The 72,089-nt window shown below is 38.0% G+C and overlaps 3 protein-coding genes and 5 long non-coding RNA genes across 12 annotated transcripts; 4 read left to right on the plus strand and 4 right to left on the minus strand.

Moving 5' to 3' along the window:
- Window positions 1-1,979: 1,979 nt before the first annotated feature.
- On the minus strand, window positions 1,980-2,752 carry LOC129739281 (uncharacterized). Its single transcript, XR_008735795.1, has 2 exons — window positions 2,305-2,752; window positions 1,980-2,225 (listed from the first exon to the last, which is right to left on the minus strand). It is a non-coding gene; the product is annotated as an uncharacterized LOC129739281 (long non-coding RNA).
- A 6,968-nt stretch (window positions 2,753-9,720) lies between these two features.
- LOC129739287 (uncharacterized) lies at window positions 9,721-10,304 on the plus strand. The gene is made up of 3 exons (XR_008735803.1): window positions 9,721-9,859; window positions 10,072-10,161; window positions 10,222-10,304. It is a non-coding gene; the product is annotated as an uncharacterized LOC129739287 (long non-coding RNA).
- A 16,382-nt stretch (window positions 10,305-26,686) lies between these two features.
- Window positions 26,687-27,434, plus strand: LOC129739276 (uncharacterized). The gene is made up of 3 exons (XM_055730701.1): window positions 26,687-26,964; window positions 27,038-27,196; window positions 27,257-27,434. The coding sequence occupies exons 1-3, from the start codon at window positions 26,748-26,750 to the stop codon at window positions 27,358-27,360; spliced, it is 480 nt and encodes a 159-aa protein (XP_055586676.1). The 5' UTR covers window positions 26,687-26,747; the 3' UTR covers window positions 27,361-27,434.
- Window positions 27,435-43,389: 15,955 nt separating this feature from the next.
- Window positions 43,390-44,056, plus strand: LOC129739292 (uncharacterized). The gene is made up of 3 exons (XR_008735807.1): window positions 43,390-43,521; window positions 43,751-43,873; window positions 43,937-44,056. It is a non-coding gene; the product is annotated as an uncharacterized LOC129739292 (long non-coding RNA).
- A 4,461-nt stretch (window positions 44,057-48,517) lies between these two features.
- On the minus strand, window positions 48,518-50,506 carry LOC129739280 (uncharacterized). Of its 5 annotated transcripts, none has more exons than XR_008735792.1 (6): window positions 50,141-50,506; window positions 49,798-49,913; window positions 49,419-49,712; window positions 49,187-49,323; window positions 48,880-49,115; window positions 48,518-48,805 (listed from the first exon to the last, which is right to left on the minus strand). It is a non-coding gene; the product is annotated as an uncharacterized LOC129739280 (long non-coding RNA). The 5 variants fall into 5 exon arrangements; XR_008735794.1 differs by having other exon boundaries at window positions 49,419-49,582; window positions 49,638-49,712; window positions 49,798-50,505; XR_008735793.1 differs by having other exon boundaries at window positions 49,419-49,582; window positions 49,638-49,724; window positions 49,798-50,505.
- An 848-nt stretch (window positions 50,507-51,354) lies between these two features.
- Window positions 51,355-52,003, plus strand: LOC129739283 (uncharacterized). Its single transcript, XR_008735798.1, has 3 exons — window positions 51,355-51,496; window positions 51,554-51,730; window positions 51,789-52,003. It is a non-coding gene; the product is annotated as an uncharacterized LOC129739283 (long non-coding RNA).
- A 7,649-nt stretch (window positions 52,004-59,652) lies between these two features.
- On the minus strand, window positions 59,653-61,269 carry LOC129737852 (uncharacterized). Its single transcript, XM_055729014.1, has one exon. The coding sequence runs from the start codon at window positions 61,267-61,269 to the stop codon at window positions 59,653-59,655; it is 1,617 nt and encodes a 538-aa protein (XP_055584989.1).
- Window positions 61,270-61,394: 125 nt separating this feature from the next.
- Window positions 61,395-62,936, minus strand: LOC129737853 (uncharacterized). The gene has a single exon (XM_055729015.1). It carries the CDS (start codon window positions 62,934-62,936, stop codon window positions 61,395-61,397), a length of 1,542 nt encoding a protein of 513 aa, XP_055584990.1.
- Window positions 62,937-72,089: the final 9,153 nt, after the last annotated feature.

The following is a 72,089-nucleotide window of genomic DNA, read 5'->3' on the forward strand; positions in this document are numbered from 1 at the left end:
TCCTGGTACACTATCTGTTTCTACATTAAGTTTGTTTGGTTCTTTATTTTCTTTTTTAGATCTATTTCTCTTGTCGTTTGAACTCCACTCACTGCGCTTTGGTTGGAGTTGTTGTGGAAAATTACGCCCGCTAGCTGCAACTCTGGAGTATGATTCTGCAATTGTTGGAAAATCCTCTGTAGTCCTCAAAACGTCAAACATATTTTCAGTTGGAACCTCGTAGTACTGCCTTGCCTCCTGATAAGTCATGCATTTCTTGGCCATTATTGCTTGTAAGTCGTTTTCTTTCTTCCATCTAGGACACACTCTGTCAGTCGTCTTATGATTAGAATTTGGACAGTACAAACATTTTAAAACGTTACAAGAATTTTCTGTCGAGTGTTCTACAGCACATGACATACATTTTTCAATCAACGCTTTACAATTTTTGGACAAGTGGTTATAACGAAGACATTTAAAACAGATTATCGGTTTTCTAATGTACGGTTGGACTTTGTGTATCACAGAATATATACTGATGTCATTTGGCAAAGTATTAGTACGGAAAACTACACCCATTTTATATGTGGGTTCCTTTTTCTTGTCTTTATAGCGATGCATTCGAAAAACGGAATCTATTTCTGCTTTGGCCTTGATAAAGTGTTTAACTTCTTCGTCTTTCATTTCAAGTGGTATACCAGAAATAACTCCTGTCACCGTGACGAATTGTTTTGGAATATAAGATTTGAATCCCTGTAGATTTAGATTCTGGCAATTTGCCAATCTGTTGGCATCTTTAATATTTCCTACGTACACTGTTACTTTATTTCTAGCTGTCTTCCTGATATCATCGATACATTTGTCAAAACCATTTTGGTGTAGCATTATTCCTATTTGTAATCTGTTAACAACTTTTCGTTTTTCTACATCTGTGTTCTCTACTATTACGCGATACGGACGGCAATCCCCATTTTGGTAATTGTAGTTTTTAAATATTTTTCTACTTGCTGCGTCGACGTGATCCTTTCCTCTGCTGGTTGTTTCCATGTCTTCTTCCATCCTTTCTTGTCCTGGATTTAGTATCGGTTGATTGAGGTTAAGTACTGATGCTGCTCCGTCTGGAGCAGCATCCTCGCCACTCATCTTAGTACGGTCACTTATTTATCACAGAAGGTATACTTGTGAATTTATCGCTAAAATTATCACAGTTCTTTTTAATAATAATGACAATACAACAGTTTAAAATAGCCAAAAATCCAAATTGAAAAAACGAGCATCCACACTCTTTCAATGTAAACATTGGAATCTCAATTATGATGATTGCTATAACTGGGTCAATCGCCCGAGTGGGTCGATGTACCAAAAATAAATAAATAAATAAAAAACTTAAAACAGTGCTAGATTGGTTCGAGATTCATTTGAAAGGGGAATGATGGGCAGAATGCGTGGAAAATAAATAACAAGTTTCAGAATGTATAGAATCAACCGGAGTAGCGTTTGGTCTGACTAAAGACAAGGGCCCTTATTCTGCGCCTCGAGTGACGTGACGATAGTAGAGTCACCCAAGTCACTCTATTCCAGCAGTCGGTTTAGGTGAGGAACGTCACTTCGGATGAACTTTGTGAGTTCTTACCCTATTCTCGTAGTCACCGTGGGTGAGAATCGTCGCATTCGGGTGACGATTTTAGGTGACAATTGTCGGTACCTTTTCAGGTGGTGACGAGATAGAAATTTAATCGAGAATTTATGTAAATCACAATTTTAGGCTCTAAATGGTTAATTATACTAATGAATGATAGTTTTGGAAATAAAATTAAGCAAATTTATTAGCAAATATGATTTTTAAATATATTGAAACTTTTTCATTGCAATCTCAAATATGTAATTTGGATTGGAATACTGAATGGAAAGTATGATCTTCTAATGAAATCTAAAATTCAGATTTAATTGAAGTTTGTTTTTCGAACCGTTAAAACGATGAAATGACGAAAACTTTGGAATTCAAATATTATAGTACTTTTAATTTTATTTTCACTTTTTAATAATATGCTATGCAAAGAAACCGGATTTAGGTTTATGTGACCGAAATTTGTCGTTTGAATCTGATGCTGCTGCTGCTATTTCGTTGGTTTCGATAAATGCTCGGCATTCCATGATCTCCTATCTGGCAGGCGAAACAACTTCCGGCATGCCACGGGGGTAACTTCAGTTGAGGAAAATATATAAACCGGCAGCATTCGCCATTACTGAAAACGAAAAAAAAAACTTAACTTCTCTTGGATGATCGAACAGTTTCAGGTACAAAACACAAATTATTTTACATACCTGATAAACCTTTGGAAATGTTTAACAAACACCGCCTTTTTGTGCGCTGGGTTTTTGGAGCAGCAGCCGTCGGCATCTGATTTTTTTTCCCCGGCAATATGACCCAGATCCGAACTTAGCTTTGATGAACGAAATTTCCACTTACGTCGCACAAATCGTCCGTTTTTCTTCCTGAAGCAGCTTGCTGTAACCGTACCATCCGATGATGGCCATTTTCGAACCGAAATTCTAACCCGAAATTCTAAAAACTTACTTCGGAAAATCCGAAGCGAGAGCAAAATCCAAACAACACCAGCAAAATTCTACCATTTTGACAGATGTGTTCATTCGGTCACTCACCTAGAGTGAACCTCTGTCACTTTACCCACAACGACTCCGGGAATAAGGTGACAAATCTCACGGTGACTCGAGGTGAGGTGACAATCGTCACCTCATGCGCGGCGCAGAATAAGGGCCAAGTGTGTGTGGGAGGCGATGTTTTTTTGTTTCCGCTAGTCGGCGGAGCTGTTAGATATTGCTGATCCACTCTTTTTTTCTATTTCTGCGATAGCTGATTTGAGCTCCCGTAGGGTACCACTGTAAAAAAAATTACAGTATTCAAGAAAAAAAATGAGCATTGTTCTACATAAGGATTATTTATCGACTGAAATTAAATCGGATGAACAAGCGGAAAACATTTAAAGATGATTTAATAAAAAGTTGTCAAACAAACATGTATACCAAATATTATTATCGGATTATCTATTGTTTATAAAACAAAAAATTGTGTTTGCCTTGAGCTTGGTCAATCAGCGGTCGAAATCACGGAAAAATGAATAATAAAAAAAACTGTTTGCGATGGGGTCAATCAGCGGACAAATTCACGAAAAAAAAGAAAACGCTGTAGTTGTTTAAATAAGTTTAGAGTTCGACGACACGGTAGCGATCATTCATTGAATGTTGGATTTCGTGCTATGTTTTGCAGTCGGAGTTATCCGTATAAAGTTTAACTGAAAAGCGGTTAGCGTGTAGAAAACCGACAGATTTTATACTGGGCCTTATTCTGCGAGGCGAATGAAGTGACTCGGAGTCACATTAGTCGTAGTCACGTGACTATAGTCGTGGTATTCTGAGAGGCGACTCACTCCAGGTGACTAGTTCATCGCCTCGGGTGCAAATTGACAACAGATCTTCATCTTGACGATTTTTAAGTGATGAACTAGGTTCATCAGATTCATTGAACGAACTGTCATAACTTGTCAAATGTATAAAGAACCTTTTAAGCAGGTAATGCGATATTGAATTTTTCGCATGACGTCACGTTTATGAAGCATTCCAATATTGATAGCAACCAAATTCACTTTTGATGCAAACTTAAATTAAACTTTTCGAGTTCCTTTTTTTGTCGAAGCTCGATAATGTAAACTTATCATTGCTTTGTATTTAATATGTAGTCCAAAAAGCATCTTCACCTTTTTTACTACCATTTTTTTTAATATTTTAAACTCTCCTCTATATAATGAACAAATCACATCATTATTCACATCTTTATTCGGATTCTTCATCAGAGTCCAAAAACTAAACTGCTAGGAAATTTCAAGTTCAGATTGAAAACTCATATCCATAATTTTATTTTATTTTTACGTTTGTCTTACCAATTTTAAATTTTGCGATTTAAGTTAAAGTTAATTCAAAATTATGAAGCTATTATGAACACATTTGAGCTTTTTTTTTAAAGTAACATATATTGCAAACTAAGCATACTTCAATATAAATGTGTAGTTTTTAAAATTCCGAAAAAAGCATCCCAACTTTTATTGTCATCAAACATTTGAAGATTTTTTAATTTTATGAACTTTGCTTATTATTTATTTTGCGAATCACATCAAGAGATAAGTTATCAATAAAAACATATGATTCGAAATTCATAACGACAATTAATTACAAAATTAAATTTTCAATTAAACAAATTTCATGTACGTAGCTCTGGCTGGACTAATATAATCTGAGTTGATATTCAGATTATAAACTCATACCCATTGGTGATTCTAGCGTTTGTGTGGAATTTTGGAATAATTTATTCCAAAGAAAAACGATAAGTTGTGATTGTTTTTGTTTTTAAATTAATTAGTTTGACAAATCAAATTGTGAAAAAGTACGATATGCTGTTTTATTGAGTTTGATTAACAACTGAGCTTGATTATTAAGTTATAGAATATTTTTTCTTGAATAAATTCGGATTAAATTGTATATGTACATATTTATAAACAAAACTGATTTTTTTAAGTTGCAAATTATTCAACCTACTAATACATAAGCAAAAGCAAGAATATCTTACCTCAAAAACAATTTTTTTTTCTTGGATTGACAGTTCGTTGAAGTTCATCCGAAATGATCTTTTCTAAACGTACGTACATACTCAGGTGATGCAAATGAAATCAATTTCATGTACAATTTTTCACATTAGTTGTTAAATTTTAGGTGTAAATAGATTTTGATGTTTTTGCTAAGTATATTATTTTGCGTTTACATTTAGCCTAAACACTCTTATTAACAAAAAAATTACATTTTTGCCTGTTTTGGTTCAAACAAATTCTAAACGTAAAAAAATGCTTCACCTCCCTTTACATTTCGTTGGTGTTTGCCACTGTATTCATTCGCAAATGAATCATACTTATGAAAAACAAGAGGGAAAACAAAACAACCAAAAGATTTAGAAAAACGCTTTTAATTTTTCTGCGTTTTCGAGTTTTGTCTCGCGTCCCTGGAACCGTATGGGGACTATGGCCAGCAATTTAGCACCTGCTTTTGGAGCCAGCTCCCCTACAACAAATCCAGTAGGACGGAAACAAAAATATTCTGGACTAACAGGTAAAAAGGTAAGTTTTCTTAAAAGACCCATCGGAACTATAATTTAGTTAATTCTATTTTTTAGCAGCGGTGTGTAGACTCGCATCAGAAAGAATCATTCGGCTGATTTTTTCCGAGTTTAACTTGTTGTGTGCAGATTGATTTTATCTTAGTTCCCATCATGACGCGATTGCACACAAAACGAAGAGAACATTTCCGAATTGATGTTTTCCATGCCTCGTAGGAATAAAATCATACCAACGAAACAACAGAACGAAGCTTACCGTACACGAATGCTCACGAGCGATCGTTGCCCGACGGACCGAGTTAACATTCCTCGCACCCTTCTCTCGCTCGTTTCCCGTTCCCTTGTATCTATCAATTTAAGCCACGCCCCCATGCGTTGTCCGATTGATGTGTTCGGCTGCCGAACGAAAATGATTTTTTTTAATTCGCAGAACTGTTCGTTTGCTTCGCTGATGTTTCCCCCCCGATTGCTGTTTACTCCTGCCGAGTTTACCCGAAGCTTACTTCTTGATGCTTTCCGAGTTGAACTTTAGATAGCATCATTGCAGATTGAGTTTAACGAAATAAAATCGTTCTGCAAAGAAGGGCAAAGTGCGAGTATGTAGACTCGCGATTTTAACATCTCTGTTTTTTAGGTGCTGCGTTATTGGGTTCCAACGACCAGGAATGGTAAGCGCGCTGTGGTCGTTCGGTCAGTGTAACAGTGTGGTTTTCCCCAGAGGCAAGCTAAGACCAAGCGGCGCTTCGGTGCTGACCTCGGGACAAACATGCACGCACAGGTACTTTTTGGATCATGCTATAGATCACTCCAGGCAGCTACTCAAATCGTTTCGAGAATGATTCTGGTAGCGGAAAAGCTATCGAGCAGATGCCTTGTTTTAAATAAAGAAAAGCAAGCAAATGTAAGTTGGTAAATTTTATATTTTCAAGTACCTAGGTATATAAAAAATAAATTTTTAAATACTGAATCCGAAATTATTTTTTTATATGTATGCGTGCTCCCTTCAATATCGGTTTTGGGAATTATTGAACTGGGGGTGAAATAAAATAATAAAATTGAATGAATAATTAGAATAAAATTGAAATTTACTTTTTGGATTCCTGATTCAGATAAGGTACATCAGGGCAAGTGTTAACGAAGGGTAAGGACAAACAAGGCCGTTTACTCAAAAATTGCTATTAATGTTTTCGTCAATGATTCAAATTTGGTCCTTTTTCACTTTTATTTTATGACATTGAAAACATTGGTTTTTTTCATGGAATTCAGGTGCTTTCCCCATAATTTCCTACCGAGTCACTTGCGAAATAGGTTACGACTTCAAAAGTCACTTGCCACCGACTTGAGTCACGCCATTCGCCTCTGAGAATACGGTGAGAGTTCATGAATGTTCATTCTAGTCACCTAAAGTCACCTAGAGTCACGGCATTCGCCTGCCAGAATAAGGTGACTCTGAAAAACCGAGTCACTTCACGTCACTCGCCTCGCAGAATAAGCCCCACTGATTTGACAGATCGCACAAGTTTCGCAGTTATGAGTGCGCAGTATTATTTCCTATAATAGATCATTATCCGTACACAACTCCTTTTTTTAACTTCTCATATACGATTTGATACATTTTAACGACAACATAATTGAATTCGAACAGCATATAAAGTATCAAAGACGCATTTATCGCATCAAAAATCTTCGTGATGCCAAATTCGTTAATTCTCAGGCTATGGAAAAATGTGTTTTCAATAGTGTTCAATATTTTTTGTTTTGTCTGGGATTTTAACGCTCGTAATTAATTCAATCTCAATGAATACTAAGAATAATAATATTTCATTCCGATGACTTCATGTTTTGTCCTCTCTTGCAAAATAATGATTTGAAGATTGATTCAAGAATTTACTTCTTAACTTTTCAATGAAATTAGTGAGTAAGAGTGAATTTTTTAACTGTGTTTACTGCTCCGGCTAGCCTACCGCACGGAAGGCTACCGTCGCTCGATTAGAAATTTTCCCAGTAACCGCAATACTGGCGCTAGATTGATTTTTTTCCTGTCCTTGTAATTTTGAAACTATTGAAAAGATGGTTGAGTATTTTTTAAATTTGTTTTTATTAAGTTTTCACTTTGCCCAGGAAGTGGCATGTTTTGGATTTTTCCTGTTTATTATTTTGCTTTGAGAGAAGTCGGAGTTGCATGGTTGACTTTTCACTGTATTGTTTAGAAGAAAAATGTAAATGCATGAACAAAGTGATACAAAACGATAAGTTTTGGAGACATTATGTGAAATGTAACTAGAGACAATGTTCTGGTTTTGTGTGACGGGTGTTGCAGATCTGTGGGATTTGGAAAAAATAATGGAATTAAATTGTTGAGTCAAATTTTCTGAATCAATTTATTTTTGAATAAAAACATCAAATCATTTGAGTGTTTCGTAAAAGGCGAGAAATCTTAAGGGAATGGTTCGAAATTGTTGAAGAAACAATACGATACTGATAATAAAGCGATTTCTTGAAAAGTGGTAAGCATGATCGATTTGTTTTTGGTAAGTTTGCAGTCGGAATAAAAAAAAAACCAATGGAATGTATTATTTCTGTAGAGTGGCAAAATACAGTTTATTCAGCAAAATGAAGGACATTTAATGCTGATAAAGAGTGCTACTTATAATTTCAGGAGTGTTCCTGCAAACAATGTTGGAACATCAGTTGAGAGCTAAGTTCAACTCTAGAGCTGGGAGCCTAGAGCGGAGTGTTGGAACATAAGCAGAGTGCTATGTTCAACTCTAGAGCTGGGAGCCTAGAGTGGAGTGTTAGAGCATTAGCAGGGAGCTATGTTCAACTCTAGTGCAGGGTGCCTAGAGTGAAGTGTTGGAACATTAGCTGAGAGCTATGTTCAACTCTAGTGCTGGGAGCCTAGAGTGGAGTGTTGGAACATAAGCAGAGTGCTATGTTCAACTCTAGTGGTGGGAGCCTAGAGTGGAGTGTTAGAGCATTAGCAGGGAGCTATGTTCAACTCTAGTGCAGGGTGCCTAGAGTGGAGTGTTGGAACATTAGCTGAGAGCTATGTTCAACTCTAGTGCAGGGTGCCTAGAGTAAAGTGTTAGAACATTAGCAGAGTGCTATGTTCAACTCTAGTGCAGGGCAGCCTAGAGGGGAGTGTATGAACTTAGCAGGGAGCTATGTTCAGCTCTAGTGCTGGGAGCCTAGAGTGTAAAGTGTTTTAACTTAGCAGAGAGCTAAGTACGAAAGTTCTACAGCAGTAAGTCTAGATACGAGACAAACTTGACAGTGAGTTTATTGGGATTAAACTAGAGCAGGGATTCTAGTCAGAACTTTGAAAGAAGGAGGGATTTACGGATATCTCTAGTGCAGGTAGCACATGAATGAGAATTGAACCAAACAGAGAACTTAATTAAAAAAATTTAGAAGCAGAGGTGACAAGATTGTGACGACATCATTGAGCCGTGTTTATCTCTAGTGCTGGGAGCATAGATAAAGACTTAACAGGGTACTAAGTCAAAACTGAATTTTAAATAAGTGAAACTAGGCAAATATGTTAGATATGGACAGCCAAGATGTAAGAATGTTTGTTCAGTCGAATTGCCCTGAAATAAAGTGAAAAATGGAGCGGCATTGAGATGCGCCCAAATGAAATGTTTAATAATTACAAGCAGAAAGTTAAACGCTGTAGGTAGCAAGCAGTGCTATTCAGCCTTTTTGCCTTTTGGTTATTATGTCGAATGTAACGCCAGGATTGGATTAAGAAAAATCTGAAAGGGATTTTCATCTTTTCGGAAGAAACTTCTAACTGATTGTGGGAGGATGCAACTACTCCGAACTAAAATAAAAGCAATCAGTAGCAGCCTGTTAATTTAGTTGTGGAAAGTTTTATTTTTGTAATTGAGGTTCAAATTTGGTATCAATAATGATGATTGGAACATGCAGCTTAAGTAAACTGTAGCGAAAGAGAAACAAAATTAAAAGATAAATAAATATCAGCATTATTGGTAATGCCGGAAGAATGAGTGAGGAAGCGTGTTGAAAAAAGCATGTTGACTCGTGAGCAGAGGGGTGTTAAGATAAGGGACACTCAAGCCAAAACTTTAATATAACAATGTCATCGTTGGACTCGAAGAAAAAGGAAGGAAAGTGGTGAAGGTTGCGGTGATGGAAGTTAGCTTGTGAGTAATGCAAACGATGCTGTAAAAAAGCAATAAAATCATCAAAGTATATAATTGGTCATATTGTACAATTACTGATCATTGAAATGTTCTGATCTATTGTAAATTCAAAGAGTTTAAATGACTCGTTTACGGACTTAAAAATGCGAAGTGAAGTTACACTCAGAAATGAATAAAATATAAAAAATATTTCTTTTTATTTATTCTGGAATTATGAGGCGAATATTTTTTTCAGTCCCTAAAAAATATGTATTGCGATATTATTTTTTATGCACTGGAAATATTTCTTCTTGAGAAATATCCTTATTCTGTGCATTAAATTTAGAACCCGAAACATTTCAACCTGTCATTTCGGTTTTCTTTTCTTTCGTGGTATTTTGTTTTCATTGGTAATATTAAAACATCCGCAATCAACCATTTATTTGGTGCTTGAAAATGAAGAAAATTGAGGACCGCATCAGCAACATGACCGTGACCCGAATAGGAACAATTGTGTCGATGCACTGCGAAGGTCACATGGTCAGTATTCTAGGTAAATCTGCTGATTATTCCTATAATATGGTTGTAGAGACTTTGCCCTGCATCATTAAGATGACGTTAAGGAAATTATCCAGTTGGACATCATCCAGCGCAGCATAACTCCAAACCTGCCGTCATTAAAATAATAATTTTCCTTCGAAGTTCGACCATATTAATTATTAAAAAATAACAGTCTTCAAAAACATGATTTTTTGCCTTTTTCAGATTTAAAAGCATCGAAGTGACTACCGAGGACAGTTTTCATTTTGAACAACTGTGGACTTCTATTTATTTGATATTGTGGAACTTGCTACGGTAAATACCACTAGCATAAATAAATTCGATGTTTAAGCTAAACAATATTTTCAATTTCAGGAATGACAACACCGAATTCAATGTAAGATTTGATTGAAAAGGTAGAATTGCGATTGTGCCCCGAGTTTGCAAATATGCCGAAAAATTTTATTTTTATTTTTGTGATATTTTTAAAATTAAAATAAAATGAAAAATTATCAAATATTTTAAAAATTGAATTGAAATTAATCCTGAAGTGCAACCACCAATTTAAATTTCGTTCCATCCACCACCACCAGATGTCACTGTCGTAGATATTTCTCAAATTTTTAATACCCGAGATATTTCTCGACGAGAAATATTTCAGTTATTACACGCCGAGAAATAACTCAGTGAGTGGGCACGGTGAAGCGGGAAAATACATGAAAAATAATAATTTTATATTTTTTTCATTTCTGAGTGTATGGTAGTATGAAATAAAATATTTTATCTTGTTTAACCCAAGTAACATTTAGAGTTTTATAGCACGCTACTGGATCAAGTTTTGGTTTTATAAGTGGCTTGAGGAGTTTTACAAAACTATTAGTGTTACTTGGGTAATGCTGTGATAAGTAGAACATTTTCGCTAAATTTTACCTGACGGGAATTGAGAAAACGGAAGACAATCTTAATTTATCAAATTAAATTAATTATTTTTATGTATTCATGTATTCATGACTAAATCTAATCTCATATCGAAAAAGTGTATTAAGATAATAACTTTTGATTTGTTACTAGTTTAATTCGAAGATGAATATAAAAACGGTGTTAGGAAACGAGCGGTAAAACCAAAACGTTGTTTATTGCTCACCTAGAACACAGAGCTGATCAAATTTCAAATCAATAGACACCTTCTTCAGGTTCCGAAAGACAATAAAAAGTTTATGATAAACATAGGCTAAGTTCAGGAATAAGCAAGATAAATTAATTCTTATTCTCTTTAATTTCATGAGCTAATATTTTTAGAAAATGATCATCAACTAGCTTGAGATACACAAATAAATTGAGTTATGAGTAATACGGGTTTCAGAGGAATTTTTCAACCCAGATTTTTATTCAGGAAATGTAGACTCATATAAAAGATCAGTAATCAATCCTATTACCAATTCTAGAAGTAATCTTGGAGGAACTAAAATTTTCTAATCCTGTTTATTTAGACTACATTTCACGACTACGACTTCTTTATCGTTTGACAAACCACGGAAGGTCTCTTAACATGCGATAATATATAAGCATATAAGCAAATTACACGTCTAAGCTATTCTTTTTAAGATCTTTAATGAAACAATGTAGTTGTGGATAATAATTACCTTAGAGATGTACATAGAAGTCTAGAAAAAGGGGGGAGAGAGCACGAGGTAGTGGGTTTATTGTTTAAGGATAGATCGAATTAGTAGTGAAGTTTGGCCATGTAAAACGCGCAGTATTTTGTGTTGATATTTCTCTCGGGAAGCTCAACGTAATTCTTTTGGAGTGTCCACCGTAATGTCTCCTCGTAAAAGTTCAGGAAAATACAACCCATCAAGAATGTAACCATTCAGGTGTTTAGAATTTGCTCTGAAATCAGAATTATTTAAATTGGGCATGTGTACAATTGAGGCTTATAAAGTAGCGAACGAGTAAACTGATTTATGCATATTCGTGTGATGAATCAAACCGATCGACGTGCTAATATATATTTATTTCGTTTTTTAATTTTTAATTAATGAAAAGTAGGGATGTAGGGTTCTACCTTTTATCAAGTCTAGCGTAACATTTCAAAAGGGCGAAACTGCCAAATGTAAACAAATCGAGTTAACGGTCATTCCGGATGTACGCGGTTGCACTTTACCTAATAAACGCGGTTTCATCTTAAAATCGCTTAAAACTTTCAAAAACTTGATAAAATTTAATTGGGCGAAACTTCATGTTGATGCATTTTCGTTGGAACGTGAAGTTACGCCTATTCAAAATGGGGTTAATTTTTCTATTCGTGTAGAGCCAATAGGCGTAACTGAGTTGACCGTGTGTGACAAAAGGGCCTAATTAGTTTTTGCGTGTAGGGCCAAAGGGCCTAACTTCAAAACCAAAACAAAAACGGCCGATCAATTGGGCGAAACTTGCAGGCGTAACTAGAATCGAAAACAATAAAGGGCGAAACTCGAAAATCTCTGAAATTTAGTGGAAAAAGTTAAAGTTCTTGATAACCAACGAACAATAATTGAATATAATGCACATTTTTTGATTTTGTTGTACAAAAAGTGGTCGATTTTTTAAATAGGATTTGATTAGATGTTCCGAAATTTCAAATGCGTTTTTCTCGTTTCGAGCTAACTGCTAGTTTCGCCCTTATGAAATGTTACGCTAGATATGGTCATCACTCTCGGAACTGCTCGTTTTCTTCTTTGGCTTGCTGGGAGTGAAAAGATCCTAAGATTAACAATGAAGTAAAGGAAGACTATTTTAACTAATAAAATAATATAAATAAATCAAACCTGTAGTTAAGCCACCGCGTGAATGTTGTTGCTGCCGCTGCTGCTGTGGACATATGTAGAGGATTCAACCTGGAGCTGCTCATCGGGTTGCAGCGAATCCGGATGCTGGATGGGGAACTTACCACCAATTTGGGCAAATATTTCTTTTCTTTGTTCCCATACACTTTCCTACAATTCCTACGCCAACGTCGTGGATGCCGCGGTTGGCTTCCGCTGGAGATGAACGATATTGCACACCCGAGACACTTTCGAACAGCAAGTATAAACAAAAACAAAAAGTGCCTGCGCGTTTTCGTTTTTAAATGACGTTTTCTTTTGGTACGTAACCGGGGTGCCATGCACGCTCGAATTTTCAAATGTGCAATTGAAAATTATTGGATATCTGATAATTCAAAGACACGTAATTTTTTCGACTTGTAGAATTACGGTAAATGTCATGCTCCTTTTTGTTACAGGACATTTGCTGTAATTTTAAATGAGTTTTTATTTATTTCTAAGAGAATCACTTTAAAATTACTTGTTTTTCAAATTACAGGTTGTATTATTTTAAAGGCAATAATTTTCAATTACACGTAATAGTCAAAAATTTTTTCTGTGTAGCTCAGAAACAAAGGCAATGCTATTTAAGGGAAGTGATAAACAACTCCACTTAAGAATGGGAGGAGAAACCCTAGAAACAGTGAGGAGCTACAAATATTCAGGTATAACACTTGATCAGGCACTCAGATACGGTATACATGTTAAAATGCTTAAACAAAATGTGTTGGACAGACAAAACATGCTAAAAATAATCAGTGGTATACGATATGGTGGCACACCAAGAGTGATTATTCTGTACCATAGAGCTTTGTACGGGAATTATTTGAATTACGGCGCAGTTATCTATGGAGGAACAGCTAAGAAATATTGTGACATGTCGACATGTGTTAGCAATCTGATCATAGTAACACAGAGTGCATTTATCCTAATCGCAGCAACTCAGAAACTCATGTCAATAGTATATAAGATGCATAAATTGTAATAAAGGTTCATTCCTTGTTTGGCAGTCATTCTATTAAGATTAACTTCAAGAGTTAACAATTGGCGACGAGAATTTCAAAAGAAACCCACCAGCACCTCCATTCAAGATGGCCCAACCACCAACCGAAGGAAGTTTTGGAAACTCAAACCGCATGGAGGAAATTTTCAAGATGATCCTGCATCAAAATCGACAGATGGCGGAGCAGAATCAACGTTTGATGGTAATCATGGAGCGTTTCACCAATCAAGCAACCTCCCATCAGCCAGCAAACAATCCGGAACTGGTCATCGAATCCCTTTCATCAAACATCCGGGAATTCTGCTACGATCCGGACACTGGTCCAGGCGCGGTCCTATGGGGGGGGGGGGGGGGTGATCGGGGTGATCACCCCCCCCCCCCCCCAAGCAGCAAAAAACCGTTACAAAATACTCGCAAACGCTGGAATTTCTATGAAAAGTTCGAACATTTCCTAGTGAGTGTTCTTTGGTATTTTCAAAATTTTCCACTCCGTGGGGGTGATTGTTAAATAATTTTTTTGTAATTTCTTTATTTGAAACGGCTCATACCTTTAGGCTTTAAGGAGCCAAACTCGTTTTGTTTGATTACAATTGTGTGCTTATATCTAGTTCACTTTTTGAAGAAAAGATAGAAGATAGATAGGGAAATGTGAAAATAAAAAGAATTATAGACGAAGATCAATAGCTTTTAGGAAAAGATATATTTCGAACATGTAGTCCATTGTTAAATAATATAATTTATTAATTTCTTAAAACCTTAAAATTGGAAAAAAAAATTCGGTCCTATGAACTAAAACAGCTGTAACAATTTTCACCAAATTACTTTTGTTAAGGCATTTACAGTGTTTAATTCGAAATTGGTGATGGTGAGGTGATGAACTAACCTGATAAAAATTGAGTTCAGGAATATACATACCTCCAAGAACAGATTAAAAAAAGGCTCCAAAAACTTGCCTATGTATTAAGATGAGATAAAACCAGTGATAATAATATCCCGTCATAACTCGCCTATTTTTTCGGGATCAATTTTTCGTTGAAAAATATTATTAACTATAAGAAATGAATCCTTTATTAATCTTTTTCATTTTAAATTATACATTATGTTTGAAAATATTGAATGCATGAATAAAATAAAAATTTTAATGATTTACTAAATCATTTGTTTCAAATTTGTAACCATATCTTTCGATTCAGTTCCAATAAATTTTAAAATCTATGAGAGCTTGAAATTTAAGAGAAAACAAATTAAAATGAAGTTCCAAAAGCTGCATACCTAAGAATTTGATTTTAATAATTTTGTTTTAGAATTAAATTTATATTTAGAAATTGATGAATCGAAACAAGAGTTTATATTAATTAGCTTTTCGAATCACGATTCAGCAAAATACTTTAGAAAAATAATAAAACATCCAGTTTTAAATTCATAGCAGTTGTTAACACATTCTCAAATAAATTGTTTTTTTCACATGTGTTTATTTTTTCATTTGTAAATTACATTTATATCGGAAGATTCTTTAAAGAGTTCTTAAATTGATAATTTTTAAACTGCGCAATATACAAATGACGAAAATTATCTTTTTGTCAGCAATTGTTCGCAGTGAATATTAAAGATTCGTACATTGTTTTATAAAAGGATGTATAAGCTGTTTAAAAGGATATCAAAAAGAGCAGTTAAACTTCTTAATTTAAAATGAAATTGGAAGGGAAGAGGAGAAGCAGTGTGCATCATGTTCGTGAAATATTATTTTTTTTAGTAGTATATTCAATCGAATTCATCCATTACTTTGATGATTAATCACTAAGATAAAAAAATTGTTTGAATCATTACAAATTTTATGCTGATATGAAATATTTTTCAAGAAACCAACTTCAGCCTCTATTTTTTATCTAAATGTTCAACTCCAGGTTCAAAGGGGTTTTTATAAATTCACATGGCCACAGGATTAACACTTTTTCAGATAAAAATAATTTAAATATTAAATAATTTAAAAATTATTCAAGAAAATTCTGCACTGTCTGACAAAACTTTTAAACATTACAGATAAAATTCAAAATAACGGTTCATATCACATTTCTTTCCGCAAGAACGCATGTAATTTTGACTTCTGTGAAATTTTTTTTTATTGAAGTTTTCTGTTTATTTACTATTCCCAATTTCGAAAATAATAGACTTTTAACGAATTTTAGAGAAGTAATGACTACATAGAATTTAAGATTTTTCTCATAGCAGAAACCAAATCTTTTTCAGACTTCAGCAAAATTTTTAAATGAAATAAAATCTTTGTTTTCTAAAACTTTCTTCAGTAATGTAAGAAATTCTTGTTTTTTTTAAAGAATTTTTAAACACTGTAGATTTTTTTTAGATCATTCCTCATCATGAAAATAGTATTCCTTAATTGAATAATGCATAATAAACAAGTTCAGAACCAGTTTTTTTCATGTTCACTTGTAAGTACATCAGTTTTCAATGATTGATTTCACTCAAAACTGATTCTTATCAAAACTCCATATCACCAAAACGAGAAGTGATAAACAAAATCTAGTTGAAGATTCGAGTTCAGCGCATCAAAATCTACTAAATCAATCATTAAAACATTGATTTCTCTTTTCCTCTCGCCGTTATTTTTCTCTTTCCGATAACGGCTCATTGCTGCGCCGTCAGCCTACCAGTGCAACCAAAATTTATTTGAATATTTATCTCTCACGCTATGAAATTGTTACAGCTAATAATTGATTTACACTAGAAGCTATTGTTCGTACAACACCAAAATGCTATCTCTTTTTAACGGTTAGTCTCCGTTGATTATTATTTTTTTATGATAGTTTAATGGCATTGCGGTGAACTTTTCACTACGAAAATTGATAGAAGAATTACAGATTGAAATTAAATGACGGAGAGACAAAGCAGATGCTCAATAAAAGAAAATTGAAAGATGTTGAAAGTGAGCTGAAAGCATATTTTTATGGAAAGCTTCAAAGGTGCGTTCTAGACCCTTTGTCCCGCATCAATTGAATGGCTGAGAGAAGTAATAGCGAGAGGCGCAATTACGTTCACCCATACATCCAACCCGATGGATTGGCAAAGCACGTGCTTCCCAATCGGACAAAAAGTCTCTTCAATCTGTAATTCTTCTATCAAACATTTTCGTAGTAAAAAGTTCACCGCAATGCCATTAAACTATCATAAAAAATAAAAAAAAAATGCTATCTCTGTCGTGACTGACGCACCTTTTATTATCATAAAACTCCACTTTTCTTTCACTGTTCACCTTTCTTTAAGATTCAACTTAAATCACATGACGGAAACAAACAACCCGTGCTTCTCTACAATACTTTGTTAACTGACGACAGCCGATGCTCGGTCGACCCGATTCGATTTCTCTCTCGGAGAAACTTTTCAACCATCGAACGCTCTTCTCCTTGATGATGATGATGTGTGTGAGATGTGATGGATGGATGCTTATTCTCAAAATCTCACCTTTGAACTTTAATAAACTATCTCGTTCAAATTCTCTCGCTGAGCTTTGCATGTTGCCAGTCCACAATTCAACGGTTATAACGAATAGCTCGATTCAGAATTAATTTATATATATATATATCAAATAATTATAAAACAATTACGCTTTTTATCACTCCAATTCATCTAACGCATAATTTTCATATTTTTCTATTTCACTCCCAATATTCTCTACAATCTCTTGCATTATTTTGGTAAGACGTTTTTATTAGGAAAAACCAACTAATCTTTTTCAACTTCATATTATATTTAAATTTATGAAGAGTTCAACACCGTGTTTTTGTTTGTTAATTTCATTTATCGACCTTATCGATGGAAATTAAAAGAACATAACTAAGAACAATTCAACATTATGAAAATTCTTTTCAAATAGATGTTTGGATATTGAAAATGAGAGAGTAGAATTTTATAAGAAACATTTTAATCACATGCCATCAATTCATTCCTCATGGCTAAACGAATAGGTAAACAAATTAATAAATAAATAAATAAATAAATAAAAGGGAACAGTTTCGTGTTTGATCATTCAAGAACTCTTCCATTTCCCAAATTGTACTTTGTCAGTGATGATGGATTGTTGTTGTATTTTAAATACATAAAGTTATAACTACGAACACAATCTAAAATTAACTTTTCTTGCCTTTAATAATGATCACTGGTAGAATTTGAATATCTATTAAGGATTTTATCTTTGATAACTTAATAACTTGATAACTTGATAGAATCAATTATTTTCATTTTTAAATTAATCATCTGCTAATTTCGAATAAATTCTCTAAAGTTCAAAATTGATATATTTTCCTAATCGATAATTCACTTTTCAAATTGTGATTGAATTTTTCAACCAAAACTAAAATTGAAATTGAAGAAAAGAAATGTAAATGAATATGGTTGATAATTTACATTATTATCAATGATTCTGACCTGATCGGATTTTTTTGTAAGAGTTCTAGTTTAATTTGTTATCAAATTTGGTGCTATATTTGATCAATTCTTCTTCTGTGCACGGATTATTATGTCAGAAGCTTCAAATTCTGGCTTTATTCCAATTTTTAATTCGCATTCCGTTTCTGATGTTTTGAATATACTTGCTTGTTTTTTTTTTTTGTTCAGAATAAGAATCAACATTTCGAATGATTTGTTAATGCCTAACCGGAAATAAAATTGATTTAAAATTTTGATTCTGATTTATTTTGATCCGTATCAGCATCTTTTATTTTGAGTTGGTGTGATGACTATGGGTTTGAAATGGGTTTTAGAAATCAATTTGCCTATTTATTGTCCTTTTTTTTGGTATTGTTAAAATTTCTAACTAATTTTTAATTCTCACCCATGGCCATGGACATTTCCATCGAACGGGTCTGGTGTGCAGCAAATATTAAAGTCTCATTTGAAACTGCACACAAGCCCCCCCCCGCACTCGCACTCGTCAAATGAATGATTTTTTCCGCAATATATTTACGTTTTTGAGCGATTTTTGAAAATTTGGAAAATCACCCCCCCAAGAGCCAGCTCTAGGACCGCCCCTGCACTGGTCTGACGTTTGACCGCTGGTATCAAAAATACGAAGACTTTTTCCTCTAGGATGTTTCCAAACTCGACGATGCGGCCAAGGTTCGGTTATTGCTCCGAAGTCTCAACGTTACCGTCCACGATAGGTATCTCAACTTCATTCTACCCAAACATCCGAGGGAATTCAGCTTTGCCGAGACAGTTGAAAAACTCAAACAGCTTTTCGGAACCCGAATCTCCCTGTTCAGTAGAAGGTACGACTGTTTCCAAGTCGTGAAGCAGCCGGACGAGGACTACGTTACCTACGCTGGGACGGTCAACAAACGATGTGAGGATTTTGAGCTTGGCAAGATCACACCGGACCAGTTCAAATCGCTCATCTTCATCCGAGGCCTCCAATCTTCCAAGGATGCCGACGTCCGTACACGCCTGCTGTCCAAGCTGGAAACGGATGAAGCAGATTGCAAACTGGAAACACTTATCACCGAGTGTCAGCGGCTCCAGAATCTGAAACAGGATACGGCTTTGGTTGAGCGTAAGCAGTCGTCAGCGGCTTCGATCTGTGCTCTCAAGCAGAAAAAGCAGCTGTCGAAATCACCGAATCAACCCCCGAAGAAAGGCAACCAATCAACACCCAAGACACCATGCTGGCTTTGCGGTGCTATGCACTACGTCCGTGACTGCACTTTCACCAAACATGTCTGCAAGTCCTGTGGTAAAGTTGATCACAAAGAGGGATACTGCGATTGTCTTCCGGTGAAACAACTTCAAAAACCAAAATCGGTCCAAGGGAATGTTGCTATCAACCACATCAGCAGCGAGCTTCGAAGAAAATTCATCGAGGTCACCATCAGCGGCGTGGTAATCAGACTACAATTTGACACAGCGTCTGATATCACCGTGGTCTCGAAGCAAGTTTGGAAGAAGCTAGGATCTCCACCACTGCAACCGAGTTTCAAACAGGCCAAGGCAGCATCTGGCAAACACCTCCAGTTCATTGGCAAAGTTCAACGCGACGTTACTGTGGGAGACCAAACAAAGTGTGCAACTTTTTACGTTACCAATCAACCAAATCTCAACCTTTTTGGCCTTGATTGGATCGAACAATTCGGTCTATGGTCACTTCCACTCTCTTCGATCTGCCACAAAGTGGAATCAAATCAAGTGGTACCGATGCAGCAGTATAAACTATCATCCAGAAAATCATCTTTACGGCGTTTCAAGACTGGTGATGCAGTTTATGCCAACGTTTCCGCAGCCAACGGTGGAAAAAAGGTACCTGGAAGTGTGATCGAAGCTGTCGGTAGCGCTCATTACAACGTGCTACTGGATACCCGGAATGGGCAACGACAACTTATTCGCTGTCATATCGACGAGTTGAAACCACGAACCAATAGAGCTCAAGCCAACAGCAGTTCTAGCGCTCCACTCAACATTTTAGTGGACATGTTCGGACTTGAATCTAAAGCAAAGGTCCCAACATCGCCGCCGGAGGAAGGTTCTGACACTTCATCCGAAGTTTTCGATGATACCGTGGAGTTTTTAAAAGATCAAAACCCTGCAGAATTCGAGGACGCAGTATCAGACGAAACTCAACAAGTAGACGAACCCAAATATTCAAGCGTTCCTGAACGGGTCAGACCGCGGCGTACCATCCGGATGCCTTCCCGTCTGGAACCATACATCGTGTTCTGAAGTTAGAAGGGAGAAATGTTAGCAATCTGATCATAGTAACACAGAGTGCATTTATCCTAATCGCAGCAACTCAGAAACTCATGTCAATAGTATATAAGATGCATAAATTGTAATAAAGGTTCATTCCTTGTCTGGCAGTCATTCTATTAAGATTAACTTCAAGAGTTAACAACATGTTAGAAGTAATGAATAGACAATGTCTGAGAATTGCTACAGGATGTACTAAAACTACACCAATAAACACATTAGCAGCAATAGCTGGTGAAGAACCGCTGACATTTAAACGAACCTATTTAGCAAAAAAAGTATTGCCTTGCATATCCATCGTAACGATCTTACTGCACAACAACTACACTCTTAAGATTTGGACAACATTGAAAGTGAAGCAAAGTACACTTTTCTAGAAAGAATTTACATTAAAAACATACAAGACTTTCAAACGATATACACAGAAAAAAGAGTCGAGATAGAAGATCAAATGTTAGGCTCAAGAATGAAAAAGAATGAAACATCTCCAATCGTTATGAAAAAACTGGCCCAAGAAATGATAAACAACCATTATAGTCACCGTGACCCATGGTCACACTGATGCTTCTAAAAGTACAAACAAATGTGGCATTGGAATTTATGACGCTTCTTCCGATACAAAGATAAGCATTTCCTTAGTAAATAATGTTAACATTGCAACTGCAGAACTTTTAGCTTTAAGAGTAGCTCTAGAACAAATACACAACGAAAAAGGGGAGTTGTAATTTTCACTGTCCCCAGTCAGCCTGTAAAAATTTAAAAAAGGACATTACAAACAAAAATTTTGATCAAGTCACACACGACATATGCTCCCTAGCTACAACAAAAAATGTAAAAATCCAATGGATACCCTCACATGTCGGAATAGAGGGAAACGAACATGCAGACGTTCTAGCGAAACAAGGACTGGACGGACCAATATCACTTGAGAACCAACTGAGACTCGATGAGATACAAATCAGAATCACTCGAATCCACGAATTTATGGTACAGGGACATGGTGCACAATGAAAGTAAAGGAAGCAAATTTTATGAACTACAATCAAATTTCTCTACCGAACCCTGGTACTGGGATATCGAACTAAGCAACATTCAAATTCGCACTTTGAATCGCTTACTGGCCATGACTATATTCGCCTTATTATTTAGGAGTAATGAAAATTCGAGAAACAAAATTGTGTGAACTATGCAACACGAATTTTACCACCGAGCATGCACTTCTCAAATGCATTCAATTCAATCATATAAGGAATCAATATGATTGGGATCGATATTCCAATCTGATCGAAATTATTCAAAAGTTTGAAGTAACAAAACTAAAGGAAATACTCAGTTTCCTAGAGAAAGCTCGCATGAAAATCTAGAATACAAGAAAGTTTGATAGAAAATTATGAAGTAGTTTTCCTGAGGCATGTTTTTTCGGATTTTTTGTTCTTTCATGCTGAATAACGAGAAAACTAGTAGCTTAAGGTATATATAATGTTCTAAAAACACTTTACTGACATCACAAGGTTTCTATTGATATAAGTTTTGTTGAACACGTCAAAAGTTATAACGATTTGACTGCCGTTCCAAGCAAAACTGTCCCATGTATTTTTTGGGTCATTTTCACTTCTTTGCTGGAACAAGTAGGTATACTTTGTTCTGAAGTTATACGAAATTTTTATTAAGGTGGTTGTCTCTACGTTAATAGTTCTACGCAAGAATGTCACAATAGAGAAAATTCTATGAAAAATACAAACTTTATCAAAAAATTCACTTAATATGAGTTCAAACTGTTGAGTATAATGTTATTCACCGAAAAGAACACTAAAATAGAGGGTGTGGGAGGAGCGAGGAGCCTTGCGTGAGTTATCCAGAGAAATTTTCACCAACACTTTTCGGTAGGCACTACTTACAGAATCGATTCTGAACTACAGACCCCTTTCGTTCTTAGCAACATTCGATTTTGGCACATGTGCCAAAATTCGAACGGTTTTTAGAAACAACATAACCTTTTAGTTTTCGCTATAACAGGACCAATACAATTTAGATAAACACTATAAATACGTTTCTATGTTCTGAAATGATGATGAAATACAACAACAAAAACAAAAGTTTTTTTTTTAAATTATAAAGTAGGGGAGAGTGGGGTATCGTGGGCCATGGGGAAACGTGGGCCACTTTTAATATCTCAGATGTGTTATGAGATAAAAATCTCAAACCAACTGTCACCGTCGTCGCTTTGCGTGAGCATACACTGTAAATTTTTGCCTCGATTTCCAGCAAAAAAAATTGCTGGAAACGTTCCGCAATCCAAATTTTTGCTGGAAACCAGCAATCGGTTTTCAATTTGCTGGATTTTTCAGCATTCGGTTATGTGCTTGTCATTTTTGCTGAAAAATCAGCAATCGGTTTTCAAATTGCTGTATAATGCCCGATTTCAACACTTTCTTTGACAATTTCAACACCGATCGAATCACAATCACTTCCACTATCCATCCGTTCTCCATCAACCTCCATGTGCTGTCCATTCCCTCGTACCTTCTCTACCAGTCTCCAGGTATGTCAAATACCAAGGTGTGTTACAACAATATACAATGAATACTTCTAGCGTAACATTTCATAAGGGCGAAACTAGCAGTTAGCTCGAAACGAGAAAAACGCATTTGAAATTTCGGAACATCTAATCAAATCCTATTTAAAAAATCGACCACTTTTTGTACAACAAAATCAAAAAATGTGCATTATATTCAATTATTGTTCGTTGGTTATCAAGAACTTTAACTTTTTCCACTAAATTTCAGAGATTTTCGAGTTTCGCCCTTTATTGTTTTCGATTCTAGTTACGCCTGCAAGTTTCGCCCAATTGATCGGCCGTTTTTGTTTTGGTTTTGAAGTTAGGCCCTTTGGCCCTACACGCAAAAACTAATTAGGCCCTTTTGTCACACACGGTCAACTCAGTTACGCCTATTGGCTCTACACGAATAGAAAAATTAACCCCATTTTGAATAGGCGTAACTTCACGTTCCAACGAAAATGCATCAACATGAAGTTTCGCCCAATTAAATTTTATCAAGTTTTTGAAAGTTTTAAGCGATTTTAAGATGAAACCGCGTTTATTAGGTAAAGTGCAACCGCGTACATCCGGAATGACCGTTAACTCGATTTGTTTACATTTGGCAGTTTCGCCCTTTTGAAATGTTACGCTAGATATCATTCGCAACTACGACAACCAACAAAAATATGCTCTCAGGGGCACAGGTGCTGCCGCTGCTGAGAAGACAGCAAAGGGGCCAATTTCAGCGGCTATGGTGTAGGTGCTGGCGTCATTGGAACACAGGACGAGGACACCAAGTTGCCCGAAGTTTAGTTGCAAGTGGCAACTAAACTTCGAAAAGGTGTCGCCTTCATTGTTTCCACATCTACTCCCGTCCATCATTTTAACGTTGAGAAATACGACTTTTGAAGGTATGTAATCATTCTCATTATCTGTTGAACTTGAGTGAACTCTTTTTCGTTTCTATTGAATTGTATATTTGTGTTTTTTTTTTCTAATCTTCAGATACAATTAAAACGCAAATACTCTAATATTAAAAATTTATTTCAAAAACGGTTAGCATCTATATTAGACTGAGTCGATTTGGGCTCATTTTTGAATTTCTCAAACCCGAGGGTCTAGAAAGCTTCTTTTTGGCTCAAAACTGTTCCATGATTTTTTGCAGAATTTTCATGTATCTAACGTTTATATGAGTGATTTTGAATTTTATAGTTGGTATGGAAAAATTTTATATTTTGTACTGAAAAATCATCATTTTTTTTTAATTTCTTCTATGGAACTTAGCCTGCTGATGGCTTTTGTGCCAATTTAATAATTTTCTATAGGAAATTTTTCGCTGAACAACTTTGCCGAAGACCATAGCTTCGTATCTTATTAGCCAAAATAGTTATTAGCTGTTTAACAGGGGTATGACCTTTGGCATTGATAAACGATAAATTCAATTTTTAATTCTGCAAAAAATCAAGGATCAGTTTTGAGCCAACACGAAGCATTTATAGATCCCAGGGTTTGAGAAATTCAAAAATGACCCCGACTCAGTCTAATGTACGTTCCTTTTATTGTACTTTTCCTTACTCATATTTCATTTTTCGTTTCGTTTGAAAGTAGGGACGAATCCCTGCTACCCGTTAGCTCAATCTTCTTTCAATCTCAAGGCCGGCTTTCGACCACGGGAGGACTAATCGACCAATCAATAAGCTACTCAGGTGGACACAAGAAAATGAGATCCCATGCGGATTTAGATTTGGTTCATTAACTCAGAATTGACTAAGAAGGGGTTGTTTGATCATGATGCAATGATTTATTGATTTTTAGCCACGTGGTATCAGTTTCACAGGTTGAACGTTGGGGCCCATCGATGAATCAGCAAAGCGATGATGAGAGAGAGAGAGAGGAGATTCGATGACATACCTTAGATGCAGATGATTACCGGAATCCCGGTCCGTCGTGAATTTTCGCGAGCGCCGGCGTATGATTGGCGCGCCGTTGGATAACCGAGCGCAAAACGAGCGCCGTCGTTAATGCTGCGTCTAATGTTGGCCTTCGTCAAACCGCCGAACCAGCGTCGAATTTATGTTAGGCTCGGTGTGCTGCGAGATGTCGGTCGTGTAAAATCCACCATGTGGGTCTCACAATGGGTGCACAATACCACCGGATATTGATTAAGGCGGTACACCGGACTATTTGCCAACTTCACTTGTGACACAGCTAGTGATCTTCACTTCTACGGCACTAGAACTCAACGACCAAAACTTTACTTTTATGGTCAAACTTTGTTAAATTGGGAGAACTAAAACTTTATAACGCGCAAACTTGTTCAACCCAACGTGTTGAGTCTCTTCTAGCCCCAGCGAAAGTGAACGAGTCCTCGTATCCAGGCTCTCTATGACCCCCGTAATTTCTTTCTTCCTCGTTCTATCTCCCTCTCTCTCCCAATCTCCTCTCTCCTTCTAGTCCCGGAAACATCCTCTCAACTCTCCTTGACAGTACGTATAACGTCTGATGTTTGTACTGTTCAATGTCTGCTTCAGTTGTCAGGAACTTTTATATGGTATACTCATTTAGTGGGTCGTTTTGCCTCTTTTATCGTTGCGGTGTTTCCGTTACATTTAAGGTTAGTGTAGTTTGACTACATGCGGAGCCTTTACAAATTACTTTCGCAAATTTTCGTTGACTAATTAAAGGGGTGGAATTTATTAAGGGTTAGTAATGTTTCTTAAAACTATGTTAGACAAGAATTGACAATTATTCGATCAAAAAAAAGGAATTTAACAACTACTAACAATAAGTATTCAAATGAACCAAATAACAAATACAAATTTTAATATCCGTTCCTAAGCCAAGTTTTATTCTCATGTTAGACTAATCTTAGAATCGTATGTTTTATTGTGACCATCGAATACGATTGGTAACAATTATCCCCCCGCCTGAGAAAGAAAAATTTCCACAAGAAATTTTTCGTCCTTTTAATGTTAATCGTAGTTCTCACAGGTTATTAAGGGTAGCCGTTGGGTCGGAGCAATCACTACTACTGCGTCCTATTGATCACATCTTATGTTCCTTTGCTTCTTACTTTAGTTTTAAATATATATATTTTTTTATTTTCCTTTTTTTTTTTATTTTATTTTATTTTATTTTTTTTTTTTTGTTTCGATCCAGAGTGATATAATTTTGTTTCCACACTGCCTAAATTCATTAGACAAAACCTATACTTTTTTTTTTTAAATGTATTTGCGATCATTCATACCATTCCCATTCATTTGCATCACATTCATTCTTATTCCCTAACAATTTGACGCGTCTTCTAACATTCATTCTATCTTTCATTCCAACCATTCATAACACATAATACTACGAGACTAACATATTGGTCATACTGACACAAACAGCACGATGGTACTCACAACCAAACAGTTCCTATAAGTAACGTTATTTGACTGGAGATGATAAGGGTCTTCTTAACTGGTAAATCTTGGGGTCATAGGGCATCAGCGTTGCGCAATTACAACTCCGCTCAGTTTTCAGGTTTGTCTGTGCTATTACAGCCTGTACTGGCCATCAATGTCGTGAGACTCCGGCCTCCAGCAAGACCACCAAGTTAAGTCAACACCAGATCGATCTCTCAGTCGAAGTTACTCGAAATTGTCTCGAATTTAACGATATTCTAGCTCGTTAACTGAGCAGCTGAACTATTCTAATCCTCGTGGATCACTAACCACCCTATCTGAAATAGTAGAGATGTGAACCGTCAACCGAAGACTGCGGAATGACACGGACTCACGATCACATACGCGACGTCGACGCCGGCATCGACGCCGATTCTCACAATGTTTACTTTACGAAAACCAAAACAAATTGGCGAGCTTACAATTTCTACAAATTGATTATTTCTGCTTCAGAAGGAAAAAATACCGATTACTTCCTTATTTCTGGATCTGGAATACCATTACTGACAAGTGTACCGAAACCACTTTCAGGGAAAGGTAAGAAGCGAATAAAAATAGTGATAAACAGAATTCTAATATTTGTGAACATTTCATGGTTGGTTGTTTATAGAATCGAACACGAAAGCAAAAGAACGAGCGATGTTATTTCGATCTTTGCTTGGCTGGAGCAATCTTTCTAGATGGACGATGGTCCCGTCCCGGTTTCCCTACCGGTTGTTTGCCGGTCAGACTTGGGTTGATAATGTTACTCGATGGTTACAAAACACAGGTAAGAAACGGTTGAACATAATTAAGATTCAATTGTAACTATTACTCGAATTACTTCTAGGACTTGTCGCTGTCGACGTTGGTGTTATCCATCGGAGAATTAATTTATTGGGAAAACTATGCATTCAAGTGATGAGTTGTAACCGTGCTAGTGCCGCGAAATAAATCTACCCTGGTTTGAGGTGGGCCGCGGGCCACACCCCCAGGGATTTTCCTTGCTTGTCTTCCAGTTCGTATGACGACGTACCAATTTTAGCTCTCACCGTAGCAGGAAGATACAATGGTCCATATTTGGCATTGTAGCCTTCTGCTGCGTTGGATAGCTTCATGTTGCGTCGAAATACATGCTGTCCTATCCGAAATACCTTTGCATGTTGTCGATGTCGAAGGTTGTATCTAGTCCTGCCCGCTTCATGAGCCTTTTCTAAATTCGTTTGAACTAGATCGTAAATTTTATTAAATATTTCTTTTTGAGACTGTTGTCTTTCTTCAGTAGTTTGGGCGCCTTTGGTGAATAATTTATGATCAGAACCTTTGGTAAATGCTTCGTGACCATGTAATACAAAATAAGGGGTAAGTTCGGTTGCAGAGTGTACCGAAGTGTTTAAGATGGTTTCAATTTCCTGTAGTTTACTATCCCAGAGTTTTTGGTCTTCACGAACGTACGTTCGAATTGCAGCATTGATGGTCCTATTTACCCTCTCTACCGGATTGGCTTGAGAGTGGTATTTAGAACTCAACCAATGCTGGATTTCGAACCGTTCGAGAAGTGCCTTAAACTCCCGAGACAGAAATACCGAAGCATTGTCGGATAAAATGATTTCCGGTGTCGAGTATCGATAGAACCAGTAGTCCCTGAGAATGGTGCAGAGGGAAGTAGCGTCTATTTTTTTAACAGGTGTGAGCATTACCCACTTACTGAACAGATCTAGGGTGACCAGAATGTGCTGGTTCCCTTTTTTGCTGCGGGGGAGGGGTCCAATGTAATCAATGGCAACAATTTGCCAAGGGTGTGTTGTTACGCGTTGTTGGCCCATAGGAGGCGTTACTGGCACGCTTGCTGCTTTGACTTCCTTGCACACTTGGCATTTTTGAATATACTCCTTAACGTCACTGGTCATACGCGGCCAATAATACTTAAGTTTTATCCGTGCTATCGTTTTATCAAAACCCGTATGAAATGCTTCATCGTGACATTCCTTCAAGATAGCCTCCCGCTTTTCTGGGGCGACTACCAGCTTCCATTCGAATCTGTAATCATAGGGATGGTCTGGAACTGAAACGAATTTGTACAGAACATCGTCGCGTATTTGAAAATCTACGAAATCGTCGGGATTTTCCTGAACCTTGGTTTTCATTTCCTCGTACCACGAAGAGAGGACTCGAGCATTCACAACAGCAACACAACGTGACAACGCGTCAGGTACCACGTGGTCCTTACCCTTTCGGTGGACGATTGTCATGTTGTATTGCTGAAGCGTAAGACTCCATCTACTACAACGTGACGAGGTTTTCCATTTTGTTCTGAGGATGTGCGTTAGTGCCGATGAATCGGTGACTAAAGTGAAGTGCGAGCCTTCGATGTACCCACGGAAAGCTTCGATTGACAGGAGAGCGGCAAGAGTTTCCTTCTCACACGCATGATAATTCCTTTGAGGGGTTGTCAATTTGTGTGAAAAGTATGCTATGACCCTCTCCTGACCCTCAAGGCTTTGCGTGAGCACACCGGCGACCGCAACGTCACTTGCATCTGATTGTATGATAAATTCCTTAGTAAAATCCGGGCTTATCAACACCGGGGAAGTGATTAACTTCTCTTTGATAAGACAGAAGGCTTTTTCAGCCTTTTCGTTCCATGTAATCGTTTTGGCTTTAGTTTTCAGGAGATCTGAAAGAGGAGATGTTATCCCGCTGAAGTCGTCGATGAATCGGCGATAGTAATTTGCCATTCCTAGGAAACGGCGGAGTTTAGTAACTGTATTTGGACGATCATATTCAACTACTGCCCTGACCTTTTCCGGATTGGGTCGAAGACCCTCGGTCGAAAGCAAGTATCCTAGGAATGACAACTCACTAACGCCGAATTTCGACTTCTCCAGATTGATGGCAAGATTTCCGCTGGCAAGGCGACCTGCTACTTCACGAAGCAATCGTAGATGCTCGCCGAACGATTCGCTAACAATGACGATATCGTCAAGGTAGACGAAAACGTTCGGTTCGAGCTCGCCATTGCCTAATATTTGGTCCATCAAATTGGAAAGGCAGCTAGGACTATTAGCCAGCCCAAATGGTAAACGGGTCCAACGGAACATCCCTATCCCCTGAATACTAAAAGCAGTGTATTTTCGCGATGATACCTCCAAGGGGATTTGTAAAAAGGCCTCAGACAAATCTATGGTGCTAAGATATTTAGCTTTCGGTAGGTGGCCCAGGATTCGGCCTGGGTGTGGTAATGGATAAGCATTTTTAACGGTGCGCTCATTGAGCTTTCGCGCGTCCAGGCAGAGGCGTACCTTACCTGACGGTTTTATTACGGGCACAACGTTTTGTGACCAATCCGATTGACATCTTTCGATAATTCCTATTCTTAACATTCGTTTGATTTCTTCAGCTACTTTTTCTCGAATTTTAGGTGACATGGTATAAGGGTATAAACGCAGAGGTGGTTTATCCTTCCATTCATCGGCTATTTCAATCCGATGCTCGATTAGTGGGGTAGTACCCAAAACATCTGGTTGTGCTACTTTAAATAAGGATTTAACTTTTTGAAGTTCGGCTAATTCTGATGAAGAAAGAGTCGAAACTGATTCAGGGTTGGGTTCTGAATTTTCATCGTTTTGTATGAGGTAACAATGTTGAACTTGTGGATAGATATTGAAGGTTGTCCAGAAGTTCATACCTAACAAGCAATCAATTAACAATCCATCAACTACTATCGTTGGGATGATCTTTGTACTCTCATCGAATATGAAAGGTAGGTAAATTTCTCCCACTACATTTAAAAAATTTCCATCTGCGGAACGCAGTTCTAATGGTTCTGAAAGAGGTTGAATTTTAGTGCAACGAATCTTCTTAAATAGCTTTTTACTAATAATTGTCCTGTTACTTCCAGAATCTAATAGACCCTTTATGGTGACACCATGGATCTTCACTAACGCGTATGGTCTATTATCAGCAAAATTTGGAAGTGTGATTTGTAAAATATCGGAAAGTGGAGTTTGGTAATATTTGGCTGGTACGGGTTCCCAAAAGGTCCTATCTACGCAGATTTCTCCGACGGCCGGCGTTTTTCGGTCGTCTGAAGACCGTTTTTTCTACAATACGGACAGTATTGAGTATCGAATCCCTTGAACCCGCATATGTAGCAAATTAAACCTTTTAATGTTGGACATTCTTCTACTTGATGCCCGCGTTTTCGACAGTTTAGACATTCGCCCTGCTCTGGAGGTTGATGTCCCTTGACGAGATATTCTAAAGTTCGATGAACTTTGGACGGGCCTGGTCTCGGAATGTCAGACTCAACCTGGTTTTCCCTTTTGATCTTACGATCAGCATTTTGATAATTTCCATAATTTGCTCCTACGCTCGATGGTTTCTTATCCGAATTTTTCCAATTATTCATTTTATTATAAGACGATGTAGTAGCATTACTCTGATGGTTCATTTTAGGAAATTGTGTGTTCGACGTGTTTGCAACAAGATTAACGGTTTTTTCTAATCCAAATACCTTTTGATACATGGAATAGTTAGACGCATCAATCTTGTGCCCTGCATCCAGAAGTTCTGAAAGATCATCTACATGCTTCCACAAAAGTGCTTTTTTATAATCCGATCGTAAATTTCTTTTTAGAACGTTCAATTTTTCGTTTTCGTCCATCGCGACAATCATGGATCGAAACATCTTCTCCATCTCGAAATAATATTCTTGAAACGTTTCGTTTCTTTGTTGCCGCCTCAAATAAATTCTTGACCTCACTAGTGTGTCTAATTCGGGGTGTACAAAAGTGTTTCGGAGTTCTTGAACTAAATGTGGCCAATCACGTAATCTGCCACCGTAACGCATCGATCTGTACCAGCTTGCTGCTGGACCCGTAAATAAATGAAATGCCGAATTAAAAAGTTCATCTTCCGACACATATTCCGATATTGATAATTGAGTAATCGTTCCTAAAAATTCATTCAACTTCATTCCCTGGTCAGTCCCAGAGTATCTTTCGAAACTCCACTGCGACACAGGCAATGTGCGACGAGATGGAAAGGCAACACGTGGCGGTAAAAATTCTCTTGGCGAATCTATGGGATTAATATTTTGAGGTTGGTTCGAATTATTCAAATCAGAACCCGCTGAGGCCATTCTGAACTCCGGCCAAACCGATGTTGCGCGCGTGTTTCGCGGAAAAATGTCGCAATTCTGAAAGTAAGTTGGGTTCGGTTTATTTTTCGATGATTCAAAAGTGGCGTTAGAAACTGGTAAACTCTGATAATTTTCTTTAACAGTGGTCGGTGGAATATTTAGATTTCTGGCTTGTGAATAAATTGTATGATTTATGCTGGCTACTGATATGGGTCTTGAATATTGATTCACTGACTTAACAACCATTGAATTTTTAGGATACGCGCCTGTGTTCAAATGCGGGGGCGGTACCTCTAACCGAGCCTGCGAATCATTATCCAAAGGATTGTTCCAAGGCAAGGCCCTGTTCGACTGTCTATTCTGCTCGTTTTCGATCTGCTGTTCGCGATATTTTCGAAGCTCAATTAGTTCTTGCTCGAGAGCTAACAGAGAGTTACTAAATGAACTAGTCCCTCCTTTTTCTTTGGAAGGATTCGCGATTCCCAACCGTTCAAGACATCGAATTATGTCCATTTCCGTTTCGGACAACCCTTCCCGGTTATTAGATTCCCTTATTCCTCCCACTGCTCCTTCTAATTCCAGTGCTTCACTATTGTGTTCTAAACCAACCGTAGACTCGACTTCTTTTTCTAAGGGTCCATTTTCTGTTTCAGACATAATATTTAGGTATTCCTTAGATCCAATAGGATAATCAGAAAAATATTTATTTAAATAACCAATTACCTTCTCCAAAAATTCTTCTGAACTATCTTTAATTTTACCCTCCGTGTTCTCAATTAGTGCTAATAATCGATTTGCTAAATGTAGCAATGCGGCATGACATTTAGTAGGTACTGCGTTCAAACATAATTCCGTTTTCTCTAAAGTATCCAATTTCAATTCACAAATGCTAAGCTCATAAATTGCGTCTTCTAATAGAGTTCGTTTATACGGACCTTGTTTTCTTTCGTTTTTTATAGCTTCTACTAACGCTCTTCTTCGCCTAGAAAGTGTCCAATTCTCAGGAGTGAAAATTCCTCTGATCCTAAGTTCGTGATCCAACTCGTCTATCTTCAATAAATCAACGCGCAAATTAAATGCCTCCAAGATTATATTGTTTCTCGTATAGCGTTGATCCGTATCCATAATGATACTTCTGTGGCGTGTGTGTAAAAAAAATATCACTCGATCGTGTTTCTCTCTAAACTCAAACAAAGGCTTCAACTGGCAAGTGCGAAACCACTAAGCAAAAAAACACTCGTTGCGACCAATAGCACACTTTTAACAACTCCAAATGCAATTTTTTTTTTTATACTCTACTCTACGGCTCAACAACCTTCCGGGCCCAAAACTTTTGTAGTGAGAAATAGCGATTTTTATCGAGATGCGTATTGAAATCTCGACTCTTCCCGAGGTGGGGTAAAATATTACAATTGAAGATTGTAATATTTGATCATTTTGTGGATCGCCAATTGAAAGTAGGGACGAATCCCTGCTACCCGTTAGCTCAATCTTCTTTCAATCTCAAGGCCGGCTTTCGACCACGGGAGGACTAATCGACCAATCAATAAGCTACTCAGGTGGACACAAGAAAATGAGATCCCATGCGGATTTAGATTTGGTTCATTAACTCAGAATTGACTAAGAAGGGGTTGTTTGATCATGATGCAATGATTTATTGATTTTTAGCCACGTGGTATCAGTTTCACAGGTTGAACGTTGGGGCCCATCGATGAATCAGCAAAGCGATGATGAGAGAGAGAGAGAGGAGATTCGATGACATACCTTAGATGCAGATGATTACCGGAATCCCGGTCCGTCGTGAATTTTCGCGAGCGCCGGCGTATGATTGGCGCGCCGTTGGATAACCGAGCGCAAAACGAGCGCCGTCGTTAATGCTGCGTCTAATGTTGGCCTTCGTCAAACCGCCGAACCAGCGTCGAATTTATGTTAGGCTCGGTGTGCTGCGAGATGTCGGTCGTGTAAAATCCACCATGTGGGTCTCACAATGGGTGCACAATACCACCGGATATTGATTAAGGCGGTACACCGGACTATTTGCCAACTTCACTTGTGACACAGCTAGTGATCTTCACTTCTACGGCACTAGAACTCAACGACCAAAACTTTACTTTTATGGTCAAACTTTGTTAAATTGGGAGAACTAAAACTTTATAACGCGCAAACTTGTTCAACCCAACGTGTTGAGTCTCTTCTAGCCCCAGCGAAAGTGAACGAGTCCTCGTATCCAGGCTCTCTATGACCCCCGTAATTTCTTTCTTCCTCGTTCTATCTCCCTCTCTCTCCCAATCTCCTCTCTCCTTCTAGTCCCGGAAACATCCTCTCAACTCTCCTTGACAGTACGTATAACGTCTGATGTTTGTACTGTTCAATGTCTGCTTCAGTTGTCAGGAACTTTTATATGGTATACTCATTTAGTGGGTCGTTTTGCCTCTTTTATCGTTGCGGTGTTTCCGTTACATTTAAGGTTAGTGTAGTTTGACTACATGCGGAGCCTTTACAAATTACTTTCGCAAATTTTCGTTGACTAATTAAAGGGGTGGAATTTATTAAGGGTTAGTAATGTTTCTTAAAACTATGTTAGACAAGAATTGACAATTATTCGATCAAAAAAAAGGAATTTAACAACTACTAACAATAAGTATTCAAATGAACCAAATAACAAATACAAATTTTAATATCCGTTCCTAAGCCAAGTTTTATTCTCATGTTAGACTAATCTTAGAATCGTATGTTTTATTGTGACCATCGAATACGATTGGTAACACGTTAGTTGAGTATGAAGATCAACATTTCAATTAAAAATAAATTTCGCACCTTAGTACTTATTATATTTTTGATATCTGCTAAATATCAAATAATGATCGACCGCTGAAATAGTGATCTCTCGAATAATTTTGAAAAACTGAAATTTGAACTTTTGTTGTTTTTGTTAGGTATCATCTATGTGTAAATCTCTTCGTGGAACAGCAAGGTTACCCCTGTCAACCAGACCGTTCGAAATCAAAAACTGAACTTTGGACCGCAGCATCCAGCTGCTCACGGTGTGCTTCGATTGGTGCTGTAGCTGAGGGGTAACCCGGTGAACCAAAATACTCATCGAGTGCGAAACGGACATTCCGTACTTCAGTCATCTGGATTCCGTCTCGATGATATACAATGAGCAATGCTCCTCGTTGATCGTTGAACATCGATATCCCGTTGCCGGCCAAGCATATTCTTGTAGTCATTGGGATGACACCCCATTTTGTGCCACATCATGTTCGTTGCAATAGTTTCCTGGATTTTCGAGGAACGCGAGAGGAAATTTCGTTAAACAGTATCGCAGAATATGTCGTGGGATTTACTCCATGATACCTATGCATCCAAATTTGTAAACGTTTGGTTGAAGATGTGCTGCAACAGCAACAAACTGATTTGGGTTCAATTTAATTCTAGTATCAAAGTTGTATGTTGATTAAAAAAGTTATAATAAAAATATTCTGTTATTTATTTTTATCGAAAAAATTCAAATTTCATATTTTTAAAGTAGAAAAATCGAGCCTGAACAATTCAGTGAATTGAAATTTTACAGTCCTGTAATTTTCAAACGGCCTGTAATTTTCAAATCACTGAAAAATAAAGGTCGTGTAATTTTTTTCTGGCCTGTAAAATTACTGTAAAAGTCCTGCTCCTTTTTGTTACAGGGTATTTACTGTAATTTTACAGAAAATAATTTTTGCTGTGTATTAAGACGTAATCCTAACTCCGTAGCTTTTGCCATAAAGCGGTTTATTTCAGATTGCATCTTTTTAATGGCCTTTTCTATAGATTTTGCTTTGACAATTTTTAAAAAATCATCTGCAAACTGTAAAGTTGTTATATCTGGGTCGAGGTTTGTATTATGCAAAGAAGCTGTGTAAATATTGAATAAAACAGGTGACATAACATCGCCCTGTGGTACTCCAGTACAAATATTTTGGTTGATAATTCCTTGATCGGTGTGAATGAGGGGTTTCCGGTTGTTTAAAAAATTGTAGATCCATGTACATGTATCTTCGTTGAAACCATTTTGTATCATGATACTGTATAATTTTTTAATGTCGACTGTGTTAAAGCATTTGAAAAATCAAAGAAGACACCAATTGTGGTATAGTTGGCTCTTCGTGCTGCTTTAATTAGATTTGTTGCATACGTAATACAATGCTCAGTAGACATACCTTTGCGAAAACCAAAAGATAAATCTGGAATGACATTGTTCTTGTTACACGTTTGTTGGATGTCTACTAAGAGCACACAGTAAACGAAAATTACCGAGTTCGGTAATTTATTTTACAGAACCTGGTCTGTAATTCGAAAAATTTCGGTAATTGATCAATTTGACGTATTGTTTTTACCGAGTTCGGTAAATCAGTTCTTAATTTACCGAAGTTCGTTTATTTTTATGTAAACAAATCGCTTTGCAGTAAATTTTCGGTAAAAAACACCGATATCTGTAAATCATTGTCGCTGTCAAAACAGACGTCAAATTTCAAGCGTTATTTTCTGGCAGCTTTGAGCGCAGCTGTCTCTCTCTCTCTTATAACCATAATGTCTTAGTGGCATCCCGCTTGCGCTGTAAAATAGGCAAAGACAAATAGGAAACGTTTCACTGCCATTTTATTTGCGTTTCGTCGTAATGTCAATAAAAAATAAGAGGCAAATTAGTGTTTTTTCAAAAAAAATTTGTTCTGGTATCGTTTGCTGAGCGAGGACAGTCCATCAGGTAGTGTGAACAAGATTATCAAGGGAATTCAATAACGCGTAGGCTTGGATAGAACATTCGATATGGGTAAGTCGATGCCACCATTTTTATTAAATTATTGAGATTCAAAATCGCTTATATTTACATAGGTGGGTGGTCATCGTTCGGAAAGAAACTCGCGAGTTTTTCCAACTCCGCGAGCAGGATGTCTTGCATCTAACAGCCGTTCAGCAGTTGCCAGCAAAAAAAAGCGCAATGTACGTAAGTGGAAGTTTTTTAATTGTTTCAGTTGTGTTTCGTGCGCGAGTTAGAAAATTATTTGACGTAGAGGAAACACCATTGATGAGTAAGGTAAATAAACTGGTATACAAATTGTAACTTAGAATAAGAAAGAAGACTCAAAAGTTATTTTCATAACTTTTTCTGCATAATATTTACGTTCAGTGTCAAGAATTGACGTGTTTTAAATTGCCATTTTTTGTTATTTTACTCATAACCACGTATTCCACATTCAGACAATCCCTACATTCAAATTGCTCACATCCAATATTTTTCAATAGTAACGCAGGAGCCGGTGAAAGACCGGAACAACAATCCATTCCTTATTCGAGCAGTTCCTGCCAATCTGTCCCACCACCTCCATAACCAGCATAAACAAACCATCGTCATCATCATCCTATGCCTGGCGGGATCGGAACTTTGATTGGCTTCATTCCAGCGCCAATTCAAATAATGACCAAAATCATTTTCAACCACTCCAGCAGCAACATCAGCAGCTTCATCTTCATCATCCCCCATCGCACTAGACTCATCAAACAGCAACCTGAATCTTCTATTGGGCATCGATTTTACTCCGACCCCACAGACTCAGAGCTCGAAGACCAACATTCGCGACGATGATCAAAATTCATAAGTGGGTCCTCACCTCTACCAAAGTTTAATCTGCCTCAGAAGTGGTCGCAATGAATCTCGGCAACCCGGCACCAGCAGCCTGGTTGCAAGCTTAAAGAAAAGCGTGCCACAAGTTGAATTGTAATTGTAATTGTAATTTTATTGAGTAACGATAGCCTTCTTTGGTAATACATAAGGTTAAGGAGAGTACAGGGAAAGTATTACACAGGAGAATCAACGTAATCACAACACATTTAGACTGGAATAATAACTTTTAACAGTTCTCTTAAAACTGGTCCTGGTGGGTTTAAGTTTTGTTTCTAAGGGGATGCTGTTCCAGCATGACGCACCGTGCACCATGATACTTTTCCCGCTCGACGTGGTGTGCCTGGGGATTATGAAGCTTCGGGACCTCTCTAGCTGCCCTCTTTGCAGATGTTGTTGGAGATAGTCGGGTAATAGGCCTCGGTATCCTTGCCACATGAAATCTAGGATCCTGATTTCGAAGTTATACAATAAGTCATGTCCTAAGATTGTTTTGCGTACGTTAGCTGTTGTTTCTCGTCTTCTGAGGTTGAAAACAAATCTCACTGAAGATTTGAAGCATCGATGGAGTTGCTCTCGTAGAGCTCCAGATAGTCCGGGATAGAAGACAACATCGCAGTAGGTGAATATCGGTACAATTACAGATTGTACCAATTTCAGTTTGGTAGGTTGTGGTAGGACCGGTGCAAAACGTCGAAAGGTGCGAAGCGTGTTGAACACTTTCATGGCAATTTGGTTCACGTGAGGTGCCCAGTTCAAATTGCAGTCCATTGTTAAACCTAGGTTCACTACCTTGCTAGATAGGGGGATAGTTTCCCCACAGAATAGGATGGAACTGTTTGGGTTTATTTGTCCGGTTTTGCAGAAGATGATTGCTTGGGTTTTTTTCGGGTTGGGGTACAACTTGTTCGTATTTGCCCATACCTTAATTGATTGTAGGTCTTCGTTAATAGTATTTACCAGACTATCTACTTCAGTTACTGGTCCGGAAATGTAGATTTGAAGATCATCTGCATACAGTTGGTAGTGGCATTTCAAAGACGAGGGCAGACTGTTGATGTAGAGACTGAACAGGAGAGCGCTTAGACATGACCCTTGTGGAGTACCATCGTTAAGTTGGCATTCGGTGGACAAAATACCATTGCAGTGTACCACCTGACTTCGTTGGCCAAGAAAAGACTGGATGAGGTCACAGGCAGGTTGTGAGAAAAGAAATTCGTTCATCAGCTTCTGCTCTAGTTTATGATGGTCTACACAGTTGAATGCTAGCGAAAAGTCCACTAGAACCATCACTGTGCAGTTGTTATCATCGAACTTGCTATATATGTCGTGAGTAACTTTACATAGGGCCGTGGTGGTACTGTAGTTCTTACGGTAGCCTGATTGACAGGAAGCAAGCAAGGAGTGTTCGTTGTTGCACAGATGTTGCGTGATTTGTGACATCATAATCTTTTCTAACACCTTTGAAACGGCAGGTAGGACGCTTATTGGTCTAAAATCTTTCGGCTGTGTTGGGTTGGGAACCTTGGCAATTGGTGTGACAATAGCTTTTTTCCATGACGCTGGAAAAGTATTGGCCTCAATTATGCTGTTGAAAATGTGATGCAGTATGCTGAGTATGAACGGGCAGAGCATCTTAATAAATGAAATAGGTATTCTGTCGCAACCGGTGGCATTCGAATCAATTTCGAATATTTTTCTGCAAATTTCATCCACAGAAGTAGACGAAAAATTGAAGAGGGGAAGGTTGTTGAGCCTTATGTCTCCCTCAGTATGCTGTTGCAATGGTAGAGGATCGTTAGAAGTATTGGAGAGTTGTTGATGACCATGTGCAAAGAATGTGTTGAGTTGGTTGGCATGCAGTTCATTGCTGTTACAGGTATTCTTAGTGGTGTTATGAATACCCTCTCGTTTGAGATTGCTCCATAGTTTTTTCGCCGGGAGGCTTGGGTCGAAAAATTGTTCTGAATACCTTTTTTTGGCTGCTGTTATGAGAGATTTGGCTTTGTCGCGTTTCCTTACAAAGTCGGCCCATTCTGCATTTCCTCGTATACGATTTGGATTCCTCGAGTAAAGTGAGTATGCCATGTCACGGGTTTTGACTGCTCTTAAAATTTCATGTGTTATCCACGGCGTACGCTTGTCGCGAACAACCATGGTTCTTTCCGGTGCGTGACGATCCAAAAGTGCTTGAAGATAGGAGGTTAATGACGAAGTTTTGGTATCCGGGTCAGGTGCAGCTATTATTGGGGCCAAATCTAACATTTCAAAGTCTGCTTGGAGGCGGGACTGGTCGATGTTATGGAAGTTTCTCACACGTATCACTTGCGGCACGAGTTGCGGCATTCTAATGTCTGACAGAAGATAAACTGTATTGTGATCGGAGACAGTGCAAACGATTGTCTTCGATTTGAAGACATGTTGTGGCGTATCAGTTATTAGCAAGTCGATGGTGGTTGAAGAAGTGTCAGTCACTCTGGTGGGTTCTGTCGGAAGTATAGTAAGGTTGAAACACGAATTGATCCGATTTAGAGCAGACAGATTGGTGGAAGGCTGGAGTGATTCGACATTGATGTTAAAGTCTCCTGCAATGTAGAGACGATCAAAGCCAAAATCTGCTGTCTTCAAAAGTAGCTCTTCGTAGCATTTGCCGAAATGTTGATTGCAGCTCGATGGGTTATAGAAAACTACTACTCCGATCTGGATGGTATTGATTTGAGCACGTACTACGAGGAATTCTATTCTTGATGCAATAGGAAGGTTGGGATCGAATTCAGATTTAAGTACTGGGGACGCCTTCAATCCTTTTTTCACATATAAGCCGACTCCGCCACATGTTCTGCTTCTACGGCCTCTCTCTGCAGGCAGAGAGTGCTTTATAAAATCGTATGATGGGATTCTCAAAGGTCCAGAGGGGGACGATTGCTTCAATTTAGTTTCGGTCACAGCAAAAAAATGGTATTGGATTTTTTCTAGAATCAGTTTAACGCCGTCTATGTTATGTTCCAGTCCTCTTACATTAAGGTGACCTATACGTAGGTTATTCTGTACTTGTGGCATGGTATAATGGGAAACGTCAGTAGTAGTAGTGTAGCAGGATTATAAAACAAACGAAGAAGTAGACTCATTGGATGATCTTGCGTCGTAAAATATGGATTCGTCCAAGCAGGTGTCGTTCCTAACGAGTTCTAAGAGAGATGGTATATTTTCCACAGGTGTATACTTGGTGTGGTTTGGAAGGAGAACAGATACTTTGTCGTCTCTTACAAAAACTGAGCGTAGGTTTTTCTGTTGTTTTAGTCGTAGTGCTAGGTTTCTAATACGAAAGGTACCGACAGAAAGCATCTCATTTAAGGTGAAACGATACTCTAGTGATATGCCTACATTGAGTTGACTGAGGCGAGCACTGTGGAATTTTTCAAAGTATTTCCGTAACACATTTTTCCTCGACTCTCTGCTGTTGAACACGATAACTATCGTCGGTGTCAGCGTTCTGTCAGACCATTTGGATGTATTTACTTTTATTCGGAAGCAGCTAGTTACGTGAGACGCCTCTTGCGTGGCGTCTAGGAAATTTAGGACCTTTCCAACGATGGTGTGCACATTTTCTCCCTGTTGGTAAGGGATTTTGTTGAGTGCCAGTCTGTGCGAGTTGATGTCGTGCGAATAAGTGTTAAGCAGTTTGGCTCCGACCTCGATCATTTCGATTTTGTGGCCTATATCGTTAACATATTTTCGATGTTCGTTCAGTTGTTCGTCGATTTGCTTCACTTTGTTGACTTTGTTTCTGAGAGAGTCCACTTGTTTTATGTTGGTCAGTTTAGTGGATTCAACCTCAGTCTGGAGCTTCGCCAAACTAACGGTAATTTCGTCGATTTTAGTTTGGAGGTGCTTGATGTCATCAGATGAACAGTCGGTCCGGGTAACGATATCGACAGAAGGCTTGGCAATCAAGTTTCCTTGGATCGAACATGGTTTGCAGAAGAACCAGAAATTTTGAATTGCATCAACCATGGATTCTTTGATTCCAACACATTGGTAGTGGAACCACTTCAAGCAACTATCACAACAGATCCAATTGACTTTGCTTGTTTTAGATGAACGTTTACCTTTTGAGGGTGGATTTGTCTGACTGCAGACTTGGCAGATATCTTCGTTACTCATGATACATATACGTAGCTACACTAACTGACGTTGTATAATTAGTGAATGGTCATAGAAAGTATAACCAGTTTGCCAGGGAACAACTCTTCAGCCACCAACGGTGCTGGGTGATTTGCGCTTTGACCTGGGCCCACACTGCAGTTAAAGGCGCTAAGGTACTAAACTGAGTGCTTGCGAAATTGGTGCTTTTACCTCGGGCCAGATCGTCTGCCAATGCACCAAGGTACAACAGACGATCTAAGTTGTTTTTAGTTAAGTATGATAGTCTGGCAAACTGGGACCACTGCCGACTGCGTTACTGAAGCTTGAAGAAGCAGGAAAGAAGAAGCAGGAGATTTGTTTGCACCAAACAGGAAAATTCCGCAGAGATCTCTGATATACGGCCGGAAATCCGCTTTCCACGGTCGCGCCACAGCTCGACGGTACGGGTAGTACAAGAAACGAATGTATTGTCTCAAGAGAAACGCGTATACACGCTCGGCCATATTGAACCATTAATGCTTGAAAAATAACCATAATCGAAGTTTTGTGGGTTAAGTCGTTTTATGAGTTTTCAGGGAAAACTCATAAAATGAGATTTCGAGAAGAACTTGGATTATGGTTATTTTTCAGGCATAATAAAAAAAGTGAAAATGAGCAGAAATTCAGGGAAAATTGATCTAAATGAATATAGAACGACGAGCCAAATATGAATTTAATAAATGGAAGCTTTATTTAAGTATTTACATGTTTACCAATGTGATACAATTATGACCGTCCACCCAAAAATCATTGTAGAATTTGGTCTGGTTGCCTCGTCTACCTCTGTTGCCGCCATGAACGGATGAAGCCTTGCTGCTTTCCGGTGACTAAGGAGCACCCGATTCGGGGGGCTGCTACTCCCATCGTGCTGGATACTTAACTTGCAGCTTTTCGAACCAGATAGGCCCACTGAGCGAAGGGAAGTGTTTACCTCATCATTGCTGTAATGAAAAAAAAAATACTGACAACTGTTAGTTCTATCGAAATTTTGAGAAATCCATTATAACATGAAAACTTACCTTGTGGAAAATGCCCCAACCTATGCAGACTGGTCTCAAGCAAAACAACCGTCGTTTTCATATCCCCTTCGGTGTTTAGATGATCCCGGATGGAAGTTCCTATTGGAATTAGAAACGCCCTTGTCGGAAGATTTGTCTCCTTCCGCATCGCTGTCGTTGGTTTTGCTGTTGCCTGTGTCTGCAGGTTTCAACTGGAAGCTCCTCATCCGGATCCATATGTAGCAGTCGGTTTCCATTTGTACAAAGGTGGACAGTTTTTTCATTGTTGTTTGAGAAAAAAATAGTTAAATTTGGAGGATGATACAAAGATGATTTTGTTCAATCGAGCAGATACTTACCAGCTCTATGATCAAGTAATTCCCCCGGAGTGAAAAAATATCTAAAACAATCAGTCGATGTGACGCACAGCAGTTAAAAACAAACAAGTTTTCTGCGCGTCCAAAGATGGCAACTGTTTTTATCACATATTTGTGTTTGAAATTCAACCATTTTCAACATCTTTCGTCAGAACTTCGAAAATGCTTGAAATTCAACCGTACACTATGTTTAAAAAACAACAATAATCGCAGTTCTATCGGAAATCTCATAAAATGGTTCAAGAAAAGTCATTAATGGTTAAAAAAATCTGAGCGTGTAAAACATAAATTATTTAGCGGCTTGATCGGGTGACATAACAATCGACTACACGCTTAACATAATTGTGAGTTGAACCCGCTGTTGGATCGATTTTTATCGAAGCCTCGTTTAGTCAAAATCCGGGATCAACCGGTGAGGATCAGTCCACCCTCAAGTAGTTCCACAAGAGTTCGAATGGTTGCAAAAGTTTGTCGATAGTATGGACATGAAAACGTTGAACGGAACCCCCCGCTCGATGATAAGTGGAAAGAACTGCAGAATTTTCTGGTGAGAATTATTTTTAATTCTTATGTCAATTATCGTCATTTTAATAAATTTGAAATTTCGTTACCAGGTCAAAGACGAATTCAAGAGACATTTTAGTGTGGCTCGACTGTTTCGGAAAAAGAATCGTTCCATGGATTGTGTGCCATACAATCAAGCCCGGATAAAGCTACCACATCCACTGATACATAAATGCAGCATTTGTTAAGGTAAATTGTATTCATGTAAGAAAGCTTACAAGTTAATTTTTGTTTAACCTTTGTATTTTCCTAAAGATGTTTATCTGAAAATTTTGTCTAACTACCTAGTTAGAAAAGCACAAAACGTTAAGTGAGTCAATTCTACAGTTCAAAGATGACTATGGACGCTAGAAATCATTGATCAGCAGTCTTTTCGGGAATACAATGATACTCGAATGAGATTATTTTTCTCTTACAGGAACTTGGATTTGGCTGCCGACAGATGATTCTTACGCAGACTCCTCTACAAAACACCGTAAATGACTGTTGGTTTGGTCTCAGAAATCGACAGTTATCGTTTGCCTGAATACACCAAATTGAGGTAGATTAAAATTTCATAATCCACGTTTCAACCCTTTCTTTAACAAAAATGTGTATTTTTTAGATACTTGACACTTTTTGGCCAACGAAAATCAAACAGGAGCTTAGCTACAGAGACGTATCTTTCCAGCTGATCAAACAGTTTGATCTGTCGCAATGCATCGAACGGGCGCTACGGGCAACACTGCACGGTTCAGGTGTAATCCGCAACGTAACGCTGGTACAGAACAAATTGTGGCCTAAACTCTACGCCAAGTATCTGCTAAGGATTGTCCAGAATGTGATTGGGGCCTATCGGCAGCAGAACCAGGAATTAAAACAGATGATTCCCATGACAATGTGTTCAATTAATTTATTAATAAATGGAATTTAGAAATTAAAATTTATTAACAGCTTTGATTTATGAATTGATTTGGTCGTCGTAAATGAAGGTAAGTGTTTATTCATAATCATTTCCATGAGTTTAGTTGTTCCACTTCAACTCAAAATATTCTTCTTTTTTAGGTCTATATTTCATAACTTGGTAGCCAAAGCCATTTTTTATTGAATATTGACTGAAAACTGTTAAATTTTAGGTTATCATAACCGGAAATAGTAAAACGTTCAGTAATTTCAGCCTATGATGCACAGCGCATAACGCGAAAGGATCAGTGTCTCCAGATGACACTTGAAACGAAATTAGTTTATTCTGATGAGCACAGATGACTGTCTGTTATAATAATTAATTTTAAAATACCTTTGAAATTTTTATAATTTTAAAATATTATTATTAAGTCCATCACAATTGAAATATTTCGCTTTAAGTGTTTTCTGGAGACTCCGATAATCTCGTGTAATGCACTGAGCATCATAAGCTGAAATTACCGAACGTTTTATCGGTTTTCGGTAATAATTACCGAAAAAAAAAAAATCAGTTTTCGGTAAATATAGACGACATTCCGGTAAAAGCAACCGGGTTTTCGGTAAAAATAACAGATTTTTCGGTAAAATTTAGTGGTATTTCAGTAATAATTACAAACATTTCGGTAAAATCTACCAGTATTTACAGATTTTCGGTTAAAAAAATCACAGTATTTCGGTAATATTTACCCACATTTTAATAGCAATTACAGGTATTTCGGTAATAATTTTAGGTTTTTCGGTAATAATTACTGGTATGTCGGTAACTATTCCGGTTGTTCGGTACATGTTAACGAGCTTCTATATAGTTTTTCGATTAACATCACCGGCCTTTCGGTAATAATTACAGACATTTCGGTTCAACAATACCGGTTATTCGTTAATCGAATGAGCTATCACATTGACAGCTGTCAATAAGTGACAAATGAATTCAGATATGATTAGCCGAGTTTCGATAATTTTTTACCGAAAAAGGTCTGTAATATTTGACAGCTGTCACTTTCTCTGCCATGGAAAAAATTACCGAACAGTTTAACGATCTCCACATGTTAGGATTTCGGTAAAAAAATTACCGAACTCGGTAATTTTCGTTTACTGTGCAAGTCCAATGGTGTTGGGAAAAAGTGGTAGGAATTTTGACAGCTGTAGCACAGATGGGAATTTTTCTATCGTGAAATATAGACCAAAAATGTTGGCCGTCCACCGGTGTGATAGAATACGAAGGTATAAAATCGAAAGCAACCAGCGATGCCAAGTGAATTAGCTTTTCAATAATTTCACTGACTTTTTTTATTTTGAATTCATCGTTTGAAAATTGAAATCAAATTCATTTTACTTGATCATTAACTTGAAATAGTACCTAGTGTCAATATGAAAATTTTATTATTTATATGTATGAACAAGTATTGTTTAAGTTATAATGCATTCCAATATTAAACTGTATTCTGCAGAATTAGGAGTTTTGTATTGGAGTGCATTTGATTACACGAGTTGATAAAGTTTTTGAACTCTTCCTAAATCATTTTCAAGGTGATAATTAGGCAAGTGACGTATAAAAAGTATAGGTAATTCAGACACAAGCTGAATTTTACTCCCGATTCGACGCCTACGTTTGATCTGATTGACACTTGTCGAATTAACAGCGAGGGTTCCGTTTTCTAAAGATGATGGATCCATTAAAGGTGGCGTTCCGAACTTGTTATCGGACATTCCGACGGAATATCTTTTTCAAATAAAAAAAACGAAACAATTTCCTACTCCCGAAAACCGCTCAAACAAAACAAACAAACAGAATTTATTTACTCACCCAGCTATCTGGCAGCTTTGCGCCTCAAAATGTATTCGATTGGCAAGGGCATGAAAAAAATTGGCTGTAAGTTTGAAAAAGTTGATTAACTTCATTGCAATTCGTATCAGTTTAAGTGATAAAAGATAAAAAAAAGAAAATATCACTTTATGTTTAAATCCTGAAATTTCTCGATTTCCTTTATTTTCCCCTCAACTGAGGTTTTGGGCATAAGGTAGATGGCAGCACCGAAACGTTTCATGCACGAATACTGTATTGCAACGCCGACTCTATCACTCGGTTCGGTGTTGCAAAACATCGTGTTTTTCTATCACCCTCAGCCAAAAAGTGTTATACGATACAAATTTTGCAGCGCGAAACTGTTCGAATATCAGATTTTCCCAACACCGGTGGACGGCAAATGTGTTGTGATGTGATGTAAACCTTCGAAATTTCCAACTCCATCTCAACCAGTGAACTTGCTCTAAGAGCAAGTCCAATGGTGTTGGGAAAAAGTGGTAGGAATTTTGACAGCTGTAGCACAGATGGGAATTTTTCTATCGAGAAATATAGACCAAAAATGTTGGCCGTCCACCGGTGTGATAGAATACGAAGGTATAAAATCGAAAGCAACCAGCGATGCCAACTGAATTTGCTTTTCAGTAATTTTACTGACTTTTTTTATTTTGAATTCACCGTTTGAAAATTGAAAAAAAATTCATTTTACTTGATCATTAACTTGAAATAGTACCTAGTGTCAATATGAAAATTTAATTATTTATATGTATGAACGAGTATTGTTTAAGTTATAATGCATTCCAATATTAAACTGTATTCTGCAGGATTAGGAGTTTTGTGTTGGAGTGCATTTGATTACACGAGTTGATAAAGTTTTTGAACTCTTCCTAAATCATTTTCAAAGTGATAATTAAGCAAGTGATGTATAAAAAGTATAGGTAATTCAAACACAAGCTGAATTTTACTCCCGATTCGACGCCTACGTTCGATCTGATTGACACTTGTCGAATTAACAGCGAGGGTTCCGTTTTCTAAATATGATGGATCCATTAAAGGCGGCGTTCCGAACTTGTTATCGGACATTCCGTCGGAATATCTTTTTTAAATAAAAAAACGAAACAATTTCCTACTCCCGAAAACCGCTCAAACAAAACAAACAAGCAGAATTTATTTATTCACCCAGCTATCTGGCATCTCTGCACCTCAAAATGTATTTGATTGGCAAGGGCATGAATAAAATTGGCTGTAAGTTTGAAAGAGTTGAATAACTTCATTGCAATTCGTATCAATTTAAGTGATAAAAGATTAAAAAAAAAAAAGAAAATATCACTTTATGTTTAAATCCTGAAATTGCTCAATTTCCTTTATTTTCCCCTCAACTGAGGTTTTGAGCATAAGTTAGATGGCAGCACCGAAGCGTTTCATGCACGAATACTGTATTGCAACGCCGACTCTATCACTCGGTTCGGTGTTGCAAATCATCGTGTTTTTCTATCACCCTCTGCCAAAAAGTGTTATACGATACAAATTTTGCAGCGCGAAACTGTTCGAATATAAGATTTTCCCAACACCGGTGGACGGCAAATGTGTTGTGATGTGATGTAAACCTTCGAAATTTCCAACTCCATCTCAACCAGTGAACTTGCTCTAATACTGCTGCGTTTAATATTTTTACAACGGTTGGTAAAAGCGCTATAGGTCGGCTGGAACTTATTTCATTTGGTGGTTTATTGGGCTTTAATATAGGGATAATTTTGATTTCCTTTAGGTGATTTTCTAAAGTTGCTTTTTGCCATATTCCGTTTAGCAATTCTATTATTTTTGTAACTGATTATAGATCTTATTTTTTTAATGCATTATACTGCCCCTATTCGCATATGAGTCCCATGTGTAAAAACAGCAAACCGAGAAAAACGCTTGTAAAGTTTGAAAATTGTTTTCATAAAAACAAACACGGAAAATAAAAAAAAGGTAAAATTTACCTTTTTGCGAGGTGAATTTTTTCCACCCCTCTTCGAGGTAAATTTTACGTTTTTTTCATTCACCTAGCAAAAAGGTAAATTATACCTTTTTTCAATTCACTTAGCAAAAAGGTATATTTTACCTTTTTCGCAATATAGTAAATAATACCGTTTTCCCATTTACTGATTTAAAAGGTAAATGCTGCACAGCAAAAATTATTTTCTGTAAAATTACAGCAAATATCCTGTAACAAAAAGGAGCAGGACATTTACCGCAATTTTACAGGTCGTAAAAAAATTACAGGATATTGATTTTTACGTCAGCATGTTTTTTCACAGGCTGATTTAAAAATTACAGTACTGTAAAAATTTAGTACATTGAAATGCTCTGGCTGATTTGTGTTATAATTTCAATTGAAAAAGGAGAAAAACATATTTTTCGGTGAAAATAAATACATAAAAACATGTTCATACAATACTTTATTTACCAAAAAACGGTGTCACAACTTCAAAATACAAGCGTTTTTATGTGACATGCTATTGTTTAGACACACTATATGCGCTGAATGAATATAATTACCACCCGCACCAGCAGCACACACTACTCCTACACAATGGCACAGGCCCGCTCTATTTTTGCAAATAACCAGTGACTTGCTGATCGTTTGCCGTTGGTCCTTGCTACTATGTGCTTCTATCCAGGAGTGACATCAGCTGCATAATGGATAAGAAATCGTCTTACAACTTTGGTGGGAAAATCTGTTCAAATCTAGAAAAGAAAAAGATTGATGTTATTAAAAAACACACATGTATATCAGTAAGAACTGTTGTTTAAATAGTTACCTTATAATGAAGGTATTGTGCAACGAAAACTTCTTTGGTTCTGTCGTTGGCCGATTTCGACAGGTTTTCTTCGGCCTCCCATTGGATGGCCGTTTCAGTTCCTCGACTCGTTGAAAGTGGACTGAACAGATCGATCCCGGTTTCGACGCGTTCCGTTTGACTCAAGACATCTAAATCACAGACCAACCTGCCGAAAATGATGTGTTGTCCATCTTGATGCTAGCAGAACCAGTGGGCTATGAGGGTTATAAAAAAAAGATATTAAAATTGAACAATTCTTTGAAAAGTGAACCTTAACGGTACTTACAACTGCGGTCCATGAGTATTTCGACTGAGGTTGCCTTCGCCCTTATCTGAGTGTATCAAATTCGATTTTATCCCTCGGGAAGGGATTCCCAAGTGAACGTTCCTCCATTTCCAATCCCTGTCGGATCACCAGCATGGCTGAAAGAAAAATTTCTTATATCGGCCTTTGTTTCAGAAAATTTTCGTCTGCATATTATTTTTAGTTCAGATTTCGAAAGGTACTCGAAACGTACGGTATTCAAAGTTCTGCGCATGATTTTTTTCCTCATTTTCATCAAGTTTTCCATCGAAACGGTGTGGTAATAGTATGAGCCGAAGAGTGATAATCTTAATGGGTTATACTGCCGTTCTAAGCAAGAATGTCCCATGTGACTGTTGGGTCATTTTCACTTTTTTGCTGGAAACGGTCTCTTTTAGTGTTAACTTTCGAATAAAAACACAAACAAGTATACTTTGTTCTGAACTTATACGAAATTTTCATCAAGGTGGTTGTCTCTATGTTGATAGTTCTACGCAAGAATGTCACACTAGAGAAAATTCTATGAGTAATGCAAATTTTATCAAAAAATTGTCTTAAGATGAGTTCAAACTGTTGAATTTAATGTTACTCACTGAAAAGAACACTAAAATAGAGGGCAGAGGAGGAGCGAGAAGTCTTGAGTGTTTTATTCAGAGAAATTTTCACTAAACACTTTTCGGTAGGCAGCATTTACAAGATCCATACTCAACTATACATTTTAATAAACAAAGAGGAACGTATTTCTCAAATTACGGTTCCCGATAGGAAATTTAACAGTTGAAAAATTTCGCCGTTCACATATTTAGTTGGGTGCCGATTTAGTCTGGCTACGAATCACCCTACTAAATCAATGACCCTATTTAGTATGCCGATTAATCGGGCTACGCTTGAATATGAAATAGGTGCCATACTAAATCGGCTGATGAGTAGGCTCACACAATTATGCATGATTTGGTAGCACAATAAGTTGATCGACGTAATCGGGGGGGATCGGTCAATTTAGTAGGTTTTCGTAGGACTCTATTTAGTTGGCAAACTTTAAGCCTATTTAAGGTGCATTTACAGTTCTTTCGAACGTGAAAATGAAAAAACTTATATTCTTCAAAAACTCGACTATGCTGCATTTTATGGCTGCGAAACTAGGTGGAATAGATGCGGAATGGTTGAACGATTATTTTTGAACTGATTTCCTTGTTCAAAGCCCTTTAATATAAATTTTATTTCAATTCCCCCGATTTTCACTGCGGAATATTTTTTCCGCGTTCACTGACATTCCGCTCGAAGTGTAAACGCACTGAGCGAACGTGAAAACGGAAAACAAACAAGAGTGGTGAATATAAATTCTGCGTTCATTTTCACGTCCGAATGGCAATGTGCATTCTGAAAAAAATTTCACCGATGACGGAAAAATTTTTGCTTCATAAAAATTAGTTTTTTAATTTGTAAGCACATTTGAAGGCAATTAAAGGCTTAAAATACTACGAGTTTGAAATGAAACGCATACGATATTTTTTTTTAAACTTTAAAACCCGCTTGGGCATCATTTAATTGTACCTGTTGGAAGAGTTTCTCGACGAATAAATGTAAATGAAGATCATCGAATGGCCAGATTCCATTGAAATAAAAAAAATAAATTCCGCTTTGTTCAAATGTGTTTTTCAGAAAAGGTATGGAAATAATTATAAAAATTTATGAAATCATTGAAAAATAACGTGTTTTAAGGAAAAATGAAAAGCAGAAAAATTAACAAACAAAAGAGTACTGATGCATTTTAATTAAATAAAAACCTTTTGAATTGTTTCACTAATTAAAAGTAATTTTGAAATTTTTGTTTGTCAATTTTTAATCAACAACAAAAAATGGCTATCTTGTAGAAGTTATATTCATAACGTCCTTCACGCAGAAAAAGAAAGGGGAGTCGATTCTACAAAACGTTTTGTTGTTTAATTTTGGTGTATGAATGCACATTAAGTGAATATTTTTTATATAAATTTCGATTCGAAACGATATTCAATACTTTGTTAATATTACCCAAACTGACAAACCCAGCCAACGTGTATTGGAGAGGGCCAGTATTATTTTAGTAAAAAAATTATTGTAGTTTTCAAATTTCAAGTTGGGTTTATTATTAAATAAAATCAAGGTTATTCAAATAACCGTGTTTTTTAACAGACGTCAAAAAGGAAACAAAAATAAACAAAGAAGAAAAATAAGCTAGCTGAAACGGGATCAAACAATACAAATTGTGAGAATTTGTGCTTCGAAACATCGAATCTTCTGTCCCTGGAAAACGTAAGTCGCAGCATATTGGTTACCGCAGCATCTGAAAGTTTCATTATTTCTTTGCAGAATAAAGAACGAAAATTTTGGTCACCGGAACTACTTCTGCCAGATTGGTGCTTAGCCGATGGAGCCGGTGTTCTTAACCTCCGTTGAAAGACCTTTGAAAAGTTCACGGTTGGGCGGGAGATCCACCCCAAACGCAAAGTTAGTCATGATATTCTTCAATCTGACCCCATTATCAAGGTAATAAGTAATAAAAATCATCTTCCAGCTTGGCTTACACATTTCTATTTTGTTGCAGCACTCCCAACGAACTCTGGAACCATCGCTGCGGGACCCGTAGCAGACGGATAACGAATATTTTCCGGGCAAAATTTCTTCTGGAAGCAGCAACATGATTCTCGAATTAAGTAAATGCATAATGTGATTTGTGTCATTTAAATTGTGAATAAATATTATTAAATAGTTATAAATAAATAATTTCATAATAACGATATTGAAAACGCAGTACTTTTTCTACTTTAAATTGAAAATAAAAATGGATTTTATCAAAACAATTTTTTTTGTAATATTGAACCCAAGGGAATTTTATTATTTTGAATGGCACACGCTCTTTAATTTTCACCCAAAAAATGATCTAATTCGACAATAAAATAGGTTTATTTTTAAAAAGGGCGAATATTATTTTGACGAAAACGATAAGATTAAATGAAATCGATATATTTTATAAAAAAGATTCAAAATATATTTGTGCTTTTTCCCAACCAAAATTTTTATTATTTTCGACCCAAATTTGATTATTTATACAATATATTTTTCTGCGTGTTTCAATAAGTTTTTCAAAAGAAACGAATCGCTAAAGCTCGTTACTCCTTGATCGATAAATACTTTTTGGGAGAACTTTAAATTCATAAAATTTAATTTAAATTCATTGTATTCAAAGATAAGAACTTTGGGATTATTTGATTAAATCAATCGTTTTCAAAGCTGAATATGTTTTGAAGAAGAACCAAATGTTTTTTTGAGAAATTTGAATTTAAATTTGAGCATTGGTTCGACAAGTATCGATCAAAAAATTGGTTGAATGATCTGTCATTTTCCGATCGAAACCAATTTCTACCCGCAGTTGAACAAACCTCTTACTAATTTTGAAGATTTGACCGATTTGACATTTCACTGCGGAATATTTTTTCACTGTGGTGAGTTCACGTTCACGTTCGAGTTCGAGTTCACAAGAACTGTAAACCGGGCTTTAGTATGGAATGGTCATAACTGAATTAGTTTTTGACATGTGTTGTGTGATGGAGTTCATCGAAGGGAAAGCTTGGCCCACGGTTCGTCAGTGCTCATCAGCAGTTTGTTCGAGTGGCGAGTGGGTTTCTATCGGTTCCGTCATGACGACGTCAACCTGACCAAGTTCCCGGACGTTTGCCGGGCATGCCTGAAGTCGTAAGCGAAGGTGTTCATGATTCCGATGGAGGCATCGCTGACGACGCCCTCACCGTGGGTCAGTTTCTGGATGAGGTACCGGAGGTGAGTTGATGGAATAAAAAATTTATTTTTGAAAATAGTTTGATTGTTTTCCTCTTATTTCAATAGAAAAATATTCAGCTCTCGAAATCCATTTGTACCGGTTGGGTGGAGGAGCTGGAACGGATTTCCACCTTCAGGTGCGAGCTGCTGTTGAGTCAGAAGTTTACGGAAGCCTTGGTAGATCGTTGGAGTTTTGCAGTGCTTGGATGGCAAGCTTCTTCACAGGAAAGGTCGTTTCCCGACCGGTTACTGTAGGATGCTAGGTTCAAAGATTCCGGCATCCTCATTGCGAATGAGCCATTTTGCAGGTTCGTGCCTCCACCATCAGGCTACCTGCCAAAAATTTACTTCGCCAACCACCTACATTTTTACTACAGAAAAATAAAAATACCTCTACTGGACTTGCTCCGAGATACATTCGCATTCGCATTCGCAGGAGCAGTCGCCTAAAACTTCGGTTGGCGCTACGCAACAACTCTCCGTTTTATGAAATTACAGTCGGTCGGACTTGCAACATCTTCTCTTTCGAGATTGTGGAACATTTCCTGACTTATAATTCCAATAGAAGCTAGGTCCCCCATTTCGTTGCCTCAGATTATAAAATCTCTTAAAATGGAAAACTAGCCCCCACAGAATGTTGATGGTGCCCTGGCCGAACCCTGCGGACTGTGTGGGGAAGGGGGAAGGAATGTTAGTCAACGTTTACTTTACAGATAGATGCAGAGATCTCTACGACCCATCCATAAACGTGAGGAGGTTTTGGAACATTGTTAGTAAAGTTGGGAAGGGTTGACCCTAGGAGATGCTAGGCCAGCATTGCGGGTGATGATTTCGTCCTACACCTCCTATGCTCCTAAAGTTTCCTACTGAAACTCCTAGCACTAACTATGAGGCTTGTGGTCAGGAATTCTGACTAACATGAACAACATAATAAGGATTATAAACCTATGTTTGCAAAAATAAAACTTCAACAACGCCAAATTTAAGGGAACATTAATCAAAATCGAACACAATGTCATTCAACCACAAACAAAAAAAAAAAAATATTTCGAAATCCTAGCATTTATTCCTGAGGTACTAACAAATTTTCAAAACGATCTGATCTGATAGTGCAATGAACTGTTTTATATATTTATAATACGTTATGCTTAAACGTTTTTCTTTATCCTTATCAAATTGTGTTGTTTGAATCATTTTATTTGCAGCAAGAATTGGCCTAGATTCTTTTTTGAAAATTTGTTGTACAATTTCTATCTTGCCTCTGAACTATTACTATTAGAACTACCTTTGGTAATAATGAGTGGCAAATAGTGTATATGATATTATTCCTGCAGACAATAACACCCCCCCTCTGACGGAAATACTCGCACGCAGACTCATCCATTCATATATACATTTATTTGTTATACCCAAGCATGGGGATAGTGGTCACTGTCACGTCAGAACAATAACCATACGCTAAACATATACCGTATTTGTTTATGCCGAGTGTTGCACTAGTGTTGCACTGGTGCACCACTAGGTGCTGTCAAACTGTTTGTTTATTCGGACGGTGTTGCACTGGTTTTGACCTGTCGGAGTTCTGCTTACGGACGGTGGCCCACCGATAATTTGTGTTTGTTTTTATCGGGTACGGTGGAACACTCCACGAGTGGAGAAAACAAATACAGTAATAGGCATGCACGCCCGAGCCAATAATGCATAGTATACACATAAATAATGCTAGTGAATCCCAATCAGCCCAAGGGAGATACAAATACATGTACAACGTTCAACTCCTCACACCAGAAACCAACGTTGAACTCCTCACACCATCAACTGAAACACAGGCGCCCACAACCTCCCCCCCTCCCACACACACACACACACACACACACACACACACACACACACACACACACACACACACACACACACACACACACACACACACACACACACACACACACACACACACACACACACACACACACACACACACACACACACACACACACACACACACACACACACACACACACACACACACACACACACACACACACACACACAAACACGCGCGCGCACGATTAAACTGGAAAATTAAACATGTTAATTTAAGTCGAAATAATCAGAAAGTTCGTATAATGAACTAAGCCTAAGTGAAATATGTTTTTTGGCAGTTTGATGTTTGAAACGATGCACAGCATAAAAATGCGTTTTGCTTAGTAACACAAAAAAAACCATTAACAATCTTTCCAGACAACTTTTTAACTAACGTCCTGACCGTGTATATTTTCCATTCTAAAAATTTCGAACATATCATCGACCGTCTGACACACACACCTTCACGTTTTACAATCAATGCTCGCACCTGACGACGAGATTTACCGGTTGAACTTTCGCGTCTCGAATGACATTTTCTGTTCTCTCGCTTTCTCCAGTTGTTTAATGGCAACACTTCAGCGCTCAATTCAATTGCTCTCTCTTGGTGCCCTGGCCCCATGCTGCTAACTAAAGAGTGAAACATATGGAGTGATATTTGTTTTTTTAAGCACCTATCAGTTGTGCCTATCAAACTTCTCAGCTCACCGAAGACCGAAAAAAAACACAGTTTTGAATCATTGCGGCTCCATTAATATTTCATCAATATAACTTGAAACATGAAAACTTTCTTGGTATAAATTTGAACATTTTTTACTAAAAAATAGAGGAAAAGGGTTGGTTGAGAAACAGGTGCAGTTACCTTGGAATACTGCCACGACCTATCCCAACAATGACCTGGCTGACCGTTTGGCTCCGACGTCCCCTCGTTCTACAGCATGCAATATGGTAAAACAATGGCCTTGTGCTGATGCGTTGGTCGTCAACGTTAAGTGTTGATGGTTTTTTCACTTTTACGGAAATAATAAAGCCGATTCTTCGAGGGCACACATGAACTATAATTTCACTTAGAAATACTGGGTTTACCTTAAAAACAATTTTTAGACTTAAATTTAAATTGGTAACTCGATATAAAAAAAACTCTCGGGTCAACTCAGACCAAACCGATCGAGATGTGTTTCGGGCGGCTACTGTCCTCAAGACTCGTGTTGGTCGGGAAACAATGGGTCGTCGGGAGGCTGGTCAGCACCAGCTATGATTTTCCTCCTCACTATCAGTCCACCTCATCATCTCTTTTCATAGTACTCTACTAACTAATTCCAGGGTTGTGAAAAGGCACGTTATCAAACATCCTCACCCACCCTGAAAAATGCATCTTTTTTCTGAATCAATTACCCGTCAATATTCTGACAAACTTATTTCTGATTCAATCAACTCTAAAATTTATAGTTCGAACTTTTCCGACAAACTTTCTGACAATTATCTCTGATTCGATCAACTCTAAACTTGATAGTTCGGACTTTTCCGACAAACCTTCTAACAATTATCAGACACATTCTTACTTTAGATTTCTGAGCATAATACAGACTATTTTTATTGACATTTTTTACAATTCCGATGACAAAATTTCCTCTGTCTCATTCGATTCAGATATTGGTAGCAAGCATATTTTCTCCACTGGACGTTTCAAAAATCCCTTTTCCGTTTTAAGAGTAACAACTCTCACAATGTCATCTTCTCCCGGATGAACCTCGTGAATTCTTCCCATTTTCCACTTGAGTGGAGGAAGATGATCTTCGTGGATTACCACCAATCGACCAACATCTATCGAGACAGCAGGGCGCCATCGCTTTGTTCTTCCTTGTAGCTGATTTAAGTATTCCGTTTTCCATCGCTTCCAGAAGTTCTGAAGATTTTTCTGTACTGATTGGACGGTATTAATGCGATTAAAGGGAACCTTCAACAGCTCTTCTTCAGGAATCGACTGCAGCGATGAACCAATTAAATAATGTGCAGGTGTTAATGGTTCAAGGTCATCAGGGTCATCGGACATCTTGGTTAATGGTCTGGAGTTCAGGCAGGCTTCTACCTGAACCAAAAGTGTTGTCATGTCTTCGGTCGAGAGCGCAGTTTCTTTCATGACCTTGAAAAGGTGTTGTTTTGCAGACCGAACAGCTGACTCCCATAAGCCACCAAAGTGCGGACCACTGGGGGGATTAAAATGCCATTTAATTCCATCATTGGCACATTCCTTCGAAACCTTCTCTTGGAAATCTTTATTTTGCAAAAGATGCCTGAGGTCCTGAAGGTAGTTTTTGGCTCCCACAAAGTTTGTCCCATTATCTGAGAATATTTCTTGGCATTTTCCTCTTCGCCCAAAAAATCTTCTCAGAGCTTGAAGGAATCTTTCGGTCGATAAGTCTGACACAAGCTCTAAATGCACTGCCTTCACCGCCATGCATACAAACACAGCGACATAAGCTTTTACTGCTAGGCCCTGGTCTGATAAGAACAGGACCAAAATAGTCAATTCCGGTTTTACAAAATGCTCTAGACGGTGTTACCCGAGCAGGGGGCAGATCTCCCATTTGCTGTTGAACTAACCGTGGTTTTAATCTGAAACATCTCACACACTGATGGACCACCAGCCTAATTAAGTTTCGCCCACCCAGGGGCCAGTATTTCAACCTTATAACGGCTAACATTAGTTGAGGGCCTGCATGCATCAGCTTTTCATGATAGTGTTCTAATAATTTCCGAGTGAAAATGTGTTTTGCCGGTAAAATAATCTGGTGTTTCGTATCTGATAATTCCTGTGAACGATTTAATCTGCCACCGATTCTCATGATTCCATCTTCAGGTGAAATGTAAGGGCCCTCCCAACGGTTCAGGCGTAAATATTGGTTTTAAGTATACCAGTTTAAGCACAATTTGAAATTTTAGAATCGGCTAAAACACCCACTCCCCACCGGTGTAGGAGCAAATTTAAAACGGAAACACTTTCATTGCAGACACTCAATAATTGAGAAGAAAAAACCCATTTTATTAGAAAAATTGCATAAGTTTTGAGTTTCACGATTAATTGTCTTAAAATTAATTCTACGAATATTCTTTTTGACAGAACAATGATTTCAACTATTCTACCAGGATTACATTAATTTAAAAGCAAACATGACTACACAACGAGGAAAAAAGCTCAATTGAAACAATTCTTCAATTAATTCAATCAAATTGCTTTGAATCAATGGAATAAGGTTTTGTTAAAATGAAATGAAAAAGCAATTTTTTTTTCAAGTTATTGCTGACATTGATAAAGGAAATGAGAAATGTTTATCCCAAAGTCAAAGGAAATTTTCCTTTGATTTGTCGACATTTTTGTTTGACAAAAACTTGTTTCACTATTTGTAAATTTATGTATGGATACAGAAAAATATGCTGATATTGACGAAAACTCCGAGCAATCCATACGAACTAAAAATCTCTCAATATCTCAAATAAAACAAAAATTATAGAACAAACAATAGACATTTATTTTACCTCATCGAAAAAGTATTAAAATTTTCTTTTCGTTTATTTTTTTCAAATTTTAAAACGCTGACTGGATTCACTTATTCGTCGAGCCCAAATGAAAACCTTTTTATTTAATTATATTAAATCGAGAATAATGTGACATCTATTATTTATACTTGATATGGTTTTTATAAACATCTTTCCTCAATTTATGTTACGTATAGGGTGGTTGAAGCGAAAAAAAAAACATTCAAATAATATCTCAAAAAGAAACTATTACACCCAATGATACCCACACATGTGTGAAAGAAATCATTGTTGGCTAAAATTTTCTCACCGTGAACTAAATCGGTCTGTCGTATATTTTGAAATCCTGTTCCAAATTTGCATGAATTTGGAACAAAGGCGTATAACTGTTGGGAATTTCGAAATCGATAACTGTGCTAAAACAGCAATATACGACACCGGTGCCAGCCGAAATGTTTTAGCGTGGTCGAAAACCGTGTTTTGCATCTACCGTTGGGACCGCCCTAAGGGTTGAACCAACGTAGAGAGGATTTACACGCAACAGCCTGATCAGATGACAAGGCTTTCCATTCATTGGGAAACGTTTCTCGTTGCACTCGGGAAATTAAAACATATTCTGCCCGCTTTAATTCAGCTGTGGACAGAAATTCTAACATTTTTCGCGCCTCTTTAGGAAGTTTGAACAATTCCATAATTCTTAAATAATAGGCAGTTCTTCGTATTAGGTCTGTGTATGTGGCGTGTTTGCTGATGTACCAGATGTTGAATTCTGCAAAAGGTGCAGCTACATTAGCGACGATTTTTCGACATCTTTCTTCTTCAACATCGCTCGACAAAGGTACGACCAGTTTCGGCCAAAATTCTGGATCCATAATCAACCAACCGGGTCCGTGCCACCAAAGCGAACTTCCTAATAAGGATTCTGGATATATTCCTCGCGAAATAATATCCGCTGGGTTATGAACTCCCGCAACATGACTCCAAGTGTGGCCTTCTGTTAGAATTTGTATTTTTGAAACACGATTTGCAACGTAAGTGGTCCATGTGGTGGGTGTCGATTCCAGCCAACGCAAAACACACGAGGAGTCTGTCCAAAAATATGCCTTACACGATATTTGTAAAGATTCCGCTAGCTTTTGGTAAAGTTGAGCAGCCATCAATGCGCCACACAGCTCCAAACGTGGAATCGACTGACACTTAAGTGGGGCTACCTTGGATTTAGAACTGACTAATCATATCCAAACACTGCCTTCTGCATTTTTGCTTTTCAAGTAAGCACACGTGCCAAAAGCCTTTAGTGACGCATCCGAAAAGCAGTGAATTTCCACCAAAACAGCCTTAGGAATGATAAGGCAGCGACCAATAGCAATTTCTTGCAGCAAGGGAAGTTGTTTGTAGAATTTCCACCATTCCTCACCCACCATTTTGGGTAAAGGTGAATCCCAATCCAGTTTTTTACCATTACTGTCTTCATAAGTCCAGAGTAATTGTAGGAAAATCTTTGCTGTTGTAATAGCAGCTCCAACCAAGCCCAATGGATCAAACAAAGACGCAATTACTGATAAGATCTTCCGTTTTGTTAATTGCTCCGTCACTGCCAACTGTGGAATTTGAAATTTAAGTTTTAAAATGTCCGATTTTGGCCTCCAAACTAAACCGAGGGTTGTAACCGACGGATCTGGATCTAACAAGATTTCTTCCGACTCCTTTATCGCCAAATTTTGCTTTGAAATGCCCTTCAACACCTCAGGGCAGTTCGAGGCCCATTTTCGAAGTAAAAATCCACCTGACTTCATGATTGCATCGAGTTCGTGGCGCAACATAATTGCTTCTTCCTTAGAGTCTGCTCCCGTAATGACGTCATCCATATAAACATCAGTCTGAAGTACCTGAGCTGCCCTTGAATAGTGTTCCTTCTCATCCATAGCTAGTTGTATCAGTGCTCTTGTTGCTAAAAATGGAGCAGGCTTTGTACCATATGTAACCGTATTCATTTCGTAAACGTCTACTTCTTTTTCTGGAGAACTTCTCCACAGAACGCACTGCAGAGGCCTGTCTTCCTGCCTAACGTAAACTTGGCGGAACATTTTCTCGACATCTGAAACTATCAAAATTTGCCTTGTCCTGCTTCGCAAAATGATAGATCGAAGATCTTGCTGAATTGTCGGACCCAACAGCAAGGCATCGTTTAATGAAACCCCCGAAGAAGTTTTGCAACTTGCGTCGAAAACAACACGAACTTTAGTCGTTGTACTGGCCTCTTTTAGAACTGGGTGATGTGGGAGAAAACATCGCTTCTTGGAATCCCTTTCTTCAACCTTTCGCATATGACCCAGCTTAATGTACTCATTCATAAATTTATGATATTCATCGTGTAAAACGGGATTCCGAGCTAACCTGCGCTCTGTACCTTTGAGACGATCGATTGCGATTCTTTTCGATTCACCCAAACGCTGAATAACCGACTCGTTCTTTGGTAAACTGACAACATACCGACCATCTTCCGAACGTTGAACGTCTTGTTTGAAAATTTCTTCACAGCGCGCTTCTTCAGGCGAAAAACTGGGGCCAACATCGATTTCCTCGCTCAACCAAAACCGAGAAACCATTTCCTCTATAGTTTCCGAAACTGACACATTACAGGTGATTTGGTCACTTGTTTTTGATAAAGATTGACCACCGCAAATCACCCATCCAAAAACAGACTCAATCAGTGTTGGGAGGTTGTTGCCCAGAGAAATTTCCCGACCTGATTTGAAGAACGAGAAAAACGATTCAATTCCCAAGACAAGATCTACTGATCTGCATTTGAAAAATGCTGGGTCCGCCAAAGTTACTTCCTGGGGCATCCTCCAGCCCGAAATATCTACGGATTGCGTTGGTAAGTTTGCTGTAACCTTAGGCAAAACTAAGAAATCCGTCATTAAAGTAAAATCCGAAATTCTCGAACGAATCTTTGCTTGAATTTGTTGCTTCACCTGTGAATTTGATTGACCAATTCCTTGGACTGTAACCGACACCTTTTCCGACTTGCATTGATGAGTTGACTCACTCTTTCTGTAGCAAAATTGCATTCCGACCCGGAATCGAGAAGTGCTCTCGCTGGAACCTTAACGCCATGCTCATCCTCCAACCAAACAACCGCCGTGGCTAGCAAAACCGTAGATGGACGCTTCACACCTGACGCCGACGCTGACGTGACATTCTCTAACTCGTCTGACTCGACATTCGCAGCATTTACCGTATTACCATTGTTCCGATGATTTAAATTACTTGTGCTAGCAGTATTTCCGTTACCATATCGAAAGCAAACCAAAGTGTGATGGCGTCCCTTGCAATTCCGACAAGAAAATTTCGATTTGCAGTCTCTTGACTGATGCCCAGCTCGGAGACAATTTCGACACAACGCCTGTTTCAATAAGACCGAATCCCTTTCAGTTGCATTGAGTTTTTTAAAATCAGCACACTCGTGCAAGAAGTGACCTCCAGAACACATGGGGCAATTAGAACCTGACGTCTGAAAAGACCCGTAGCTTGTTTTCACAAAAGGTAGCCGTGGTTTCGAAAGATGTTGATTAACCAATTTAGATTCAGCAGATTTGACCGGTAAAGATTCCAGAACTGTGACCTTTTTCTGAAGAAAATCCATAAGCTGATTAATTGTTTCTTGTTCTTCAGAAGCTGAGTGCTCTTCCCAACTGCGACGCGTAACTGGATCTAAACGACTGGTTAATAAGTGTACCAACAACAAATCTTTGTAATCAGCAGCTTGAACTACCTGATCCAGTATTTGAACAGCCTTGTGGAACTCTTCCACCAAACAATGCAGTTCCGATGGGGATTCTCTCGAAAGTTGAGGGAGCTTAAATAAAGCTTGAATTTGTTTCTTCTTCAACAATTTGCTGTTATTATAACGTTTTACCAAAAGATCCCAGGCCACCTGATAATTTGCCCGCGTAATTTGAAGAGAATCAATCAAACTCTTCGGCTCACCTTGCAGACAACCCTTCAAATAATGAAACTTCTCTACATCCGGAAGATCAGTCTTCCAATGGATGAGAGAAGTGTACAGATCACGAAAACTCATCCATTCGTCGATGTTTCCACTAAATGTTTGTAGCTTTATTTGTGGAAGTCGCACGTGATCTAAGGTGTGTTGAGCAGACGTCTCATTCAAGCGATCTACACTATCCACAAAAGGCTCCTGAAGATCCTTGAGCTTATCCATTAAGACAGCCTTCGCTTCATAATAAAAATCACTAACATCTTGGCGTTCTTTGGAAAAATTAAAATCCTCAGCCACAAAATCTTCGTGAGTTTTTACTTCAATAATTGTATCGCTAAACCTCTCCCACAAATCATCAAGTCTTTCCAGCCTTACCTTGATTTGACTACAAGTGGTAGTTTCCCCAATAATGGAGATAAATTTTCGAATATCTTCAAAGTCTGTAATCGTTTCCGATAACTTCACACGCAAAGTCTTCAGACTGCTTGACTTGGACACCTTGGGAGGCATTTTGGACTTTTCCAACCACAAAACAATAAAAGGAACCTTAGCTGCAACTTGTTATAACCAAAGACCACAAGAAAAACTTGATTCCAGTTGACTTCCAACCAAAGAGTGAAAATAGATTTCCAGCCGGTAATCTTACCCAGGGCTTCGCAAATATTAAATTGTAATCTATGTCAGTTATTTTCTTATATTTATTCACAACCATAAACAATTTATAAACTTTGTTTCAATTAATTCCATGCAAAATGTGAAACCTTTCGTTCACAAAATTCGAACAAATTTGTTCAAACAACCACAATATTAGATATTTTGCATTAGTGCAACAACTTTAGCAGCGGCACAACCACCAGAGAAATCTTGGATTTGATTTAAATTGATTGAAGAACGTCGAAATTAGAGTTGATATGATTAAAGTTGATTGCTTAGAGTTGATTGATGGATGAGGAATTCTTAAAGATGAACGTGAGGCTCGGTGATCACAACCGAAACAAAGGAACACCCTTGAGATGGACTGATGAATAGCTAATTGACCCGTTTTGACCCGTTGTTGCTTACCCGGACCAACCTTGATGACCACTGCATTGAACCTTGTTGAATGCTCGCCACCTTGCCGACCGTTGTCCGCTCTCGACCCCGCTGCCGAACCAATCGACCACCGACCCAATGGAAACCGCCGTTTCCCGAAATCGTGCCACCCGATGAACCGATGCGCCGAACCGACCAAATGGACCAACTGGCTCTTCCGAATCTGCCTCGTTTTGCTGGGTCACCGTTAACCTGATCACCCTTGTGATCAACCGACCGTAGATGCTAATTGCCCAGGCAAACGAACACGATATTTTTTCGTGTTGAAGATGGCGATACCACGCCAAGCCAGGAATATTAATGGCGTTGCCCAATTGTTCCGACCGAACAATAGCACCAGACCAGATGGCGTGCAAAATGGTCGCGATACCTTCCGAGTTGAGCCCCAAATATTCCGAATCTGCTTCCAAGGTCCAGGTCATCCGGCTCGAAGGACCAAATGGTTGAGAAACAGGTGCAGTTACCTTGGAATACTGCCACGACCTATCCCAACAATGACCTGGCTGACCGTTTGGCTCCGACGTCCCCTCGTTCTACAGCATGCAATATGGTAAAACAATGGCCTTGTGCTGATGCGTTGGTCGTCAACGTTAAGTGTTGATGGTTTTTTCACTTTTATGGAAATAATAAAGCCGATTCTTCGAGGGCACACATGAACTATAATTTCACTTAGAAATACTGGGTTTACCTTAAAAACAATTTTTAGACTTAAATTTAAATTGGTAACTCGATATAAAAAAACTCTCGGGTCAACTCAGACCAAACCGATCGAGATGTGTTTCGGGCGGCAACTGTCCTCAAGACTCGTGTTGGTCGGGAAACAATGGGTCGTCGGGAGGCTGGTCAGCACCAGCTATGATTTTCCTCCTCACTATCAGTCCACCTCATCATCTCTTTTCATAGTACTCTACTAACTAATTCCAGGGTTGTGAAAAGGCACGTTATCAAACAAGGGTACTTATCTGCGAGTCTCCATTCCTTAAGTTTCGTTTACCAAGAGAGGCCAGTCTTGGTTTAAGCCATTCTTCTTCAACCCCCTTTTTCGGATATATTTCAATCACATGAGTGAATGAGATGGAGTACGCGAGATCAATTCGACACGAATGAAAAAGAGACGAAAACACTCGCGGAGACCGCTAAATGCACATGGTGGATGATTTTTCGAAACAAAAATTTGAAAATTCAGAGATTCACTTCCGGAATCCACTACTGATCAACTTTATTTTCAAAAATGGACCGCTGGGACCAATTTTACGCGAGAAATCACTAAAAAACACAACTAAAACAACAGATTTACGAGACTGGCAAAAATTTACGTGTGACTTCAACAAGGCTGCCAGTCAGTCCTCTGGACTTGCTCCGAGATACATTTACATAAATCGCCCTATTTATTCGGATGGTACTTTTGCGGTCAATCAATCCGGCTATTTAGTCGGATTGAGTTGGTTGGTATAGGAAGAAAAAACAATTTTTGAGGTCAATCAATCCGGCTATTAAGTACGATTGGGTAGAGTGGTAGGAAAAAAATCGATGTTGGCGGTCAATCAATTCAGCTATTTAGTCGGATTGCGTAGGGTGGTAGGGAGAAAAATCAATTTTAACGGTCAATCAATCCGGCTATTTAGTACGATTTGGTAGGGTGGTAGAAAAACAATCGATTTTTGTGGTCAATCAATTCTGCTATTTAGTCGGATTGAGTTGGGTGGTACAAAGAAAAATCAATTTTTGCTGTCAATCAATGCGGCTATTTAGTACGATTGGGTAGGGTGGTAGGAAAAACAATCGATTTTTGAGGCCAATCAATTCTGCTATTTAGTCGGATTGAGTCGGGTGGTTAATACTAAACAGCTCGTTTGATATCCCTATTAAATAGCTGAACGTCGAAAATCTCATCAACTTTATCGCCCCACTAATCAGACGATTAAGTCGGTTCCTACACAATCATGCTACTCATCACCCTATTTGATAGGCCTACGAAATCGGCTTACTAATCGGCTGATGCCCAGCAAAAACTCCCATAAGCGACGTTGCAACAATAGGCCGATTAGTATGAACGAAAATCGGCCGACGCACCCTTCGCGAGCCGACTAAGTATAGTGAATAGTAGGATGTATTTCCTATCGGGTTTAGCATGAGTTTTTGGGAAAAAAATAAACTACGCAAGCTTTTAAAATGATAGAAAAATTGTAGCCGTGTGACAGTTTTTCGTAGAACTAGTATCGACATGCGTTCTGATTCTACGCAAAAGTGTCACACGGAGCATTTTTGGCTCTAATTTGCTGTTTTTTTTTGTAGGAAATGTAATTTTTTTGGCAGAAAACATTGTAAAATGATTAACTTGATCTGTTCACTACGAAAAAACTGGGGGTGAATGTTTAGTTTGAGCGAAAAATTGGAAATATAGCTGATATTTCAATCGCGTTTTTCTCGTTTGCACGTTTTTTCACATGGGACAATCTTGCTTAGAACGGCAGTATAGTTCTATAAAAAGGAGAAAAATATTAAAACGGTTAAAACCCGTGTAATTACGCAGCTATTTCAGCAATTCCAGAAACGACAATATGCCCGCCTCTTCTTCTGTAACTTTAATTAATCAAATTTTGATTTTCTTTTAAGTTTCAATTTGCTCTAAGGCAAAAATAAACACAAATTCGGACACCGACACCGAAGATACCAGCAACAAAAAAGCAAACGGTCTATCGATATAAACATATATAGACTGCACTACGCACCGTTTGGGTCGAATGAACATGAAAGTTTTCAAATAAATTTCAATTATCGATTAAAAAGATTAAAAAAGCTTATATGAAATTTTCAAACGCGTATTTCTCTAAACGTCATGAATGAACATTGGGATTGGGCCCAGAGGTGCCAGGTCGTTTTGTCAAAAATCAGGACACCGCGAAGAAAAAATCAGGATTTTTCAGGACACCCCCAAATTGCTGAAAACAAAATGCAGTTCTGCTTAGATTGCCTAACTAAAGGCGAAATATAGGTGCTGAAGACGCCTCGAATTATGCAACTGAAGCGAGAATAACCTTGGCTGGCCTGCAGTTAATATCGAAAAACCTCATTTTAATGTAATTTGAATCAAAGAATCTCATTGGTTCAACTGGTTAAACTATTTTATTTAAGATTTGTTTGATGTTCTCATCATTTAACAATAAATTTAGTTATGATTTGGATATTTTTGAATAATCAGGACAAATCAGGACATTTTAAGGGACATTTTTCAAAAATCAGGACAATTCAAGCGTTTTTGAAAAATCAGGACGGTCTCTCAAAAATCAGGACAAATCCTGATAAATCAGGACACCTGACACCCCTGATTGGGCCTGCTAAAAAGAATAAAGCTTGCTCTTTACTCTTACACAGATTTCCATAAGAATGACAGCTAATCGGAGTGAAACCTATTGCTCTCTCTGTTTAACACTTGAGAAATCGTATACCAGGATTGCGAGTGCGCCCATCGCCAATAGACCCTTTCCACGTGTTGATTTGTTTTCTCTTTTATGCAAATAAGGGAAGATCTGCGTCAGAAAAAAGGATAATTAATAACTTAAAAGAAGCGTTACTGAGGCATCATCACAAAAAGGTCGATCATAGAAATTAATAAAATTCGGTATCGATTTTTGAATACGGCGTATACGCCAACTGTAAACTTGTGAACCTTTTCAAAAAATCGATATCGAATTATTTTGTTGTGTTTTTCCTTAGTGATACCATTGAAACAATTAAATGATTTCAATTCAATAAAACATGCATTCAGTTTTCTAAATATTCCTGAGTTCTGAGTTCAAAGTTTTCGCTCCGAGAAGTTATCGTTACTAACAGACTACGGTAAAATTATAAAAAATTATAATTTAACTGAATATTTCATGAATATGGTATGGATGCAATGGATCCCCTGACTTCTATACCCGTTTCCACTTTTTCCATTAAGGGCACCATATTTAGATCGACCCTTTCATTGTGATGCGCTCGTAACGCTTCATATAAGTCATTGATTATCCCCTTTTGATGACAGATTTATCGTGTGCTGCATCTCACTTGCGCAAATAGGAAAAATCTATCTGCTTCGTAGTCGCGTGCTTAAATATTAATCGGAATATTAATAATCAAAACAAACTCCGTGGAGGTAATTTTTCCAGTTCCGAAGATAATTTTCTAGAGTTTTCTTTTACATTATCGTGTATCGTGTGGTTACAAATGTTCCTTCCTTTGAATTGACCACTGGATATGCCGGTGGTGATTCTCTGCAGTGTTCGGGATGGTATATGCTGGCTGATACGTATAATTCTTCATGAATTCGTTCCTGATGATGGATTATTTAGACAAAGGCGATGAAATTTTGAAATAGCCCGAAAAGTGTCACTAACAGAATATTTCCAACACAGCCTGACGCATCTGGGATCCATCAACAGATGCAATGGAAGGTTGGTGGTAAAATTGTTTCAAATTTGTTTATCTTTACATTTTCTTACCAAATTTATTTCCTTTTTTTTAATTCTTTAATTTTTAACGGCTCATACCGAAGGCATTAAGGATCCAAAGTCTTTTTTTTTAATTTATCCTACTAAACATATATCAAACTTATATTGAATCATTTTTAGAAGTTCCTTAGATAATGCTTCTTATATACCGAACTGCAATCATGGTAATTGTTATTAAATAAGTAACTTTATTTATCCTTATCGCATTATTCTAATTGTAATTAAAAATCACAATAACCATAATGCGATAAGAAGAAATTTAGTTACATATTGAATAACAATTATTTTGATAATAGTTCGGCATATAATCTATTTGGTTGTGAGAAAACTTAATAACAACTACTTTTTTTACTTACCTTTACTGACTGATAGAGTGTTTTTCCACTTAGCAGAATGAAGCAGGTTCCTCCAGGAATGGCTAGAGTTTTTCGAATTTGCCAATGGTTGCAGAATTACACTTTTTGTATTGGTATTGTAATTGGCTCCTCTAACTTAACGGGGCAGCTGCCAGAAGTTGTCGATAATCTGATGGGTTCATAGCGTTCATACGGAACACTAGTTATCAAATTGGCAGAGCCAGCAGCACAGATATTCTATAAAGTTTCGAAGCATTAGGAACTGACATCAAATTAAAAAAACAAGTTTGTACTTACTTTTGGTAATGACGAATTTCCGCAGGACCACCGTTCCCGGTGGAGAGCAATACGATTTTCAGTAAATGGGGCACTTTTGCGAGCAACTTTGGTGACCAACTTCTGACGCGACGCTTTTCAACCTGATAAAGTTACGAGTAGTCTTTAACTTTCTTAATCCGAGTTATTTTTCTAGCAGTTGAACAAACAAAGTGCTGTTACGAAAGTTCGTTTTGTATTTATTGACACCTTAAGTTTTACAGTCCTATAATTTTAAATAAGCCTGTTGTTCTGGCATCCCTGACGTCGCTGCATCTGAACAGACCTAACGGCCACGCTAAGAACTGTCAAACCAGAAAACGGTTAGAAGTGAAAATTTACGACGAACCAAGAAAGACAAGTGACGCTCTGCGTATATTTTATAAATTAACGATAGTTTTAGTTGTTAAAGTTGTTTGTGCCATTCCGCACATCGGTAAAAACCCGATCTAAGGCTGATACCACGCACAGTCGAGCATTCCTTTCAAAAGGGCCGATATAGGCCAGAAATCTATGCTCTTTATTTGTATAACTTGGCATCAAAAAACGGATACTCCTCTTGTACTAAAGGAGACAAATCTTTGAGCTGCTCCTGCTCCTGCTCCAACTAGAGCTGCTGCGAGAACCTTTAGTGAATTATATTCCTACATCCTCAAAGATTTTCGAAAACCCTAAAGATTTCGAGATGGTCAATTCGGAAGAGGAAATTGATTGCCAAGATGGATTCGACTGTGGTGGATGCAACAGACCTAATTCGGTGGAACGGAGAATGGTGTCGTGCGATAATTGTTTAGGCTGGTGGCATCTGAGTTGTGCGAATCAATCTCCCGGCGTAAAGGATCGCCCATGGAGATGCACTAAATGCACATCACCTTCTGCAGACCCGTCAGAGTCCGTAAACACCGCCGATTTCAGCACACCCATTGTGCGATCAAAGGCTCCTCACTCCAGTTCAACGAGAATAGGAAGGGCTGAAGTTGAGAACGGAGCTAGGAAGAAATGTGCGGAATCCAACAAAGATTCGTCCGTGAGAAGTGCCGGCAAGTCTGTGAGATCTACTACATCCAGCGCCCGCATCCGGACCGAACTTGAGTTGGCCAGATTGGTAGCAGAAAAAGAAATTAAAAGTCGTCGGATGAGAGAGGAAATGCGTTTCCTGGAAGAGGAGAGAGCCTTGCGAGAAAAGGAACGGGCTATCCGGTTAGAGGAGCTTGCTTCTGAGGAATCCTTCTTAAAGAAGAAGCACCAGCTGGAAGAGAAATTAGTCGAAGAGTCGGGATCGGAAAATGTTTCCGAATCAGCGCCAAGTGGAAGTCAAAAGGCTGAGGAATGGTTGCGCAATCAGCTGGAGGAAAATAATAACGATCCGGAAGAGGTGTTTCCTCGGATAGTCGAACCGGGTAATCCGAATTCAGTTCATTCCGAACCTAGAAGTCACTCGGCACGAATCCGTGTGCCAATTATGAACCTGATTCCTGAAGTACCACCTCCAAAGCAACCCATGAATCCTTTCCCACAACCGGTAGCGTTTGCCAACCTGAATATTGGTCCGTCTGCAGAACAAGTGTTGGCTCGACAAGTCTGGCCCAGAAAACTACCTGTGTTTGCCGGAGAGCCTGAGGAGTGGCCAATATTTTTCCATAGTTACGAAACGTCCAATGCTGCCTGCGGTTTCTCAGACGTTGAGAATCTTGTCCGTCTTAGAGAAAGCCTGCGAGGGGCGGCTCGAGAAGCAGTGAGAACAAAATTGACATTTCCTGACAGCGTGCCGAAGATAATGGAAACACTGAAACGTTTTTATGGACGGCCCGAAATTCTTGTAAGGAACATGCTGGCTAAAGTGCGCAAACTCGAATCGCCAAAATCTGAGCGTCTAGATAGCCTTATTAAGTTTGCCACAGCTGTACAGCACCTTTGTGACCAGCTAGAGGCTGCAGGTCTACGAGCTCATTTATCGAATCCCGATTTGCTCAGCGAATTGGTTGAGAAGCTCCCTGCTCATCATCAGCTTGCTTGGGTGAGATATAAACGCTCCTTCCCCGAGCCTACGCTGAAGGAATTTGGCCAGTATATGGAGGAATTGGCCGAGGACGCCTGTGAGGTTACCACGCTTGTACCGCCGAAATCTGAGGCAGCGAAGTATGCAAAACCGTCGCAGAAGAAAGATGGACATTTCCATGCTCACATTAACAGTAATGGAAACCAGGAAGAATATAGACAACGTACACAGAAAAAAAATCTGAATCCTTAACAACACTGAAATTGAAAGCCTTTAATATTACATGACGTAGAACGCGATTAATTAATGTAAATTTACAGACTTGAATCCTTAAAAGCACGGAATTCCAATGACACAAACATTACTTGACACAGAACGCGATTATTTGATGTAAATTTACATCACATATGATGTAAAGAAAAAGAAGCATCACATATGACGGAATTTTCAGTGCGAATAAAATATTACACGACTTGAATATTTTACAAGTTTTCAAATTTTACACGTCTTTCGAAGTTTACAGACGTTTAATATTCAACTCGCACTGAAAACTCAATCATATATGATGCTTCTTTTTCGTTACATCACATATGATGTAATTTTACAATTTTTTTTTGTCACACAAACTCTTCACAACACTGAATAAGAAATTTCTGAAAATTACACGACACGGAATATCATAAAGACATGAAGTCAAATTAATATTAAATTACACTGAACGTGATAATGTCATGCATGTAAAAATAAAACTGTCAAAAACAGGAATACAAAAATGTAAACAAAGTGTTCAGTCAAGTCGTGGACCAAAGTCATTTATTGAAGCAGTTAGCTTCTAAGTCCGTCGATATGGTTGGTTCCGGGTATCTCCGAAAAGAAGCGGCAGCGGTTCTGAAAGCGGCCCCACGCTACTCCATAGATTCGGTACTTAGGAAGAAAGTGAAAGTGACTTTAAAAAAAAATTGTGTACAACCATAAATTTGCTTGTCGATAAATAAAACAATGAATTTCATCATTAAGAGATTGTTTTTGTCATAAAAGATGAAAAAACTCCATTGAATCGGATCAATAAAAAAGTAAACAAAACAAATTCCAATAGGATATTTTTCCTAAATTCAGTGGCTTTAAAATTTACATCACTTTCGTATTACACGTCGCATAATTTTACAGGCGTGTAATATCCAACTCGCACTGAAAATTCCGTCATATATGATGCTTCTTTTTATTTACATCATATGTGATGTAATTTCCCAGATTTTTTTGGTTGTGTGTAAGCCATGTCCAATCTGTGGTGGCATAGATCACCGGGTTCGGAACTGCTCGAAGTTCCAAGAACTAAATCTCGATTCAAGAAAGCGTGCAGTACGCCAGTGGAATTTGTGCGAAATGTGCCTGAATGAGCACGGTAATT

Source organism: Uranotaenia lowii, chromosome 1 (genome assembly GCF_029784155.1).
Source record: "Uranotaenia lowii strain MFRU-FL chromosome 1, ASM2978415v1, whole genome shotgun sequence".
Lineage (NCBI taxonomy): Eukaryota > Metazoa > Arthropoda > Insecta > Diptera > Culicidae > Uranotaenia > Uranotaenia lowii.

What these genes read in the sequence shown, in the direction of transcription:
- LOC129739276 (XM_055730701.1), top strand. Translation starts at nt 26,748, where the DNA reads ATGACACGGACTCACGATCACATACGCGACGTCGACGCCGGCATCGAC. An exon ending in GAAACCACTTTCAGGGAAAG is followed by an intron (nt 26,965 to 27,037) that starts GTAAGAAGCGAA and finishes GGTTGTTTATAG; the next exon opens with AATCGAACACGAAAGCAAAA. An exon ending in TCGATGGTTACAAAACACAG is followed by an intron (nt 27,197 to 27,256) that starts GTAAGAAACGGT and finishes AATTACTTCTAG; the next exon opens with GACTTGTCGCTGTCGACGTT.
- LOC129737852 (XM_055729014.1), bottom strand. Translation starts at nt 61,269, where the DNA reads ATGCCCCAGGAAGTAACTTTGGCGGACCCAGCATTTTTCAAATGCAGA.
- LOC129737853 (XM_055729015.1), bottom strand. Translation starts at nt 62,936, where the DNA reads ATGCCTCCCAAGGTGTCCAAGTCAAGCAGTCTGAAGACTTTGCGTGTG.